Source organism: Arachis stenosperma, chromosome 3 (assembly GCF_014773155.1).
Source record: "Arachis stenosperma cultivar V10309 chromosome 3, arast.V10309.gnm1.PFL2, whole genome shotgun sequence".
NCBI classification, from domain to species: Eukaryota; Viridiplantae; Streptophyta; class Magnoliopsida; order Fabales; family Fabaceae; genus Arachis; species Arachis stenosperma.
The window spans coordinates 61,706,321-61,761,840 of NC_080379.1; the positions used below are offsets into that span (position 1 = coordinate 61,706,321).

General features: G+C 33.2%; 1 protein-coding gene across 1 annotated transcript; it reads right to left on the reverse strand.

Annotated features, from left to right (window-relative positions):
- Window positions 1–23,215: 23,215 nt before the first annotated feature.
- On the reverse strand, window positions 23,216–46,060 carry LOC130967393 (GDSL esterase/lipase 1-like). The gene is made up of 5 exons (XM_057892223.1): window positions 45,665–46,060; window positions 38,967–39,085; window positions 38,541–38,771; window positions 37,626–37,884; window positions 23,216–23,678 (listed from the first exon to the last, which is right to left on the reverse strand). Exons 1-5 carry the CDS (start codon window positions 45,972–45,974, stop codon window positions 23,368–23,370), a joined length of 1,230 nt encoding a protein of 409 aa, XP_057748206.1. The 5' UTR covers window positions 45,975–46,060; the 3' UTR covers window positions 23,216–23,367.
- Window positions 46,061–55,520: the final 9,460 nt, after the last annotated feature.

The following is a 55,520-nucleotide window of genomic DNA, read 5'->3' on the forward strand; positions in this document are numbered from 1 at the left end:
GAGTGTGCTTAAGAACCCTGGACACCTCTAATTGGGGACTTTAGCAAAGCTGAGTCACAATCTGAAAAGGTTCACCCAATTATGTGTCTGTGGCATGTATGTATCCGGTGGTAATACTGGAAGACAGAGTGCTTTGGGCCACAGCCAAGACTCAATAAATAGCTATGTTCAAGAATCATCATACTTTACTAGGAGAATCATTAACACCATCTGGATTTTAAGTTCCTAAAGAAGCCAATCATTCTGAATTACAAGGGATAGAGTGAGATGCCAAAACTATTCAGAGACAAAAAGTTAAAAGCCCCGCTCATCTAATTAATACTGATCTTCATAGATGTTTTTTGGAGTTCATTCATATTCTCTTCTTTTTATCTTATTTGATTTTCAGTTGCTTGGGGACAAGCAACAATTTAAGTTTGGTGTTGTGATGAGCGGATAATTTGTATGCTTTTTGGCATTGTTTTTAGTGTATTTTTAGTATGATCTAGTTAGTTTTTAGTATATTTTTATTAGTTTTTAGTTAAAATTCATTTTTCTGGACTTTATTATGAGTTTGGTGTGTTTTTTCTGTGATTTCAGGTATTTTCTGGCTGAAATTGAGGGATCTGAGCTAAAATCTGATCCAGACTCAAAGGACTGCAGATGCTGTTGGATTCTGACCTCCCTGCACTCGAAGTGGATTTTTCTGGAGCTACAGAAGCCCAATTGGCGCTCTCTCAACGGCGTTTGGAAAGTAGACATCCTGGGCTTTCCAGCAATATATAATAGTCCATTTGCCCAAGATTTGATGGCCCAAACCGGCGTTCAAAGTCACCTCAAGAAATTCCAGCGTTAAACGCCGGAACTGGCACCTATTGGGGAGTTAAACGCCCAAAACTGGCACTAAAGCTGGCGTTTAACTCCAAGGAGTCTCTACACGAAATTTCTTCATGCTCAGGCCCAAGCACACACCAAGTGGGCCCGGAAGTGGATTTTTATGTCATTTACTCACATGTGTACTAGTTTTCTATAAGTAGGACCTTTTACTATTGTATTGAGAGGCTTTTTAGAGACCTGGGATAGCTATCTTTGTTTTATGCTATCTTAGACCATTGGGAGGCTGGCCATTCGGCCATGCCTAGACCTTGTTCTTATGTATTTTCAACGTGGTTTCTACACACCATAGATTAAGGTGTGGAGCTCTGCTGTACCTCGAGTATTAATGCAATTACTATTGTTCTTCCATTCAATTCCGCTTGTTCTTTGTCCAAGATATCACTTGTTCTTCAACATGATGAAGGTGATGATTGACGCCCATCACCATTCTCACCCATGAACAAGGTGATTGACAACCATTCTTGTTCTACAAGCATCTGAGGCTTAGTGAATATCTCTTGGATTCCTGATTGCACGATGCATGGTTGATCGCCTGACAACCGAGTGCTCGCCTGACAACGAGCCAACCATTCCGTGAGATCAGAGTCTTCGTGGTATAGGCAGGAAACTGATGGCAGCATTCAAGAGAATCCGGAAGGTCTAACCTTGTCTGTGGTATTCTGAGTAGGATTCAATGACTGAATGACTGTGACGTGCTTCAAACTCCTGAGGGCGGGGCGTTAGTGACAGACGCCAAAAGAATCAATGGATTCCATTCCGGTCTGATTGAGAACCGACAGATGAATTCCGCTATGCTGTGACGGAGCATATGCAATCGCTTTCACTGAGAGGATGGGAGGTAGCTGCTGACAACAGTGAAACCCTACACGAGCTTGCCATGGAAAGGAGTAAGAAGGATTGGATGAAGACAGTAGGAAAGCAGAGAGACGGAAGGGAAGGCATCTTCATACACTTGTCTGAAGTTCTTACACCAATGATATACATAAGTTTCACTATCTTTATCTTTTATATTATTTTCGTTCATCATCATATACATTTGAGTTTGCCTGACTAAGATTTACAAGATGACCATAGCTTACTTCAATGCTAACAATCTCCGTGGGATCGACCCTTACTCACGTAAGGTATTACTTGGACGACCCAGTGCACTTGCTGGTTAGTTGTGCGAAGTTGTGTAATGCCATGGAATTGAACCACCAAGTTTTTGGAGTTCATGACCAGGGATTATGAGAGTTGTGAAAAGTGTAGTGATCACAATTTCGTGCACCAAGGTATTACTGCTTTTTGGATGGCTATTCAGGGTACAACCAAATTGCAGTAGATCCCCAGGACCAAGAGAAAATAGCATTCACCTGCCCTTCTGGCGTGTTTGCCTACAGGAGGATGCCTTTTGGTCGTGCAATGCACCTGCAACCTTTCAGAGGTGCATGCTCTCTATCTTCTCAGATATGGTAGAGAAATTTCTGGAAGTCTTCATGGATGACTTCTCAGTATATGGAGACTCATTCAGCTCCTGTCTTAACCACCTATCACTTGTTCTGAAAAGATGCCAAGAGACTAACCTGGTTTTAAACTGGGAGAAATGTCACTTTATGGTGACTGAAAGAATTGTCCTTGGGCACAAAATTTCAAGCAGGGGAATAGAGGTGGATAAGGCAAAGGTAGAGGTAATTGAAAAATTACCACCACCTGCTAATGTTAAGGCAATCAGAAGCTTTCTGGGGCATGCAAGATTTTATAGAAGGTTCATCAAGGATTTTTCGAAAATTGCTAAACCTTTGAGTAACCTGCTAGCTGCTGACACGCCATTTGTGTTTGACACACAGTGTTTGCAGGCATTTGAGACCCTGAAAGCTAAGCTGGTCACAGCACCAGTCATCTCTGCACCAGATTGGGCATTACCATTTGAATTAATGTGTGATGCCAGTGATCATGCCATTGGTGCAGTGTTGGGACAGAGGCATAACAAACTTCTGCATGTCATTTATTATGCTAGCCGTGTTCTAAATGATGCACAAGAATTACACAACCACAGAAAAAGAATTACTTGCAGTGGTCTATGCCATTGACAAGTTTAGATCCTACTTAGTGGATCAAAGGTGATTGTGTACACTGACCATGCTGCTCTTAAATACTTACTCACAAAGCAGGATTCAAAACCCAGGCTTATAAGATGGGTGTTGCTCTGCAAGAGTTGATATAGAAATAAGAGACAGAAAAGGGACAGAGAACCAAGTGGCTGATCATCTGTCCCGGATAGAACCAGTAGCTGGGACGTCCCTCCCTTCTACTGAGATCTCTGAGACTTTCCCAGATGAGCAACTCTTTGCCATTCAGGAAGCTCCATGGTTTGCAGATATTGCAAACTATAAAGCTGTGAGGTTCATACCCAAAGAGTACAGTTATGTGCAGAGAAAGAAACTAATTTCAGATGCAAGTACTACCTTTGGGATGAACCATATCTCTTTAAGAGATGTGCTGACGGAGTGATCCGCAGGTGTGTACCCAGAGAGGAAGCACGAAGGATCCTATGGCACTGCCATGGATCACAGTATGGAGGGCATTTTGGAAGTGAGCGAACAGCCACTAAGTCCTCCAGTGCGGCTTCTACTGGCCTACTCTCTATAAAGATTCCCGAGAGTTTGTGCGTAACTGTGACAGTTGCCAAAGAGCTGGTAACCTGCCTCACGGATATGCCATGCCTCAACAAGGAATATTAGAGATAGAATTGTTTGATGTATGGGGAATTGATTTCATGGGACCATTTCCACCATCATACTCAAACACTTACATTCTGGTGGCAGTGGACTATGTATCTAAGTGGGTAGAAGCAATTGCTACACCCACTAATGATACCAAGACTGTACTGAAATTCCTCCAGAAGAATTTTCAGCAGATTTGGTGTTCCCAGAGTACTAATCAGTGATGGGGGCTCTCATTTCTGCAACAAACAGCTATACTCTGCTATGGTTAGATATGGAATTAGCCATAAAGTGGCAACTGCATATCACCCACAGACTAATGGGCAAGCTGAAGTCTCTAACAGAGAGCTAAAAAGAATCCTGGAACGGACTGTAATGGCCCGAAGAAAGGATTGGGCAAAGAGCTTGGATGATGCTCTGTGGGCATACAGAACAGCATTCAAGACTCCTATAGGAACCTCTCCATACCAATTGGTGTATGGGAAGGCCTGTCATTTGCCTGTGGAACTGGAACATAAAGCCTACTGGGCAACCAGATTCCTAAACATGGATGCACAGTTAGCTGGTGAGAAAAGACTGCTCCAGCTAAATGAGCTAGAGGAGTTCAGACTCAATGCCTTTGAAAATGCAAAAATTTATAAGGAAAAGGCAAAGAAGTGGCATGACAAGAGATTGTCAACCAGAGTCTTTGAGTCAGGACAAAAAGTCCTGCTCTTCAACTCCAGGCTCAAATTGTTTCCAGGAAAACTCAAGTCCCGGTGGAGGGGTCCGTATGTGATTACAGGAGTATCACCATATGGATATGTTGAGCTTCAGGATATTGATTCTGACAAGAAGTTCATTGTTAATGGACAGAGAATCAAGCACTATCTTGAAGGAAATTTTGAGCAGGAATGCTCAAAACTGAGACTTGAGTGATTCTCAGTGAACGTCCAGCTAAAGACAGTAAAGAAGAGCTTGCTGGGAGGCAACCCAGTCATTAGAAAGTTGTATGAATTGTTCTTACAAAGGCAAGTATCAAAAAAGAAGGAATTCACAGAGTTACAGAAGGATTCAGCTCAAAAAGCAGAGAAAAAGAGCTTACTGGCGAAAAAACGCCAGTAAGGGGCATTTTGGGCGTTAAACGCCAGAATGGGCACCATTCTGGGCGTTTAACGCCAGTAATGGTACCATTTTGGGCGTTAAACGCCAGAATGGGCACCATTCTGGGCGTTTAACGCCAGGTGTGCAGCATCCTGGGCGTTTTGGAAAAACGCCCAGTGACAAAGGATTTCTGGCGTTTAACGCCAGCCAGGGCACCTGGCTGGGCGTTAAACGCCCAAAAAGGGTAGCAAATGGGCGTTAAACGCCAGAATGGGTGCCATTCTGGGCGTTTAACGCCAGAAAGGTGGGGGGACCACATTTTGTTTTCAACTCAATTTTTTCAAACTTTCCTCTTTTTAACCATACTCTTCTACATAAATGCACTTCAACCCTTCATCATTCACTTTCAAATCTTCACAAATCAAAACCATTCTTCAAATCTATTTCAAATTAATCCCAAATCTTCTTCAAAAACTCACCCTTTTCTCAAATTCTTTCCATATCTTTTCAAATCCCTCTCTCTTTTTTCGAAAACTCCCCTCCCCACCTTATAAATACACGTTTGGCTCCCTCATTCCACCACACCATTCGAATTTCCTCTTCCTCCCCCTCTCTTCTCTCTTTTATTTTGCTTGAGGACAAGCAAACCTCTAAGTTTGGTGTGCTTTTCCGTGATCAATAAGCCAAGATTCATCAATATCATGGCCCCTAAGGGAAAACAAACCAATTTAAGAGGCAAGAAAGAGAATAATCCAAAGAATCTTTGGAATCAAGAGAAGTTCTTAACTAAAGAACATGAAGACCATTATCACAAAATAATGGGTCTGAGGTCAGTGATCCCGGAAGTTAAATTTGATCTAAAAGAAGATGAATATCCGGGGATCCAAGAGCAAATTCGAAACAGAGGATGGGAAATTCTAACCAATCCTGAGACAAAGGTTGGGAGGAACATGGTTCAGGAATTCTACTCAAATCTGTGGCTGACAGATAAGCAGAGAATGACTGGAACCGCTTACCATACCTATAGAACCATGGTCAGAGGGAAAGTTATGTACTTCCATCTGGACAAAATAAGAGAAATCTTCAAGTTACCCCAACTGCAAGATGATCCTGACTCCTTCAATAGGAGGATGGTGAGAGTAGATAAAGGGTTGGATCAAGTTCTAGAGGACATATGCCTCCCTGGAACTAAGTGGATAACCAATTCTAAGGGTGTCCCACACCAACTCAAGAGGGGAGACCTCAAGCCAATTGCAAGAGGTTGGCTAGACTTCATTGGGCGTTCCATATTGCCCACTAGCAACCGTTCTGAGGTCACCATCAAGAGGGCAGTGATGATGCATTGCATTATGCTTGGAAAAGAAGTGGAGGTTCATCATATGATTGCCTGTGAGATCTACACAATTGCAAATAGGAATTCCACTGTAACCAAATTGGCCTACCCAAGCTTGATCTCCTTGCTCTGTAAAGAGGCTGGGGTGAAGATAGAAGAAGATGAATTCATACCCATTGAACATCCAATCACCAAGAATACAATGGAAGGAGCAAGAGAAGCAGGGGCGTGAAATCCAAGAGATGAAGCGCCAAAAGCTCTCCTCTCAAGCTGAGGGAGCATCCACTTCTCAAAATCAAGGTTGTTGAGTCCTAACTCTGTGAAAACCTCTATCATTAGGAGCCTATGTTTGCGTTTTTTTTTTTGTTTTATTTTCTATTTATAATTTTTTTAGTTTCATCTTATATCTATATTTGAGTCTTGTTCTTAGTTCATAATTAATAAAATTTAAGTTTATGCCTTAAAGCTATGAATGTCCTATGAATCCATCACCTCTCTTAAAAGAAAAATGCTTTAATCACAAAAGAACAAGAAGTACAGGGTTTCGAAATTTATCTCTGAAACTAGTTGAATTAGTTTGATGTGGTGACAATACTTTTTGTTTTCTGAATGAATGCTTGAACAGTGCATATGTCTTTTGAATTTGTTGTTTTAAGAATGTTAAAATTGTTGGCTCTTGAAAGAATGAGGAGAAAGAGAACTGTTATTGAGGATCTGAAAAATCATCAGATTGATTCTTGAAGCAAGAAAAGCAGTGAAAAAAAAAAGGGAAGAAAAAAAAAAGAGAAGGAAATAAAGTTGTGATCCAAGGCAACAAGAGTGTGCTTAAGAACCCTGGACACCTATAATTGGGGACTTTAGCAAAGCTGAGTCACAATCTAAAAAGGTTCACCCAATTATGTGTCTGTGGCATATATGTATCCGGTGGTAATACTGGAAGACAGAGTGCTTTGGGCCACAGCCAAGACTCATACACTGGCTATGTTCAAGAATCAACATACTTAACTAGGAGAATCAATAACACTATCTGAGTTCTGAGTTCTTATAGATGCCAATCATTCTGAACTTCAAAGGATAGAGTGAGGTGCCAAAACTGTTCGGAGGCAAAAAGCTACTAGTCCCGCTCATCTAATTGGAGCTGTGTTTCTTTGATATTTTGGAGTCTATAGTATATTCTCTTCTTTTTATCCTATTTTGATTTTCGGTTGCTTGGGGACAAGCAACAATTTAAGTTTGGTGTTGTGATGAGCGGATAATTTGTATGCTTTTTGGCATTATTTTTAGTATGTTTTTAGTATCTTTTAGTTAGTTTTTAGTATATTTTTATTAGTTTTTAATTAAAATTCACTTTTCTGGACTTTACTATGAGTTTGTGTGTTTTTCTGTGATTTCAGATATTTTCTGACTGAAATTGAGGGTCCTGAGCAAAAATCTGATCCAGAGACTGAAAAGGACTGCAGATGCTGTTGGATTCTGACCTCCCTGCACTCGAAGTGGATTTTTTGGAGCTACAGAAGCCCAATTGGCACGCTCTCAATGGCGTTGGAAAGTAGACATCCTGGGCTTTCCAGCAATATATGATAGTCCATACTTTGCCCAAGATTTGATGGCCCAAACCGGCGGTCAAAGTCACCTTCAGAAATTCCAGCGTTAAACGCCGGAACTGGCACCAAAACGGGAGTTAAACGCCCAAACTGGCACAAAAGCTGGCGTTTAACTCCAAGAAGAGTCTCTACACGAAAATGCTTCATTGCTCAGCCCAAGCACACACCAAGTGGGCCCGGAAGTGGATTTTTCTGTCATTTACTCATTTCTGTAAACCTTAGGACACTAGTTTACTACTTATAGGATCTTTTGACATTGTATCCGTACCTTATGACCTCATAACATTTCTTACACGTTTCTTTCCACAGCATGAGTCTCTAAACCCCATGGTTGGGGGTGAGGAGCTCTGCTGTGTCTTGATGGATTAATGCAATTACTACTGTTTCTTATTCAATCATGCTTGCTCCCATTCTAAGATAATACTTGTTCTTAATCCGGATGAATGTGATGATCCGTGACAATCATCATCATTCTCAACTATGAACATGTGCCTGACAACCACCTCTGTTCTATCTTAGATTAAGTAATTATCTCTTGGATTCTTTAATCGGAATCTTCGTGGTATAAGCTAAGACTGATGGCGGCATTCAAGAGAATCCGGAAGGTCTAAACCTTGTCTGTGGTATTCTGAGTAGGATTCAATGACTGAATGACTGTGACGTGCTTCAATCTCCTGAAGGCGGGGCGTTAGTGACAGACGCAAAAGAATCACTGGATTCTATTCCGGCCTGATTGAGAACCGACAGATGAATTCCGCTATGCTGTGACAGAGCATATGCAATCGCTTTCACTGAGAGGATGGGAGGTAGCCACTGACAATGGTGAAACCCTACACACAGCTTGCCATGGAAGGAGACTTGCGTGTTTGAAGAAGAAGACAGTAGAAAAGCAGAGATTCGGAAGATGGAGCATCTCCAAACCCCAACCTATTCTCCATTACTGCAAAACAAGTAACCATTTCATGTTCTTTTGCTTCTCACAATCAATCCTGATAATTTCTGATCTCCTGACTAAGATTTACAAGATAACCATAGCTTGCTTCAAGCCGACAATCTCCGTGGGATCGACCCTTGCTCACGCAAGGTATTACTTGGACGACCCAGTGCACTTGCTGGTTAGTTGTGCGGAGTTGCAAAAAGTGTGATTGCAATTTCGTGCACCAATAAGAACATCACCTTGAAACACTAGAATTCATTCTTAAGAACTCTGAAGAAAAATACCTAATCTAAGCAACAAGATGAACCGTCAGTTGTCCATACACGAAACAATCCCCGGCAACGGCGCCAAAAACTTGTTGCACAAAATTGTGATCATCAATGGCGCCATCAACATGGTACGCTCATTGCAATCTCAACTCTTCATCACAACTCCGCACAACTAACCAGCAAGTGCACTGGGTCGTCCAAGTAATAAACCTTACGCGAGTAAGGGTCGATCCCACGGAGATTGTCGGTATGAAGCAAGCTATGGTCACCTTGTAAATCTTAGTCAGGCAGACTCAAATGGGTATAGATGATATATGAATAAAACATAAAAATAAAGATAGAGATACTTATGTAATTCATTGGTGGGAATTTCAGATAAGCGCATGAAGATGCTGTGTCCCTTCCGTCTCTCTGCTTTCCTACTGTCTTCATCCAATCCTTCTTACTCCTTTCCATGGCAAGCTTATGCAAGGGTTTCACCGTTGTCAGTGGCTACCTCCCATCCTCTCAGTGGAAATGTTCAACGCACCCTGTCACGGCACGGCTATCCATCTGTCGGTTCTCGATCAGGCCGGAATAGAATCCATTGATTCTTTTGCGTCTGTCACCAACGCCCCGCCTTCAGGAGTTTGAAGCACGTCACAGTCATTCAATCATTGAATCCTACTCAGAATACCACAGACAAGGTTAGACCTTCTGGATTCTCTTGAATGCCGCCATCAGTTCTTGCCTATACCACGAAGACTCTGATCTCACGGAATGGCTGGCTCGGTTGTCAGGCGAGCACTCGGTTGTCAGGCGATCAACCATGCATCGTGTATCAGGAATCCAAGAGATATTCACCCAATCTAAGGTAGAACGGAGGTGGTTGTCAGTCACACGTTCATAGGTGAGAATGATGATGAGTGTCACGGATCATCACATTCATCAAGTTGAAGAACAAGTGATATCTTGGACAAAGAACAAGCGGAATTGAATAGAAGAACAATAGTAATTGCATTAATACTCGAGGTACAGCAGAGCTCCACACCTTAATCTATGGTGTGTAGAAACTCCACCGTTGAAAATACATAAGAACAAGGTCTAGGCATGGCCGTGAGGCCAGCCCCCAAATGATCTAAGAACTAGATGTCCAAAGATGATCTAGAGATCTAAAGTGATCAAAAGATGAAAATACAATAGAAAAAGGTCCTATTTATAGGGAACTAGTAGCCTAAGGTTTACAAAGATGAGTAAATGACATAAAAATCCACTTCCGGGCCCACTTGGTGTGTGCTTGGGCTGAGCAATGAAGCATTTTCGTGTAGAGACTCTTCTTGGAGTTAAACGCCAGCTTTTGTGCCAGTTTGGGCGTTTAACTCCCGTTTTGGTGCCAGTTCCGGCGTTTAACGCTGGAATTTCTGAAGGTGACTTTGACCGCCGGTTTGGGCCATCAAATCTTGGGCAAAGTATGGACTATCATATATTGCTGGAAAGCCCAGGATGTCTACTTTCCAACGCCATTGAGAGCGTGCCAATTGGGCTTCTGTAGCTCCAAAAAATCCACTTCGAGTGCAGGGAGGTCAGAATCCAACAGCATCTGCAGTCCTTTTCAGTCTCTGAATCAGATTTTTGCTCAGGTCCCTCAATTTCAGCCAGAAAATACCTGAAATCACAGAAAAACACACAAACTCATAGTAAAGTCCAGAAAAGTGAATTTTAACTAAAAACTAATAAAAATATACTAAAAACTAAACCAAATATACTAAAAACATATTAAAAACAATGCCAAAAAGCGTACAAATTATCCGCTCATCAGTGACAGACGCAAAAGAATCACTGGATTCTATTCCAACATGATCGAGAACCGACAGATGATTAGCTGTGTGGTGACAGCGCATTTGGACCATTTTCACTGAGAGGACGGGAGGTAGCCATTGACGCCGGTGAAACCCGAACATACAGCTTGCCATGGAAAGGGGTAAGAATGATTGGATGAAAGCAGTAGGAAAGCAGAGATTCAGAAGGAACACAGTATCTTCATGCGCTTATCTGAAATTTCCACCAATGATTTACATAAGTATTTCTATCTTTATTTTATGCTTTATTTATCTTTATATTCGAAAACCATTATAACCATTTGAATCCGCCTGACTGAGATTTACAAGATGACAATAGCTTGCTTCGTACCAACAATCACCGTGGGATCGACTCTTACTCACGTAAGGTTTATTACTTGGACGATCCAGTGCACTTGCTGGTTAATTGTACGAAGTTGTGAAGAAGAGTGATATTACAATTGTGCGTACCAAGTTATTGGCGCCATTGAGATAACAATTTCGTGTACCATTGCTCAACCGATTCATCTTATTTATTGTGATTGAGATTGATATATAATCATAAAGATTTTTTTTCTCCATTAATTTTAGTAAAAAAATCCATGACGTAAAATAAAATAAAATAAAGTCAGTATCTACTTTTTTTCTCAATATTTTTTATATTTACTGTAAATATTAAATATAAAAAAATAATATTAATTATTATCACTTTTATTTATTTACATTCATAATTAAATTTAATATAATTATAGTAAATCTCTATAATTATAACAATTTATATCTATTACATGTATAGCTATTATATTATATATAATTATATATCTCCTCTTTTAATATACTTAGCAAGTATTTCTATTTATATAATCTACTTATCTACTTAATATATTAAAATTGGATTTTTTCTCAACTAATGAGAGTGATGTGTGAATTCCTCATGAATTCATTTTCCCTCCAAAATGAATGCATTTAATGAATAATGCGTAATTATACTAATTTAGGGAAATATCTTTATTATAATTATATAAAATTCATATTTAAATACATTATTAAACTACTTATCAATTATCAATCAAAAATATTTTTAATAATAATAATAATAATAATAATATACTTCTACTTAATATACTAAAATTGTATTTTTTCCTAACTAATTGAAGTGAGGTGTCAATTTTTCATAAATTTATTTTTCTTCTAAAATGAAAGCACTATTCTCTCTTCTAAATTTATTTTAGAAAAATATCTTTATTATATTTATATTACAATTAACATTTAATGAAAAATGTATGATTATACTAATTTAGGAAAATATATTTATTATAATTATATAAAATTAATATTTAATGCATTATCAACTAATGAAAGCGAGGTGTCAATTCTTCATGAATTTATTTTTTCTCCAAAATAAAAGTATTATTTTCTCTTCTAAATTTATTTTAGAAAAATAAAAATTCCATACTGAATATAGGTGGCAAGTTAAAAAAAATAAGCAAGTTCATAGAAACAAATCATATTTCTATAACATATATAAGAATGTATATTTTTATTATATAAAAATTAAATTTCTGCACTTCATGATAGACGTGACATACTTCTTAGCGTGTTTCTTAATTTATTTTTTATAACTCATCGAATACAATTTATTACAGCAAATTAATTATATCAACTAATTGATTTGATTAAGTATTTAAATATCACACGTTTTATTATAATTTATATCAATCAAATAATTGTAATTTATTATATCAATTATTTTAATTCATTAATTTATAAGGTACATAATAACATAGATGATTTGTTACTTATACTGATTAAATACAATAAATACATATTAATTTAGTTAAAAAAAATTATTGTCTCCTATGTTTTTCTATTTATTTTTTTTAATTCATTAAATCTAATCAATTATAATAAATTAATTATATCAACTAATTAATTTAATCAATTATTTTCTAATTTATTTTTTGAATTTAATAAATCAAATAAAATTAATTATACTAATTATTTGTATTGACTAATTGATTTGATTAATTCTTAAAAATATTTTTATTTAATTTATTTTATTTATTTGAATATAACTAATTGGTTATTTAATTTTATTAGGATAAATATCAAATTTTATTTCTAATATAAAAATACAAAATTTTATTCATTCCATTTTTATTTTACCACTATAAAAGACCATATATACTAGAAGAAAATATCATTCATTTACCAATTACTCTTTCATTAGGTAGCTTTTACAACAATTCTTTTTCTTCCTATGAGGCGTCGTCATAAGAAGGCAACTATCATGGACACAAATTAGCACACACTCTTCAACTCTCGTGCTTATTATTCAGAGCAATATATGATATATTATCCATTAAGCATTTATAGACCATGGGATTATCATGTTTGCATAAATAAAAAAATCTGTAATTAAGCTTAAGTCATTTACCTATTTGTGTGGTATATTGTAATGTGAAATTACTTTTAATTTATGTTGTGCAATGATATTATGGTTTAATTTAAGCTTTTATTTTAGAATTGTGTTATGATTTTATCTCATTATTTTCTCTTAGATATTAAGTTGATATATTTTTATTTATTATTATTGAAGCGGATGTGATATAAAATTTGTAAAAAACAAAAAACTTACATTCAATTTATTTTATTGTAGTCTTCTATTCTTCTATTTCTTTTTATTTTTTTATTCATTTTATTTTCTTTTTAAATATCATATAATGTATTATAATTTATACCAATTAATTCATTATAATTCATTATATCAGTTAGTTTAATTTATTAATTTATAATATACATGATAAAATAGATCATTTGTTACTTATACGTTTATTTTTCTAAAATCTAAATATGAATAATTATATTTTCAGTTTTTGTTATGAACAAAAGATTATTAATAATGAATAATAATTAACCACACATACTTTTAATCAAAGTGTTTGGATGATTTTTATATTTATTAACATTAATTATTGATTATTTTTCAAAAAAAATTATATTATAATTTTATGTTAGTTCATAATTGATTAATGATTAATGTTTATGAAGCTATGTTACTCTAAATTTTATATTTTATAAATATTTTATTTAAATATAATTTTTTTAACATAAAAATGTATTATTTTTAATAATATCATAATTTTATATTTTTTAATTATTCTAAATGAATATTTTATCAAATACTAATTAAAGTCATTCTTCCATTTGCTTTTACTAATTTATTTTCTAACTATTATATAAAATTAAAATCGTATTAATGAATTTAATATTAAAATTAATTTGACTTTTCATTATTTAGAGTGTTTTTCAATCAATAATTTTATACTCGTTACTTTTTTTCAGTTTTATTTTGAATTTTAATTTAGTACTCAAAGGTAGTGAAATTCCATTGATACGAAAATAAAGTTACAAAAAGGTCCATAGGGTAGAATAAGTAAAATAATGTGTGATACCCACATTACAACATCCAAATGAAACAACTTAGAATCTAAAATGTTTATCTTTCTCTTTCTCGCCGTCTATTATATTATCTATTCTATCTATTCTATTATATAAAAATTAAATTTTTACCTTTAATGATAGAATCAACGTAGCATGTTTCTGCTTTATTTTGTTTAACTCATTAAAGTCAATTCATTACGATGAATTAATTATATCAACTAATTGATTTGAATAGATATTTAAGTATCACACAATTTAAAATTATGTATATTAATTATTTGATTTAATTTTTATGATATATAAATTTAAGGAATAAATTAAAATAAGATAATTTAGGTATATATTTTGCACGCATCAAAGAAATTGTATACGGTCGATGATTGTAAAATTGTATACTAACATTGATATAATATTATTTTAGGTATATATTTTGCACGCATCAAAGAAAAGTATTGAGTTATTTTTTAGTAGATTTAAATTATTTATTGTTTATTAGAGAATTTTGTGCATTAGAATTCTCTAATAATTTATTATTTATTTTGAACTAATTTTGATATGTTCTTACTTGACAGTAAAATAACATATAAAAATTTTAAAAATTTGTTGGTGGGTCTAAGTATTATTAAGTTATTTATGGTCACATTGAATATATATGTTTGATTATTGAAGAAAGTAGATTACTAAAAATAATTAATAACTATTTTAGAGTTAATATATTTAACACTAGCTTAAGAAAAAACAAATAATACATAATATGTTATATTTTTATTAATTAAATTATTATAATTTAAATTAATCTTAACAAAATAATTTAAAATTATAATTTCAATCTTATCACGTGCATGATACGGGTTAATACACTTGTTAATTAATTATAATTGATTTATTTTAACGAATTAAATAAAATAGATTAGGAAACACTTCAAGAACTTGCCACATCAGTTCCATCATTATGTGCAAAAATCCGATTTTTATGTAATAGAATAGATAGAATAGATAGATAATAAAGATATTTTCTTAAATTAGTATAATTATACATTATTCATTAAATATTAATTATAATATTGTAATATAATTATAATAAAAATATTTTTCTAAAATAAATTTATTTAGAGAAATATAAATCTACTTAATATACTAAAATTGGGTTTTCTCCCAACTAATGAAAGTGAGGTGTCGATTCCTCATGAATTCATTTTCCGCCAAAATGAATGCATTATTTTCTCTTCTAAATTTATTTTATAAAAATATCTTTATTATAATTATACTATAATTAGCATTTAAGTAATAATGCATAATTATACTAGTTTAGGAAAATATCTTTGTTATAGTTATATAACATTAATATTTAATATATTATTAAACTACTCATCAATTATCAATAGAAAATATTTTTAATAATAATAATAATAATAATAATAATAATAATAATAATAATAATAATAATAATAATATGATAATTATATGATAATGGCACATGTTATTAATAACCAGTTTATATTTCTATAAATAAATTTATTTTAGCAAAATATCTTTATTATAATTATATTACAATATTATAATTAATATTTAATAAATAATGCATAATTATAGTAATTTAAGAAAATATCTTTATTATCTATTTATTCTATTTATTGTATTAAAAAAATCGGCTTTTTGCACTTAATGATAGAACTGATGTGGCAAGCTCTTGAAGTGTTTCCTAATTTATTTCATTTAATTTGTTAAAAAAAATTAATTATAATTAATTAATTATATCAATTAATTAATTTGATTAGACATTCAAATTCCACCATTTATTATAATTTATATGAATTGATTAATTATAATTAATTATATCAATTAATTAATTTGGTTAATTATATTAATTATTTAATTTGATTGGAATAAATATCAAATTATTTAATAATTAATTTAATAGTTTATTTTTCTCAATACCATTTATTTATACAAGATCAAATATTTTTTACTCATTCGCTCTCTTTTTTCTCTCTCTCGTGTTTGAGGTACAATTTTTATAATTTATTTTATTTTTATTTTTTTATCTTTATTTACACATTTTATTTTTTTAATTTTTGTTTATTTCAATTGCTTATTATTAGGCGCGTACCTTTTTTTTAGCTTCTAATTAATAAAAAAGATGTGTCATCTTTACGTTATTTTTAAATAATTTTACTATAATTTTGTTTTGTAATATTATATTTTGTCATGTATATTTCAATTTATATATATATATATATATATATATATATATATATATATATATATATATATTATCTTTTTTTGTGATTCACAATTAATATATATATTGTTTGTGTATGTAATTTATATGTTAATGCTTTTATTGATTCTCTTTATTATTTTTTTATGTGTCTCTTTGTTGTTCTTTATTTTAGTTATATTCATTAATTTCTCTGTATTGATACTCTTTTTATTTGAAATATCGTGACAATTTAGAGTGTATATTATGACCCATATGATATTCGTTAATTAGGTGTATTTTTTTAGATGATTTATGTTGTAATGTGTGTAAGGAGTTAACTTAAAATTATAATATGATATTTAAATTTATAATATGATTTATAGTATACTAAAATATTAGGATATTATCATATAAATATTTTTTATTTGTCTATTAGATTCAACTATATAGGATCTTAAAAATTATACAATTATGTAATTAGATATTTTTTCATATAATTATTGTATTGTTCAATTACATTAGTGAGACTATTTTCATTATTAATATTTATAAATATGCTATTATTTATATAATTGATTGAATCATCTTATTTGTAATTTTTTACTTTTGTTTTTTATCTTAATTTTGTTAATATTTTTCTATAATTTTATTTTATATTAATTTTTTTATTTTGATTAATAATTCTTAAGGGTATTATTATTTTATTTAAAGATAATTTAAATTTTTAGTAATATTTTTATAAAAGTTAATTAATAGGTTCTTCTTTAAAATAATTTTTCTGAAATTTTTTAATAAGATTTTAATTTTTCTTTTTCATCCTTTGAATTAATTAATTATATTAATCTTCTACTACAATACATTTTTTTATCTATTCCACACATTATCTTTTCTATCTTCTTTTACTTTTTTTAATTGCTATTTTTACCTTATTTTTAATTATTTATTTTACTTTTACTTCTCGTATATAGATTTATTATAATTCATTACATGTTCATTTTGAATTTAAGTGATTTTTAGGTTATATTTTACCATTGATGCTTTTATTTTGTTTAGTGTATTTTTTAGTCTGTGTTTAATATAATAATATGTAAATATCTATTCTATTATAAAAAAATTAAATTTTTGCACTTAATGATAAAAGTGTCGTGGCATGTTTCTAATGGTATTTTTCGATTTATTTCTTTTAACTCATTAAATTTAATTTATTATAATAAATTAATTATATCAACTAATTGATTTGGTTAATTATTTAAATATCATATAATTTATTATAATTTCTATCAATCAATTAATTATAATTCAAATTGAATGATTATTTTATTACGAAATTATTTCCTAATCTATTTATGGGCAACACATATATTAATTATAATCGCAAATTAAGTTATTTTACATTAAACGACTTATATAATGATAATCTCATTTATTATCATAAATGCTGAATTTAATAAGTCATTATTAATTTTAATTTAGAATTAAATAAGAATAAAACTAGAGATACTATTTTATTTGACCTTTAGGGTTTAATGGATGTCAACTCAGATATAAATAGTGACTTCCGAAAGGAATTGCAATTCAACTCTAACAAGAATACGGAAGGTTTTCAAAGAATAAGGGAATGGACTGAATTTGCATGAATTCTAAATGATCGAATTTACGATGTTGTTTCAGTTAGTTATTGTTACGAGAATTACTCTAATTTATACATATCTAAGGACTAGAATATATTAAATATTATTTAAGTAATTTATTTCTAATATTGATATTTGATTAAATTAGTTTTAGAAAAATTTAAATTATTGACTTAATTTATATATTACGACTATTCTTTTCAAATATATTATTTTTATATTTTTTAATATAAATTTTTTTCTCATTTTTAAGTTTATTTTCTTTCTTGGATATATGTATCATCTTTTTTTCTCATTTTATATTTCAGATTAGTAATGTAATTATTAAAAAATATATTTTAAAAAAAATATTAAAATATCACTATTTAAAAAAAGGAAAGATACGTGAAAAAAAAGAAAAACAAAAAATTAAAACATCACTATTAGAAAAAAAATATGTTAATATGCGTATGAATGGAGTCGGGATTGAGGAATATATATGGATATAAAAAATAAAAAATTATTGTACGATTGTAGAATAAAAAATAATCATATATATAAAATAAAATAATTATAACAAAAAAATAATTAATATATGTGATTTATATATTTTTAATAGCTGGTAACATGGAGTTTAACAAAATATAATTCATATATTTTTTTTATTCATGTATATGTATATGATCATTTATATATATATATATATATATATATATATATATATATATAATTATTTAACAAAATTAATATATATGTTATATAAATAAAAAAATTATTATAATTTTTGAAAATTACAGATGAACTTTTTTTCTATCAAATAAATTTATTCTAATTATATTACAATTAGCTTATGAATAATGTATGATTATATTAATTTAAGAAAATATTTTTATTATAATTATATCAAATCAATATTTAACGCGTTATTAAACTACTTATAAATCATCGCTATTTTTAATTATTCTAATTATATCAATTGATATAGTTCTAATTCTCATTCAAGTGCAATAATTTTATTAGGAGATAGTTGATGCACACATTAATAGTAACCCATTTAATTTGATATCAATTAGTGGATAATAATAATAATAATAATAATAATAATAATAATAATAATAATAATAATAATAATAATAAAGTCTACACGGTATATGCATTATATTTTAAAAAGATAAAATATATTTTAAAAAATTAGAGTATCAATAATCAATTGTGATTAATATCAATATCAATAATTAATTCTTATAATTATTTTTTGTACTACTAAAGGCTACATATAGTATTTTTTTTGTAGAATAAAAAAGATTGTGATTCATAACTTTTTGTAAAGTTATATCGTACGGACACAAGATTGATTAGATAACAAATTGAATTTTAATTAATATGTTTTATTTTCTGCTCATATTTTTTCATTAATTATTTTACTTTTTATATTTACAGTAAATATTGAATGTAAAAAAATATTGAATGTTATCTATTTTATTTATTTAGATTCATAATTAAATTTGATATAATTATAGCAAGTATATAGAATTAATAATAACATGATAGTATAATTTTAAGTTGTATAATATAATAAAAAAATATAATAATTTATGTATGCTTCCTATATATCAATAATATTATATATATTTATATATCTCCTCTTTTAGCTCTTTCCTAAAAATATTGACATATAATTAATGTCGATAACATATACATTGAGTAAGTATCTCCATTGAAAATATTTGCTAACTATTACCGTGTATAATTAGTGTGTGTGTGTATATATATATATATAAGGATTAATAGTGAATTGTTACAATTATTTATCATCTAGAAAATTCATACCTCGGACATAGAATTTTTTCTGTTTATTATTTTTCATACCTAAGGGATACTAACTACGATTCTATCAACAGTATTACCTATGGTAGATTATGTAATGAAAAAGTTTGAAAAATAAAAGCAAGATTTATAAGGTTGTGGAAAGTCCCATCCAAATTTGACAAGAACAACAAGACTTACATAGAAATGGTTCTTATGGATGATAAGGTAAGTTGATTATTTTCCATGATTCTTTCAAGTGATACTAGGTCTATTTTATAAATATTTTTTGTTTATATTTTAAGTTTATTTGATAAGTAAATCCTTGCACGAATCAAAGACAGTGCGATTTTATAGATTTATAAGGGCATACTAATAGCCTTTATATTTAATTTGTTTTAGAGTGTGATAATAGCCAATATATTTGTTGGTGGATTTAACTATTACTATATTATTTATAATCACATTCAGTATATATGTCTGATTTATTGAATAAAGTAGATTACTAAAACTGATTAATAACTATTTTAGAGTTAATCCAATTAACACTAAATTAAAAAAAACAATGCATAACATATTACTTTTTATTAATAAAATTATTATAATTCAAATTAATTTTAAAAAATAATTTAAAATTATAATTTCAATCTTATCACGTGCATTGGCACGGGTAATTATACTTGTTACAAACTAATAATGGAGCAAATCGATTTGGGTTGGTTGAGCAGTTAGTTCACTCATCTATTTTGTTGAGAGTTCAAATTTTACTTTGTGCATGTAGTAATTTATTGGCTAGCGATAAATTCTTAAATCGAGCTCTAATCCACAACGTATTAGTCTTTGGTTTGTCGGATTAAAAAATACCGTGAAAAAAAAAATGTAGCAATTGGAGTTTTTTTCATGGATTGTTCGTGCAATTCGTTATCATAGCTTGGAGTTAAAGTTGGTCTTCTCCAATTATATTTAACTCTTTATAAAATTGTATGTTATATATAATTTTTTTTAGAATAAATTTGTAGGATAGAAGTGGAAGAAAATTGTCTAATGACAGTACCTTTTCAATCCTTTATTTTCAGGAAATTGCAAAATAATAAAAGAATGTATTATAGAATAATTAGATTTAATTGATTGATTGTTTGAATAGTTTGTTTTGTGAAAAATGCAAATGATATCTAATGATGGCCTCTAATAATGTTGCTTTTGTGTGTGTTTGTGTATATATGACCGTGCATAAAATTCTAGTTACTCTCAAAATTTTGGGAGAAGTCTATCACTTTAATTTTGATATTTGTTTATTAATTAGTTTGTTAGTTTTCAAATTATTAAACGACTAATGTCTAAATCTATAAAATGATATTTTAGTTTTTAATTTAAACTACTAAAACTAAAAAAAAAAATGATTTGTTTTATAAATTGTAAGTTCAAAGACTAAAAAACTAATAAATAAAATTAAAGAATTAAAATATCATAAGATTTTACCAATTTAAATCAAGATACATAAATATAACAATTTATACCTTTAATATCATTTTTACAATCAACAAATGTGCATGCATGTGAGCGCGTATATATATATAATCATGATATATAAAAATTTTAGATTATATTAAATATATTGTGAAAATTACTCTTAATATTTTATTATTAATCAAGAAATATTTTTAAAGTCTTAAATTAAATAATTTCGTAACAAGTGAAAATATTAGAAATAAATTAAATTTATTATATTAATAATAAATATATTTTTTACATGATTATTACTAATATATATAATTATAACAATAATTATTGAAGAGTATTTTAATTAAATAGACTAAAGTGTATATTATTTGTAAGATTGCGAGAATTAATCTGGTCAATAAGGGAGAGATTTATATCAACACACTTTTGAATGGCAAGAGCCTCCACTTAGTCGAGAAGGGGGAGATTGTTAAGTTTTTTCTTTTCTTTGTGAGGCCTAAGGCAACATTTTGAGGGTGTCTCTTTGTACCCATTGTGCCACAACCCTAATCAGATTTTTGGGGTTATTGAGAGCGAGAAAGTATAGCCACCAAAAGAGAGAGAAGAGGAAAAACATAATTTTCATTTTTATCCAAAGCAGTAAACTTCAAATGGCAGTTTCTCATTAGTCACCGTTGGATCGGCTTAAAATTTTAACTGCATGTTTCTCTCATCTTTTTCTTCATTCTTAACGGTGGAGATGTTGATTAGAAGTCTGCAGTGAGAGAAATTAGTTTCACAAGAGAGAAATTAGGTTTTTCATTTTTACACAGAGCAGTAATCTTTGAACGACAGTTTCTCATTCTTTCACCATTGGATCAACGTGAAATTTGAACTATAGATTTTTCACATTTTGTTCTTCATTCTGAACGGTGAAGATTTTGATTGGAGGTTTACAGAAAGAGAAATTGGCTTCGACAGTAGCTTTGTTTTTTGGGTACTTTTCATCTTCTTGCTTTTCATTTATAAGCTTTGGTGCTTTGATGTTTTGGCTAACTATATGCACGTTCTTGTGCTTTGTTTGAGATTCTCTTATACCTCATTTGATTATACTGGAACTATTTCATTAGTCTGGATGACTCGAGGTTTTTACCTCTCATATTGAGGGGATTTTCCACGTTAAAATTTTGGTATGTTCTTGTTATTGTTTCACTTACTATATTTGCTTGTTATAGTTGCTGTCATATTGTGTTGTGAATGCTTCTATATTATTCTTGTGTTGGACATTTATGTCATTTCCGCTGCTGGGTTCTTTCAAATTATACATTATATATTATTATTTTAAATGAATAAAATAATAATCACTAATTTATATATAAAAAGGTTATTAGAGAGTATTTTAATCAATTGGATTAAAATATATATTATTTAATTTTTATAAGAGAAAAAATATACGTTAAAAATAAAAGAGTGAGGAATGTCAGAAAAAACAAAAGTGTCAATTTCTCATATTAATTTGATCAAGCATATACTATATAGACTTTGTTTTTTCCCAGTAAAACCTTATTTTACCTGGCATTCCATGAACAGACATTATTTCTGAAATTGTCGTTCAAGCCATATTTTGCAAACGACAGAGAGTCTGGGACGGGTCTCAGATTTTATTCACAAGAATGTGAAAAGTTCAATATATACTAATTACATATCATAAACTCAAAAGTTCAAAGTGAAAGTGTTACTGTGAGATCTTTTTGTTGCTATTATTTATTTATTAGGAGCTACTCATATAAAGAGGTCTAAAATATCTTTTTTTAAATGTTTTTTAATAATTAAAATTTAACATATAAAATTGATTAAACCATATTATTTTTGTTAAAATTAAGTCAGACAAATTTAATTGACCGAAAAAATAGTAAATTAAATTTTAAATTGGTCTAAATTAATATTATTTTTTATAAAAAATTACTAGAATACTCTTATTATAGAAAATAACTAAAATATTTATATATATATATATATATATATATATATATATAATAGAAGTATTTTAGTTATTTTTTATAAAAAATAATATTAATTTAAACCATTTAAGATTTGATTCACTATTTTTTCGGTGAAATTAATTTGTTTAGTCTAATTTTAATAAAAAAATATAATTTAATTAATTATATATATTAAATTTTAATTATTAAAAAATATTTAAAAAAAATATTTTAGATATCTTTATGTAAGTGCATAATTTACTAGTGAAATATTCCTTCTCCACCGGTCTCTCGTCTGTCAACTACATCAGCTATAGTGTGGGCCTTGATGACCTTAATGTTAGAGAAGAGTCTCTTTAAATTATAGGGTCTAACAGAAGAATATGGTCCATTCCATAAAGTTTTGGCAAATTGCTCATGGATCTTCTCTGTTGGGTGGAATGAATCCCACCATACGTAGTCACCAACATTTTCACACAATTCGTAATCTTCAACTTCTTTGGTGCCTCCACAACTGAAAACACCCCCATATGGCCCACTTCCGCAGCAAGCATTGATTCCATCCTTAAAACCTTCAAAAATTGAAACAAAATTTGGATTAGCAAATATATTTCAACTGGAGGATTTTTTATTGAAGAATAAAATTGAATGAAAAATAAAGAGCTTAATTAAATTTATAAAAAATATGTACATTATATATAATAATATTTTTATGGAATTTTTTGTACTAAAAAAAGTAGTCTCTGGTCTTCACTAAAATTTTATTTTCCACTATAGCATTATTCAGTATAACATATAAATGACTCGTGTTACACTGTATATTAATTTATACATTAATTTGTATATGTATAGAAACTGATAAAATGTCAAAATTAAAACTTGAAGTTAAGTATGATTTTGGTCCCAATATAAAAGCCAAAAATTAATTTTGTTTTCGATTTTTTTTTGTTACAAAATAATCTCTAAGGTTTTAGTTTATTTTAAAATCTTCTTTTTTATTAATTTTATTTTTTATTACTAAATTATCCTTCATTAAAAAAATTATAAAATAAAATAAAAAAGAAAAAAAAGAAAGAAAGGTAATAGAGGGAGAAAGAGAATCGGGAGAGAGGGAAAGAGGGGAGGGAAGGCCGCACCGCCACCTGTGATCGGAAGGAGAAATAGAGAGCAAGAGAGGAGAAAGCTAAGGGAGAAGAGAGAGATCGGAAGGGAGAAAGTTAAGGGCCGCCGCCGCTGCTCCTCCCCGTCGCCGCTGCCACTCCTGCTCCTCGTCATTCAGTCCTCGCCGCTGGATCTCACCGTGCGCTGCGAGCCGTTTCTGCTCCTTCTCCTCGCCCTCACTGATGTCATTGCCTCGCCTTTACTGTCGCCCTCGTCTCGCCGCACCTCCTCCTCGCCGTTGCACCTCGTCTCGCCGCACCTCTTCATTGCCGTCGCATCTCGTCTCCTCGTTTGTTTTGGTAATTATATTTATGGATTTTTGGTTCTTGTAATTGAAGATGAATTTGTATATTTTTTATTATTGTAATTGCATCTGAGTTTTGTTAATAAAAGTGGAAAAATTTTAGTTTTGAATTTTGTTGATGGTTCTTAGTTTTGATTGTTCTGATTTTCTGAGGTGGGAGTGGTGGTGGTGGGTTTTGAGTTTTTGATTGTTCTGTTCTGATTTTCTTAGTTTTCAGAATATTTGAAAAGTCTTATTATGACCAAGTCTCAAATCCTACAGTTATTTATAGCCTTAATTTCAGAGATTATTTTATTATAGATAATTAAGGCAAGTTTTGATTTATTGGATTTGATATAAGTTATGATTATTATCCAATTTTATAATTATTGGATTATTTTCTATATTTAAAGTATAAAGTTGATAGTTATGAAATAATAAGGATTTTATATGATTAGATAAATAATATTTTAAATATTATTACTGCTATTTTGGAAAATGAAGAAATTAAGTATATTATTTCTAATTTTTGGATTTGGGCATTTTATTGAAAATAATTTGTGAAATTGATGAACAAATAGTATTTTCTATGTACAAATTGTGTTGGATTTAATTTGGGTTTCAATTATTATATTATTCCCAATTTTATGTGAAATTACCATAATGCCCTTAACCCTAATTTTCAAAATAATGAAACCCTAACCCAGCGACCCGTTACCCGACCTGGTTCCTTTTCTCTCCACAATTAGCAGCAGCCGAAGTCCCCTTCCCCCAAAACAGTAGCAATACACAGTTTTCTCCATTTCCTTTTCCATGAAAGAAAGTCACAGGAGCAGAAAGGGAGGAAGAGAAAGGAATCTGCGCCGGTGGCACTAGGAAGGTTGTTGCCTGTCATCATTTCGAGTCACCGTCCCTGAGCCGCAACACCATGGAACCAGCTTCGTCGCGCCGCCTCAGCCATCCGTGCTATCGCCGTCGCCGCAGAAGCCTCCCCCGCCGATACCATGAACTGCGAACAGAGGAGAGAGAGAGGTCGAAACGGAGAGCTACATGAGGAAGAGGGTGGTCGTGGGTCGCAGTCGTCGGGGCTTCCGCCATGTCCTGCCGCTCGCCTACACCGATCGATGGAGGAGTGCAGCGCCGCCGTTGTTCCATTATCGTCGAACTCGAAGGAGGAGGAAGGCCGCCGGTCACACCAAACAGGAGAGGCGTAGAGAGAGAGCTGAGGCGAGCTGGGAGTCCGACCACCGCGCCCAGCCGCTGTTCACGTCGCCGGCGTCGCCTCCATTGGAACCGCCGTGCCCAGACACGCCGCCGCTGTGCTCCTTGCCGCAGTATCGCTGCTGTTGCTCATCTTCCGGAGCTGCAGCTGCTGGGGTTCTGCCACCGGTCTGATCTGAGGGAGAGGAGAAGCGATCGGAAGAGCAGTCAGGGAGCTATTGCCGCTGCTGCCAGCTCCTGGATGCCGTTCAAGCCGCCGGGAACCGCTACTGGAGCCTGTGTCATTTGGATTTCATCACGTGTTACCTCCACCAGAAACCACCGCTGTGATTCTGATCACCGGGGACGACTCTGTGACTTTCGGGATCACCGCTGAAGCTCCAGGCAGAGTTTCTGCCGCTTGAGACCTTGCTGCTGTCGCCAGAAAATTTTGCCGTTGATCCACCGGAGCTTCTAGCCGCCGCCGGAGCTGTGCCGGGGCCGGTTCGAATCTGCAGCTGCTTCGTGTTGTTATTCTGGTAAGAAATTATGTTTCGAAAGCCCTACGTTAGTGTCCCGTACGTGTATTAAAGCCTTTATGGTATTAATGTTCCTAGAGTTAGTAACTAAGGTTGCTTGTTGTAATTTAGAGTTGTTTATGCTGCTGCGAAAATGTGTGGGGCTGTGCTTTGAAGCTGCCTTTGATTTTGAGTTGAGGCGAAAAGAACTTATGAGGCGCTTTGATTATGGAATTGCGTTTTGAGGTAGGGGCGCTTTCCAAACACTATGTTTTATGTATTGGAATTATTACATATGGATACTGATGTGAGATATTATGTATTTGGTGATTGTATCTGCCTTATGTATTATTTGATTGACTCGAATGATTATGGATGTTGGTTTGGCTGAATTGTTGTGCGGCTTTGTGAATTGTAATGTTTGAAGTTGATTCTTTAAAGATTTGAAATCTGAGTTTAATCCGTTGAGGATTGATTTGATTTGAGTTAATTATTTTGATGATTTGAAAAGTCGAATGTACCTTTGAATTTAGCCTGGTTCATTTTAATTGATTTGGTTTTGGACAAGTGATTTGTTATTGAACCGTTTCTTTAAAGCTTTGGAAATGAGTTATATCGATTGATATTGAGTTGATTTTGAAATGGTATCCTTGAGATACGCCACTGAGGCGATTGTTGGATTTAGCTTGCTTTAAATTGATTTCTGGTTTTGAGCTGTTGAAAAGGAATGAGAAATGGTTTAGTTGGGACCCGAACCGGGTGGCAAAAGTCCAAGTTTTAGGGGAGGTGCTGCCGAAATTTCTACAAAATTCTACTCTTGTTTGTAAGGTTATTTGAAAAGGGTTGGATTTGAGAAATTGTATTATTTGATTTATTAAAAGGATATTTATGTTTTCAAGCTTAATTTATTTGATGAACCTTATACGTTGAGTTCGGCTTATTTAGAACTGAACTATTTTTACCGTTTGAATCACTGAAGGAAAGAATGATGCTTTAATATTGATTTCAATATAAAAAGGAGTTTTTAGTGATTTTTAAAGGAACCTAGACTTTTGATTGAGTAATCAAGTTTGAGGCATTTTGGAAGAGTTGGAAAAATGGGTTCCAAAAAGAAACCTGAAAGTGGTTTGATTCAAATGAATCAGTTCCGTTTCAAATGAGTTGATTTTTGGACCGGGTTGGAAACTTATGATTTTGTATGATCGGTTTCATAATAAATTCAGTTTTATTTACTTGAACCGAGAATCTATGACTTAAAGGGTTACGATGAATTTTAAGGAATTGATATAGGTTGACCTTCCCTAAAGACTTGGGACTCTGCCGAGAAACTTTTGTTTTAAAATCCCATTGTTGGATGGGTGATTTTGAATGTTCCTAAAATGAATCTTTAACTTTCCATGGTTTTGGAAGTTTTGGAAAGAGAATGCCGAGAGTGGCTTTGTTTTAAAAAGGGAACTCACTTTGAGTAAATTTGGCTTATGAGCCTGAGATGATTTGAGAAATGAGATCTTTAAAGCCAAGGCTGAAAAGAGTTGAAATTTGATTTCAAAGTGAAATGGCTTGAGAAAAGTGATTTATGGCTTAAATGCCGGTTTTATGAATTTGATGATGTTGAGTGTGGAAGTGTTGTTTTGTTATGGGCCGGAATGGCTGTGTATGATTATGAATATTGGCTGGTTCTGGATTGAACCGTGAGCCGGAATGGCTGTGTATGATATTGACTTATGACTGATTGCCGAATGAGTTGTGGGCCGTATGGCTAACTATGAATTATGAAATTAAGCCGGATGGCTGAGATGGATGTTGATCCATGGTTGGAACTGAATGAATATATGCTTGAGATACCTGGGTAGTAGCAAGGGTTGTGGTTTGTTCCACTTGCTCCAGGTCAGAGACTGAGATACCTGGGTAGTAGCAAGGGTCGTGGTTCGTCCCACTTGCTCCAGGTTAGAGACTGTGACGCCTGGGTAGTAGCGGTAGTAGTGGTGATTCCACTCGCTCCAGGTTGAGCTGTTAAACACCCGCATGGGTAGTAGCCGCAGTAGTGGTTATTCCACTGGCTCTGGGTTGAGCGGGTAGTAGTAAGGGGGTTGTAGCTCAAACTTTCTTGCTCCGCGATGGGTGTTTCTGTCCATGGTTAGCTACCAGGACGTGTCGGGTTGGCTATATAACCGACAGATGATATCATCAGCCACTAGGGACAGGCATGCATCATATGCATCTATGTGACATTGTTTGGGTGTGCATATTGTACTTGGTTTGCCTATGTGATTACTTGTGATTTCCTGCTACTTGTTCTATTTGCTGTAACTGTATGTTTGTGCTTGAACTTCCTATCTGTGTTTGCATCTGGGACTCTGTTGGATTGTGGTGGATTGGTTGTGGTTGGATTGTTTGGGCCTAGGGCCGTGGTTGAATGAGATGGACCGATGGTTGATTTCGGTTTTGGTGGTTCTGGTTTGGAATAAGATATGAAAGGTTCTTTTGGTTCAGTATAGATAAACCTTTTTGAAATGCTCTGATGTTTTGAAAGTTGAACAGTTCCTCTTTCAGAAAAGATTTCTGACTTTACTTTCTTTGTAAACTATTGTTTTTGAAAAGAGGCATAAGATGGTTATTAATCACTGGTACGATTTATCTTCATGTATCCTATTACAGTAATTCCCAAAAACCCTCTACTGAGAACCCTTTCGAGGATGATGTTCTCACCCCTTACATTTTTCCCCTTTCAGGATTTGGGCGCAGAAGTTATGAAGAGTTTATTTAGTTATTATTGTGATGCTCTGTATGGCCTTAGTTATTATTTATTGTACCCTCGCCTTTATCTTGATATATTCTGTGAGAGGGATAGGAACTGTACTGGATAATGTTTGTAATATTATTTATATATATGTATGCATATATATATGGATGTACTCTTTATGAGTTTCTGTAAGTTGTATGGTATGTATGGATGTACGTTGTATGGCGAAAGTATTTTTGGGAATGGTATTGCGGTTTAAAGTTTTTAAACAGGCTCATATTTTAGTAGTAAATAGTATAAGTGTTGTCGTAATGTCCTAGCTATCAGAGTTGCGCAGCCGGAAGCGTGAGCTTTGGTAGTTAGGGTGTTACATTATGGTATCAGAGCAGTCCTTCCTGTAGAGCCTGAGGAATGGACCAACTATGCTTCAGTTGCATACTCTGAACGTTTGTCATGTATTAGGTCTTGTCGAATGACGAGAATTAGAGCCTTATGCACATGACGATCTACTGATTAACGCTGTTAGTCTTGCATTGCATAATTCTTGGTATTAAGTTTGGCCGGCTTAATATTAGTGAATTATGTATATGAGAGCACTAATGGGTTATCATAGATAGTATACGAGTTTTGAGTAAAGCGAATTGCGGGTTTTGGGAACGTTAGAAACTATTTCTCGAGGCTATTCAGTTGTGTGTCTTGAATTTTGCTCGAGTTGACCGTTTTTTTCATGTCCTAACTTGAAGTTCTCATTTGCTACTCTTCTTGAAAAGTAGTTTGAGGTTCCACTCTATTCCTCTATTCATATGCATTTTTGTTTGATCTTAAGTGCATATGCTTGTTTGAGATCCTTGTTGCACCTACCTTCCTCTGTTTGAGTTCTTCTTGATTCATGTAGCCTTTGAGATAGCTTTGAACTTGTTCTATTGCGTTGTGCATTTTAACTCCGGATTCTGAGTCCATTCTTAGGAAACTTGTTGATTCAGTTTTTCTCTTATTTGACAGTGATCACAGCCAATTTTGAGATTTTATGAAAATTTGTTGTTGATTGGATATATACTTATCTACATATGTGGAGCTTGAAGATTTCTTATACAGTTTAACAACTATTTATTTCTAATATCTCGCCTGTACTTTTACTGGTTTACGGAACCGCATTTACTTTAAATTATAATTTGACTTTCTAGTAATTTTACTACGGTTCCAATGCACATCTTCATTTGATTAGGTATTTGGATATTTTTCAAAATTTTGGAAAGGAAAGCTTTTTCACTTTTATCCCAGTTGAGTCTCATTTGATAAGCTTTACTTAACTTATTTTGAATTGAGTTTGATTTAGCATGCTATATAGTTTATGCCATTGTTGTTCTTTTAAAAGTGCTGGACTCATAGCTTTCTTCCTATGAACGGGATAAATTCTCTATTAAAACTTCCATCTCTATGAATGTCATACTTGACTTTATTTTTAACTAATCTTTTTACAATGTGAACATTACCATTGATCTTGGTTTTCCTTCTCTTGTGGATTTCATTCTTATATGAGTCAGTTTGATTCGTTTCAAAATAGTGCATCGGTTATTCTCTCATCATCTCTACAAGAGTTTTTAGTCAAAGATTTATCCTTGAAAAATTACTAATGATTGTGTTGTCTTTTCCTACGACTTTTTCTTTGGATCAATTGGAAGCTTGTTGGATGTCTCACGACTAGTGAATCTTGTTTAAACTACTTTGATTTAAGATCCTTTCTTGTATGGCTTGACTCCTTTTCAAGTACATCCTAATATCCTTGAATATCCTTTTGAAATGGTGATTTCAACTATACTTTTGGAGTCTTGTTTTGAATTTTTAAAGAAGTTTTGAATTCTCTTTGAAGGAATTCTAAACTGAATCTATTCCCTGTTACTTGATTGAGAGTGAAACCATTAATCGATTTTGATGAAATTGTTCTTAAAGTTGGCATGCGCTATTTTAAATGAGGTTTTGAAAAGTTTCCTTGTTTAGTGGAAACCGGTTCGTTTGTAACGCACCACTTATTTCCTTTACCAAATTGTAAGCAAATTTTTACTTCGGAGTTTCTTTTCTAAAAAGAGTGTAACTTCCTCTTTTGTACTTGCTATAAATGTTATACACGCTTGTTTGAATATGAAATTTTGGGAATTATGAACAAGCATTTGATTACTTCCGAGTTGTTATGAACTGCTTTTGGTTAAGTTGTGCATCTAATTATCTTTCTAAAATATCTGGAAAAATATTTTTGCTCTTAGCCAAAGTTGTGTGCATTTTGTTTTTGGAACTCTACATAATCTACTTCAACATGAAATTGTATTGAAGTAAAGCCACGTTTATACTTTTGTTACTCTCTTGAAGGATGTTGGTTGTTTAACTTCCCTTTCAGACTGCGAAGTGATATTTTTATAAGTTTCCGATTCTTTTAAGAACAATGTATTCGAAAGTATAGTAATTATGCTCTTGAGTTCTGTGAGCTTGGCTCGGGTCTGAGATATTCTTTTCTGTAACCTCTTATTTCTTTGACTCATCTTGAAATTGTTTCAAACCATGCCCTTATTTTCTTCCTATGGATCCTATTGAATCTCTTTGATCCAAGGGTTATCTTGAAGTTGTCAATTGAATTGAGTCTAGCAAACTTCATTGCTTGAGTGTCCTTGTTTATTTGGAATTGGATACATTCTCTCAAATCTTTGAGTACTATCCTTGACATTTGACTCTCCTTTTTAAATCTTGTATCCTTCTGAGTAGACTCGAGAATTGTTTTGATATCACATGTGACTTGTAGACGTAGTAACGCGATGCGTTAGTTCGTTAAGACGTGATATGTGTATTTGGAAAGTGAAGCGGTAAGTGCGTAACGTTATGATGAGTTGTAGGCGTTTTGTTCCTTGCGGACGGGTTTGTGGTTGTCAGGCTAATGATCAAATTTGGGGTTTGTAAAGTGCTTGATGGAGTTGGAAAGTTGAAACTTTGAGGTTGATATGAGATTAGTGTGCGGAGGTTAAGCACGTCGTTTTAACTCCATCCTGTTTTATAGCCTTTAATGCTTTGCCCTTCTATCACATGATTGACCCATGTTAACTTTTGCTTTGAGCCTACCTTGTAACGTTTGCTTTGCAATCACACTCCTACCTTTACATCCTTATGCTTATGACAATCAAAGTATTTGAAAATCGTATATATATGATTATATTTTGAGATATTTTTGCTTCTTCCTTAAATGTGTTCAAAGGTGAACTGTTATGGAATTTCTTTCATTTTGTATCAATTTTCGAGGGCGAAAATTTTATAAGGTGGGTAGAATGTAAGACCCAGAATATTTGAAAAGTCTTATTATGACCAAGTCTCAAATCCTACAGTTATTTATAGCCTTAATTTCAGAGATTATTTTATTATAGATAATTAAGGCAAGTTTTGATTTATTGGATTTGATATAAGTTATGATTATTATCCAATTTTATAATTATTGGATTATTTTCTATATTTAAAGTATAAAGTTGATAGTTATGAAAAAATAAGGATTTTATATGATTAGATAAATAATATTTTAAATATTATTACTGCTATTTTGGAAAATGAAGAAATTAAGTATATTATTTCTAATTTTTGGATTTGGGCATTTTATTGAAAATAATTTGTGAAATTGATGAACAAATAGTATTTTCTATGTACAAATTGTGTTGGATTTAATTTGGGTTTCAATTATTATATTATTCCTAATTTTATGTGAAATTACCATAATGCCCTTAACCCTAATTTTCAAAATAATGAAACCCTAACCCAGCGACCCGTTACCCGACCCGGTTCCTTTTCTCTCCACAATTAGCAGCAGCCGAAGTCCCCTTCCCCCAAAACAGTAGCAATACACGGTTTTCTCCATTTCCTTTTCCATGAAAGAAAGTCACAAGAGCAGAAAGGGAGGAAGAGAAAGGAATCTGCGCCGGTGGCACTAGGAAGGTTGTTGCCTGTCATCATTTCGAGTCACCGTCCCTGAGCCGCAACACCATGGAACCAGCTTCGTCGCGCCGCCTCAGCCATCCGTGCTATCGCCGTCGCCGCAGAAGCCTCCCCCGCCGATACCATGAACTGCGAACAGAGGAGAGAGAGAGGTCGAAACGGAGAGCTACATGAGGAAGAGGGTGGTCGTGGGTCGCAGTCGTCGGGGCTTCCGCCATGTCCTGCCGCTCGCCTACACCGATCGATGGAGGAGTGCAGCGCCGCCGTTGTTCCATTATCGTCGAACTCGAAGGAGGAGGAAGGCCGCCGGTCACACCAAACAGGAGAGGCGTAGAGAGAGAGCTGAGGCGAGCTGGGAGTCCGACCACCGCGCCCAGCCGCTGTTCACGTCGCCGGCGTCGCCTCCATTGGAACCGCCGTGCCCAGACACGCCGCCGCTGTGCTCCTTGCCGCAGTATCGCTGCTGTTGCTCATCTTCCGGAGCTGCAGCTGCTGGGGTTCTGCCACCGGTCTGATCTGAGGGAGAGGAGAAGCGATCGGAAGAGCAGTCAGGGAGCTATTGCCGCTGCTGCCAGCTCCTGGATGCCGTTCAAGCCGCCGGGAACCGCTACTGGAGCCTGTGTCATTTGGATTTCATCACGTGTTACCTCCACCAGAAACCACCGCTGTGATTCTGATCACCGGGGACGACTCTGTGACTTTCGGGATCACCGCTGAAGCTCCAGGCAGAGTTTCTGCCGCTTGAGACCTTGCTGCTGTCGCCAGAAAATTTTGCCGTTGATCCACCGGAGCTTCTGGCCGCCGCCGGAGCTGTGCCGGGGCCGGTTCGAATCTGTAGCTGCTTCGTGTTGTTATTCTGGTAAGAAATTATGTTTCGAAAGCCCTACGTTAGTGTCCCGTACGTGTATTAAAGCCTTTATGGTATTAATGTTCCTAGAGTTAGTAACTGAGGTTGCTTGTTGTAATTTAGAGTTGTTTATGCTGCTGCGAAAATGTGTGGGGCTGTGCTTTGAAGCTGCCTTTGATTTTGAGTTGAGGCGAAAAGAACTTATGAGGCGCTTTGATTATGGAATTGCGTTTTGAGGTAGGGGCGCTTTCCAAACACTATGTTTTATGTATTGGAATTATTACATATGGATACTGATGTGAGATATTATGTATTTGGTGATTGTATCTGCCTTATGTATTATTTGATTGACTCGAATGATTATGGATGTTGGTTTGGCTGAATTGTTGTGCGGCTTTGTGAATTGTAATGTTTGAAGTTGATTCTTTAAAGATTTGAAATCTGAGTTTAATCCGTTGAGGATTGATTTGATTTGAGTTAATTATTTTGATGATTTGAAAAGTCGAATGTACCTTTGAATTTAGCCTGGTTCATTTTAATTGATTTGGTTTTGGACAAGTGATTTGTTATTGAACCGTTTCTTTAAAGCTTTGGAAATGAGTTATATCGATTGATATTGAGTTGATTTTGAAATGGTATCCTTGAGATACGCCACTGAGGCGATTGTTGGATTTAGCTTGCTTTAAATTGATTTCTGGTTTTGAGCTGTTGAAAAGGAATGAGAAATGGTTTAGTTGGGACCCGAACCGGGTGGCAAAAGTCCAAGTTTTAGGGGAGGTGCTGCCGAAATTTCTACAAAATTCTACTCTTGTTTGTAAGGTTATTTGAAAAGGGTTGGATTTGAGAAATTGTATTATTTGATTTATTAAAAGGATATTTATGTTTTCAAGCTTAATTTATTTGATGAACCTTATACGTTGAGTTCGGCTTATTTAGAACTGAACTATTTTTACCGTTTGAATCACTGAAGGAAAGAATGATGCTTTAATATTGATTTCAATATAAAAAGGAGTTTTTAGTGATTTTTAAAGGAACCTAGACTTTTGATTGAGTAATCAAGTTTGAGGCATTTTGAAAGAGTTGGAAAAATGGGTTCCAAAAAGAAACCTGAAAGTGGTTTGATTCAAATGAATCGGTTCCGTTTCAAATGAGTTGATTTTTGGACCGGGTTGGGAACTTGTGATTTTGTATGATCGGTTTCATAATAAATTCAGTTTTATTTACTTGAACCGAGAATCTATGACTTAAAGGGTTACGATGAATTTTAAGGAATTGATATAGGTTGACCTTCCCTAAAGACTTGGGACTCTGCCGAGAAACTTTTGTTTTAAAATCCCATTGTTGGATGGGTGATTTTGAATGTTCCCAAAATGAATCTTTAACTTTCCATGGTTTTGGAAGTTTTGGAAAGAGAATGCCAAAAGTGGCTTTGTTTTAAAAAGGGAACTCACTTTGAGTAAATTTGGCTTATGAGCCTGAGATGATTTGAGAAATGAGATCTTTAAAGCCAAGGCTAAAAAGAGTTGAAATTTGATTTCAAAGTGAAATGGCTTGAGAAAAGTGATTTATGGCTTAAATGCCGGTTTTATGAATTTGATGATGTTGAGTGTGGAAGTGTTGTTTTGTTATGGGCCGGAATGGCTGTGTATGATTATGAATATTGGCTGGTTCTGGATTGAACCGTGAGCCGGAATGGCTGTGTATGATATTGACTTATGACTGATTGCCGAATGAGTTGTGGGCCGTATGGCTAACTATGAATTATGAAATTAAGCCGGATGGCTGAGATGGATGTTGATCCATGGTTGGAACTGAATGAATATATGCTTGAGATACCTGGGTAGTAGCAAGGGTTGTGGTTTGTCCCACTTGTTCCGGGTCAGAGACTGAGATACCTGGGTAGTAGCAAGGGTCGTGGTTCGTCCCACTTGCTCCAGGTTAGAGACTGTGACGCCTGGGTAGTAGTGGTAGTAGTGGTGATTCCACTCGCTCCAGGTTGAGCTGTTAAACACCCGCCTGGGTAGTAGCCGCAGTAGTGGTTATTCCACTGGCTCTGGGTTGAGCGGGTAGTAGCAAGGGGGTTGTAGCTCAAACTTACTTGCTCCGTGATGGGTGTTTCTGTCCATGGTTAGCTACCAGGACGTGTCGGGTTGGCTATATAACCGACAGATGATATCATCAGCCACTAGGGACAGGCATGCATCATATGCATCTATGTGACATTGTTTGGGTGTGCATATTGTACTTGGTTTGCCTATGTGATTACTTGTGATTACCTGCTACTTGTTCTATTTGCTGTAACTGTATGTTTGTGCTTGAACTTCCTATCTGTGTTTGCATCTGGGACTCTGTTGGATTGTGGTGGATTGGTTGTGGTTGGATTGTTTGGGCCTAGGGCCGTGGTTGAATGAGATGGACCGATGGTTGATTTCGGTTTTGGTGGTTCTGGTTTGGAATAAGATATGAAAGGTTCTTTTGGTTCAGTATAGATAAACCTTTTTGAAATGCTCTGATGTTTTGAGAGTTGAACAGTTCCTCTTTCAGAAAAGATTTCTGACTTTACTTTCTTTGTAAACTATTGTTTTTGAAAAGAGGCATAAGATGGTTATTAATCACTGGTACGATTTATCTTCATGTATCCTATTACAGTAATTCCCAAAAACCCTCTACTGAGAACCCTTTCGAGGATGATGTTCTCACCCCTTACATTTTTCCCCTTTCAGGATTTGGGCGCAGAAGTTATGAAGAGTTTATTTAGTTATTGTTGTGATGCTCTGTATGGCCTTAGTTATTATTTATTGTACCCTCGCCTTTATCTTGATATATTCTGTGAGAGGGATAGGAACTGTACTGGATAATGTTTGTAATATTATTTATATATATGTATGCATATATATATGGATGTACTCTTTATGAGTTTCTGTAAGTTGTATGGTATGTATGGATGTACGTTGTATGGCGAAAGTATTTTTGGGAATGGTATTGCGGTTTAAAGTTTTTAAACAGGCTCATATTTTAGTAGTAAATAGTATAAGTGTTGTCGTAATGTCCTAGCTATCAGAGTTGCGCAGCCGGAAGCGTGAGCTTTGGTAGTTAGGGTGTTACATTCTTCTGATAATGATGATGATGACCATGACCATGATGATAACAGTGGTGGTGATGGTGGGTTCTGGTTTAACTTGTTTCTGGTTTATTTTGGTTGATTTTGTTGTTCTGATGAAGATGATGATGATGACCGTGATGATAATGGTGGTGGGTTCTCGTTCAACTTGGGCTTTTGGTTGATTTTGGGGTGATGATGATGATGACCATGATGATAATGGTGGTGGTGGTGGTGGTTGGTTCTGGTTCGGCTTGGGTTTCTGTTCTGCTTCTGTTGAGTTTGGTTGATTTTGGAGATAAAGGGGAAAGGGGATTTTAAAACAAGCTGAAACCTTGGGGGATCATTTTGTAGCGAAAAAAGATCAGAGACAAAATCGATTTTCGACCTCTACCTTAGAGACCAAAATCATACTTAACCTTTAAAACTTGATATATGTTATGTTGGTTATCCATGAGACCGAAGTTGTTGAGTCTCTAAAATTTTTGTTTTATAAAATAATTAAAATGAAAGAAAAAATAGTTTTCACATTTTTGGAAAATACTAAATAGAATAGCTAGGTCTTTTAGAAAAGAAATCAGTTTTTATTTTTTAACTATATAAAAGAAACTAAATTATAAAATTACCTTTTCCAAGATCATAAAAAGAAAAGCATAAACAGGAGATAGTAATGAAAATGAATAGTGGATAGTATACATACATACCATGATTGGTGGGGTTACTTATTCTCTCTTGAAGCCAATCGTAGAAATTGGAGTTAGAATACTTAAACCCTTCAAGGATTTGCTCAAGGCTTTTGAGAACACTACTCAAAGCATGATTATGAGCTTGAGCAAGAGCAGAAGCTGCTTCAAAGCAGCCACCTTTGTCGGATTTTGAGTTTAGAGCTCTGAGGGCTGGTAAGCATCCCAATGGAGACAAACTTAAAAATCCAAATTTTCTAGCCCCTTTCTCATATAGTACCTGAATACAAGAAATGATAAATATATAACTTTTTGTGTTTTTAATAAGTTTAAGTGTTTAACTACATTGGTAGTTCTTACATTTTAACATCAATTAGATTTTTCAATTTAAAAGTTTGTAATTAAATTTTTGTACTAGATAAAAGTTTTTAATTAGGATTTTGCTACTAATAATGCTAAATGTTTTGGTAAAAGAATATGAAATATCATTGAAATATTTATTTATGTGTTTGATGTATAAATTGTAGAATATTTTAGAAACAAGCATCCAAGGATTATTGCTTTTTTAGGACCTGGATAAATTTTTTATCTAACGTAGAGATCCAATTATAAATGCTTTTAATGAAGTGAGAACTTAATTAAAATTTTATGAATTTATAAACTATAAAGATCAATAAAAATTAATGTTTTTTCAATAGCAAAACGTTATTACTTAAGAGTAATATATCATTATTTTTCAGTTTTTTAAACCGTTATCTAATGCTATTACCAAGATTTCGATTAATTTAGTGTTTAAGAATTATATGACAGTCTCTTTTAACAACTTTTTTTTTTTTTCAAAGTTTAGATAAAAAAGAAAGGGTAACAAATTTAGACAAATTTGTTAGTCAATTGGGATAATTTAATTAACTAGATCTTGCAACAGATTATTCTTACTTGGATTGCTTGTGTCAAGTTTCCAATGACCATCCCCACATATTGTTCAGGGTTGTAGCTTTCTTGCATTTTTGGGTTACCCAAATAACCACCCATGTAATCGTTGCTACCTATGCTAATGAAATAAATTGCTTCTGAGATTAACTCCTTTGCCTTCTTCTCCCCAAGCTTTTCTGATAGTGACACTCTCACCTCTTCAAAGTTCCTTAGTTGTGTTGGAAGATCAATCACCTACATTAAACAATTTTCTTATGGAGATTTAAAAGATCAGTCACCTACATGAAATAGAACTCTGCATAAAGGATATTTCTTGATTAATATTAAGTTGGAAAATTTACATATTAGCAAACAAGTTCACATATATCCTAAGATACCAATTAAATCAAATATCACATGCATGGTTATCCTTTATAATTACGAATTTACCACTCCCTGATTGGTTTCAGCAAGAACACCAGCCCCACCAGAAGCAAAGTTGACACCATTGGTATAATCAGCATTTGGCTGTAAAAATGCAGGGACTAGTGGCAGCTTTTCATACTCACCTGTACCACCAAAGCAATAAAACCTCAGCACATACTATAATTAGGACAGAAGCAAATTGGCTTCTACAACATTAAAAACAACCAAAAAAAAAAAAATGAAAATGTTAACATTTTAGTTGAAATTTTGAAGACAATTCAAATAGGAATTTTCTAATTTAAAAATTTGTAATTGAGTTTTTTATTCATAAGTGGTCATCTTCTAAGGCTAGTCTTAGCCTAGTCCAACACATGAGTCTCTCGATTGTGTATGGTGTCTGGTTACTATTGCCTGCCTTTGACTATCCCGTGTCATATCTTAGTTTAGTCCAAACATGCTCGTGACTGGCTCAGCCATGTTTGGTGTCTAGTAATCGTTTTCCGAATCATGGCCTATCTTGACTTCTTGAGTCACTTCGAGTTAGGCTTAAAAAATATATAATCTATTATTTACGATTTTTTAAAAAATACACTTATCATTTAATTTCATTTAAGTTTGCCCCTAATAGGTTCGATTTATTCAATTTTTTCTTCAACATTTTTTATTAATGTCATTATTTCTATGTGTCTTCAATTTTGACCTTTAACATTTTAGATAGAATTAACATTTAGGAATAATTTTACACACAAATTAAAAACATTAAGAACAAAAATGAATAAAAGTATATATATATATATATATATATATATATATATAAAAGACTCCGAATTTTCAGAAGTTCTATTATAAATTATTTTTGATTTAATATAATTAAATCAAGTTTTGATAAATTGAGTTTTAAATTAATTAGGACTCATAATTTTCATAATAATTGGATATTTTCTTATTTAAAATTTAAAGTTTTAGTAATTAAAAAATAATGAAGATTTGTTAATTTAATTTGAATAATTAGAATTTTTAGTTTAGTTTAATAAACTAAGAAAATTGATTAGAATATCTCTAATTTTAAATTAGAGTACTTATTTTTTAGATAATTTTATTGGGTTAAATTTGGTTTTTAAATTACTACTTTATCCTCTAATTTTATCAAAATACTAATGTTATCCTTACTCCATTTTTCTAACTATAAGGCCCACATCGGTTGGAGAGGGGAACGAAGCATGTCTTATAAGCGTGTGAATACCTCTCTCTAGCATGACGCGTTTTGACGAGTGAGTGTGGGGGGCTTCGGCTATCATCCCTATCGTCAAAGGCAAAACCGTGAGGCCTTGTGTGCCAAATCGGACAATATCGTGTTAGCGGGTGGTCTGGGCTGTTACAGATGGTATCAGAGCCAGAACCCAGATCGATGTGCCAGCGAGGGCGCTGGGATCCTTTAGGGGGTGGATTGTAAGGCCTACATCGGTTGGAGAGGGAAACGAAGCATGCCTTATAAGGGTGTGGATACCTCTCCCTAGCATGACGCGTTTTGACGAGTGAGTGTGGGGGGCTTCGGCCATCATCCCTATCGTCAAAGGAAAAACCGTGAGGCCTTGTGTGCCAAAGCGGACAATATCGTGCTAAGGGGTGATTTGGGCTGTTACAGATGGTATCAGAGCCAGAATCCGGATCGATGTGCCAGCGAGGGCGCTGGGCTCTCTTAGGGGGTGGATTGTAAGGCCCACATTGGTTGGAGAGGGGAACGAAGCATGCCTTATAAGGGTGTGGATACCTCTCCCTAGCATGACGCGTTTTGACGAGTGAGTGTGGGGCTTCGACTATCATCCCTATCGTCAAAGGAGAAACCGTGAGGCCTTGTGTGCCAAAACGGACAATATCGTGCTAGTAGGTGGTTTGGGCTGTTACACTAACCCTAACCCTAAAACTACCCGCATACTCCTTCACTACTCTCACCCTAACCCTAACACACTCAATCGCCACCTACACACCCAGAAACGAAGAAGAAAACAGAGGGGGAGAGGTGAGAAATTAGACGGGAAGGAAGGAAGGAGAAGAAGAAAAAAAAAGAAGAGAGGGGGAGGGACAGTGCCGGTGGGGCTGGAAGCTGCCGTCGTCATCGAGCACGAAGAAGAGAGAGAGAGAGAGAGAGACGCAAGCCAGTGAATGAGGGAAGAAGTCGTCGCCGCCGAGATCGTCGTCGTTGTCGCAGTTGCCGGCTTGGGACTTCGAATAGAGAGAAAGAGCTCGCAAAGAGAGAGAAAAGCAACGACCAGAGAGAAGGGGAGAGGAACGAGATGGTGGTAGGTGTTTCCCTTACCGCCGCTGCCATCGTTGCTGTGGGTGGAGCCGCTGTGGAGCTATGCGCCACTGTTGGAACTGGCGCTGTCGTTGGAGATCCGGAATAAAGGCTAACCTAGTTTCACCTCTGCCTCTGATTCTTGCAAGGTTGCCGAAGCTCTCTGTCGCCGGAAAATAGCATGGACGTCGTCAAAAGTCACCACCAGAGCTGCTGCTGCTCCATTCTCTTGTTCCTTCTTAGTTACACTAAGTATTCTTGTTCTGGAATCTTCACCGCTAGTGTCTTGTTATTAGTTTGTTAATGATTTTGAGGTGTTAATGTCGTAGGGTTGAGTTACCATAATTGCATACTGTGATTGTAGCTGTCATTGCTGGGGGAGTCATCGGAGCTACTAGTACTGCCGCTGGTGTTTCTGTGTTGTTGAGTTAATTTGATGTAGTGACTTTTTTTTTAAATTTATTTTACTTCAAGGAATTGTTATAAATCGATATCGATGTAAAAAATATAATTTTTTTGTGATTATATGAGTCTTATGAATTAAATTAGACTGTTTTGGAGAAATAAAATTGGTTAAATGAGGATGGATATTAAAGTAATAAAATGAATTAGAAACAATGGTTGAAGTCTCTTGGTGAGTAGATTAGAATTTAGATCAGTTGTTTGTTGTCCTAATGCGGTGAAAATTTAATAACTTAAAGATAAGTTAAGATAAAAAAATATATTGGCATTAAAAATTTGATTTGTATATGTTGAAAAATTGTTTGGTATTGAAAAGGTTGAGAAAGGTTTGAGAGATGTTTGGTTTGGATAGAATCTTTGAAGGGTGAAAAAGTCCAACTTTTAGCAGATGTTCTACCAAAATTTTTATAAGAATTGAATGAAACTAAACAATAAAAATGATAAGAATTATTGTTGTTTTTATAAATATTAGAGATTTTGTCTTAGAGTTTAAGTTTATTAATCCATATTATAGGATTATGTTTTGGGGCTTTAGTGAATTTAGGCTTAGTTTGATAAAGTTTTTACTTTTCAAAAGAAGCTTATAAAAGCTAATTTTTAAAAGATAGCTTTTTAAAAGTTGTAGCATTTATGTTTGGTAAATCAAATTAAAAATTGCTTTCAATAAATACAAGCAACAACAATTGCATTTGGTAAAATAATTTTTAAAATTTAAAAATACTATAATATTCATAAATGCAAGCATTAAATTTGAAAATTAGTTAACATATAAAGTTATATTAGACATTTAAATTTTTGAAAAGCACAAGTCAACTTTGAAACGCTCTATCTTAAATGCTTTCAAAAGTATCCCGATCTTTTAAAAGCTACAAGTACAAGCACATAATCTTTTTTATTTACTAAATACAAAATGAGGAGGTTGAGCTTTTAAAAAGTATAAGCACCTCTTCAAAAAGCTTTACCAAACCAAGCCTTAAAGTAATGAACGTAATTGTTTAAGGATAAATGATTATGTTTTAATTAAGATTATGATTGGGAAATAAAATGATTCATTAATCTTTTAGAAAAATTTTGGATTTAAAATTAAGTTGGAGTTAGTTTGGGAACTTAGTTAAACAAAATGCACTTATGGTTGTGTTAATTGTAAAATTTATTGGTGAATTAACTTGTTTGATTTGATTAATAATGAAAAGAATAAATAAATAATTAAAATTAACTTAAAAAAAGATTTAACTAATTATATATTTAAAAGTTCATTATTTTATCAACCAAAGGGCTTGGGAATAAGAAATATAAATATGAGATTTTATGGAGCTAAATATAAGAGTTGAAAGAAAAAGAGATAATTGAGAAATATGATAATAAAATCGTAATTTCAAAGAATTGCGAGATAAGAGTTGAGAAACTTTAGCTATAATCTAACTTGAACTTGAGTATCATGAAAATTTAGTTTATTAGCCTTTAAAGTGATTCATTGAGATTGAATGAAATAAAGATGATGTGTTTGAGTTAGTTTATAATCTTAACCATGAGTTTAGAGTATTGTATTTGACATTACATATCCGCAAGTCGTATGTAATAGCCTAAATCTAACTCGACAAAATTTAAAGTGTGCAGAATAAAAAGTGGAATTGTGTTGCTGATTCTGAAACTAATATGAAAAATAAGATTTGAATAGAGGCTCACAGTGAAAAGTGAAATTGATATGAGACTCACGATGAGAATTATGATTAAATTGAGATATATGCAAGATATTATAATTAATGATGATGATATATTATTGATGAAATTTGTTTTGAGTTGTTAAACTTTTTCTAGCAAGTTTGTACTCCCAGTGACTTCCGTATGGAATCTAAGAACCATCCTAAAGACCTCGAATGCATCGGGATGGAATTAATAAATTTAAATTGAAATATTCTCCTATAAAAATTGTTAAGAAAATATTAATGTTGTGGAATGGTGGTTCGTCTTATCCATGGTGAGGACGGTGGCTTTGTTCCGTTCATGGATTGACAATGAAGTTAAATGTTTTAGTAACAGTTAGAGATATGTGGAATTAAGACTTATGAAATTTATTACAACTATGACTGTAGTTGATTGTGATTATAATTGTGATATGAGATACCTGTATCTACTAAGGATGGTGATTTTATCCCACTTGTGCAATGTTGCGGCGTATATGTGGGGATGGTGGTTTCGTCCCTCCTATAATGAGGATGGTGATTTTGTCTTGCTCACAGCTTGAGGATGATTATTTTTATGATAAATGTGATTATAAAGAATTATGATTTTGATTATGATCCTTGTTATGACTATGGCTATGTTTGATTTTGATTGTGATTGTTATATAATAATTGAATTGACAAGGACGGAGATTTTGTCCCGCTTGCGTGACTGATGAGATACCTGCACCTGGTAAAGATGATAGTTTTGTCCCGCTTGCTCAGTGTTGCGGTGGACAAGTGAGGTTGATGATTTTTTCTCTTGTGTTGCGGTGGACAAGCGGAGTTGATAATTTTCTCTCTTGTTGCGTTGGATAATTAGATAGAAGGTTGATGATTCCCTTCGATTCAATTTTCAACTATGGTATGGACGAGTTAGATTGATGATTTCTTTTCTTGTTGCATAACATTTTCTCTGATGTAAGGGTGGACGGGCACTCTCCTGGATAGCATTGTCTCTCCAAGAGAAGGTGATAGGATACTCTCCCTACGAGACCAATTTATACATGCATGAGATATTTTTCTCTTAGGATGCACAATAAAGAGATGATGTCCAGGTTAGCTACCAGATGTGTCAGGTCTGGTAGTTTAACCGACATATAAGCTCACAGCCAGTAGAACAGGTATGCATCATACTATATTTGTTTGTATATTATTTGAAATTGTTTGTCTGTATTTGTGAAATTGAAGAATGTGTTATTGTTTGCTTGTTTGTGATTGAGATTATTGGTATGGAATTGTAGTATAGTAGTTTTTCAGGAAAGAGATTGACTGGATGGTAAATCTTGAAAGGAATGGAAAGTGAGTAATAATATGTCCTATGATCGAAATTAAGAAAAGTAAACGGCGGTAGAATTAAATTGGTTAATTATAAAAAAAATAATTTAGAGAAGAAAATGATATTGAAGAATGAGTTAGAAAACAGTGATAATTAAATCCTAAAAATTGGAAAGACAAGAAAAATTTGCAAGAGAAAGATACATAAGATAAATACTGATTAACTTCTTAAGATGAATTATGTTTTATATTTTTTTATAATAATTTTAAAATCCTCTACTAAGACGGTGTGATTTGCTTCTCACCTCTTACATTTCAATATTTTTTAAAAAAACTGATGAAAAAGTTTCTAAAGAGTTTACTAAACATTGAACGTACAATATTTTTTTTAGAATAAATTTAAATTTAGTTATTTTTTTTCTCGTTGTTATTTTAGAATTTATTATTTTATGATAGATAGAAAATTGTATTTTATTGTATGTATATATATGTGTGTATAAAAATATATTTGGTGTATTTTTTAATCATGATAAGAATTGCTATTTTTTGAGTTATATGTTCTGTTAATTCCCTATTATTTTTAGACATATAGAATGTATGTATGTGTATGTATATATAAAAAAAATGTCTTTAATTTTAAGTTTTGTCTTAAAATTTTTTATATATATAAGTAAATAATACAGGATATATAAATAATATTTTTACTATTAGCGATATTATATATTTATGATTTAAACATGATATTTTAATATATATATATATATATATATATATATATATATATATATATATATATATATATTATATATTAACACTCTCTTCGTCACTAGACCAATCCTATTCTTGTAGCTTCATCCAAAATAAATAAATAAATACGTCGTAACTGAATTCTTAGATTTAACATGCGTGAGAAAAGAAAATAACAGAACAATGGTAATAGATGCATTCCATGACCGTAATCGTACCTATAAAATCCACAATAACACGGCCATCTGAGAAACGTCCTGTGGGTTCTTTAAAATACCCGTTTTGCCCATATGGTTTGTAATTAGCTCTGTTCTCCGGAACAGTATCTATGTAGTTGTTGTTCCCTGAATCCACTGTAGAGTCGCCAAAGATGAAAAAGGCTTTAGTAGTAGTGTCATCACTAGTACTACTCTCTTCTACGAGACTTTGGCATGTGCCTAAACTCATTATTGAAGCAATGAAATGAACCAGGGTTATGGAAATAACAAAGCAACCAAAGGGAGAACTAGGCTTTGATGGTGATGCCATCTTGAAAGAGTTCTAGTAGTTGTCATCCACTTTAATCAGGCTTTGGTTTTATGAAGCAATTTTGCTATGGAATTTTCTGTTGCGATGAAACCGAAGCGCTTAGTAACATTGTGGCCTCGTGGGGGTTGTGGTCCTGTTTTTTATAAATATTTTTAGGGCCATATTTATCCTTCTAAACTTCTGATAACGACAATTTGTTTAAACATTTGAGATTTATTTAATTTATGGATTTAATTTTATAAAATTACGGCATAAAATAATTTTATGCATACGTCTAATCATATATTGTTATATTAATAAAAGTGACTAATTTTAAATTTATTTTTTAAAAAGTCATATAAATATATAAATTATTTTAGAAGACCATGTAATTTTTTTTTACAATATCATCTAAAGATAAAAAATAAATTCTAATTTGTTCCATAAAAGAAATAACTCTTTTATTACTGGTTATTTAGTATTTAAGAGTTATATGTCCAAAATCAACATATATGAAAACGTATAATTTGTCACCATCGATTATGTGTTGATATATCTGTACAATATAGAGTCTATTATTACAAACAATACAATCCCACGTTATTCACATTATTTTTAAAAAAATTATAAATGTGAAAAATTTTTATTTTTTGAATTTTTTAATTGAATTAGACCTATTTAATTATAATATGATATTAGAATTTATCCAATCAAATATTACAGATAAACTACTTATAGATATTTATTTATTTTTTAATATAAAAAAGTATATTACAAAATTCATAAAAAACAATGTCTAATAAGATTTATATATATATATATATATAGAGAGAGAGAGAGCGTGTTATAATGTGTATATAAATATTCAATTACTAATTTAGTTATTTATATTAAATATATATTAAAATATAAAATATATATTAAAATATATTAAATATTATATATATTTATATATAAATATATAATAACTAATTTGGTGATTGATTGTTTTATATGCACGAATATTTTTAATAATATACACATATAAAATGCAGTTCTTATTCCCGAGAAAAGAAATGTTTAGTATAATAATTAATTGCTTTGTGATATTCGTCAATGTTGTTGTTTCGTTATAGCATATGGACTTTTAAAGTAAAACTAAAGTTTAATTATTCTATATATTTTTATAGTTTTATCAAAATTTTAATTAGGTCTTTAAATTTTTTTAATTCAGTTTTTGGATATTATTTTTTTTAATTTAGTCTCTATTAATGTTAAATTTTAAAAAATATGAGTGAATTATAAAATTATTTGTATATTCTTAGGAATTTAATTGAAAAGAAAAAAAGTATACAAATTTAATTAAAAATTCGATAAAGCTATAAATATTCAATGAAAGATATTTCTATAATTCCTATCTAATGATTCTACGACATGAAAGATATTTCTATAATTTCTTTTATTTTGTCACTATTATTCTTTTGTTTATTTATATATAAATTATACCAAAAATATTTTTTTTTACTTTTGAAATATCTTATTTTAAAAACATAAAAGAAAGAAATAAATAAAATAAAACAGAAATAATAATAATAAGTATATATAAAATTCAATTTACATCATTCAAATATTTATTATGATCATATAATATTTTATATTTATGTAAATTTATAGAATATAATTTGTGTCTTTTATTATATCATAATACACCATCAAAAATCACAAGACTATATACTTTGTGTTATTGAAATTTAAAATCTAAAAACAATATATATATATATATATATATATATATATATATATATATATATATTATAGAGAGATTAGGTATTATTACTAGAGGAACTTTATTAATTCATGACATATGACGGGGGGAAAATCCATTAAAGGGAAACATTCATCTAAATGGAAGCAATTTTGTTCAGGGATTCCTGACATATATTACATATATAGTTAAAGGATGGTTTAAAATCAAGAGACTATCCATAAGTACTATTACTTTCATCCAAGAATATGGTTTTTTCTTTTTTTTTTTTACTGAAATTTAAAAAGAAAATATAAATTGTATTTAACATAATTTTTCTCTCTTATCTCAACACATTTCTGTTTTATCTCTCTAATCTATTTCTATATATTTATCAAACACAATCTAAAAGATATTTAGTTGAAAGATACCTTGGCAACAATAATAATAAGTAAATTGTCATTTGGGTCGATATTGGTTATTGGTTCTTTCTCCTCAAAAAAAAAAAAAAAATACTTCCTTAACACCTTTTCATATTTTTTTGGCCCAATAAAAAAGAAAGAGAATGCAACTCCAAGATCATCTCTAACTAAGTTTAGTATATGCTTGACAATTATATGATCTGGTTCTAAATTAATATATAATTGAAAATATGCAATATAAATGATCCATTCAGCATTTACAACACAGAGATAATATAGTTCAAATGTAATCTTTTAATAGTGCATTTACTGTTCATATAAAACTCTAATTTGAGTTTCTTGATCTTCACTAAAAGCATGGACTCTTTTTTTTTTATTGGCTGTAAAATATAGAGGTAAACACAAATTCAGCAGAAAAAAGTTGAAAAATAAAAATATTTCTTGAACTAGGAATACAAGAAAAAATTATTTTTTCATATCCAGCTAATATGAATTTTAAGAGAAAAATCCAAAGCAGAAGTTGAAAAATATGCTCATTTCGTAGGCGCTAGAAACAACATTCATGCAGACCTGTACGTTCTCTATTTTGCGGGAGATGCAGTTGAATTGGGCTTCCATTTTGCATATGATGCAGCTGAGTTAGTCCTGACACTTTCGCCTCTATTTCGTGGGCGCCTAGGCTGAATTGAAGGTGAATTTCATTTTGCAGCCAGTACTATTAAGATGATCATGTGTATTTCTGTCTTCCTTTTCAATCGTTCGTATTTTGAGAATTAATAATTTTTAAATATTTATTTAAAAAAAAGCCATCAAAGTATAGCAATTAAAAATTTGAAGTTGAAAATAATTCTATACTCTTCTTTGATATCTGCTTGCTGTAGCCATTGCACAAATGCCCCTAGCCTATTAAGGACAATGTAACCCTGCCATAGAAAAGAGTCAAGTAAGATTACATAAAAAATAACTTTAGTCACTAAAAATTAACATTGCTTATAATTTAGTCCTCGAATTATCGCACATTGTTAAGCAGGTACTAGAAGTTCATAATCATATTCAGGAACTAAATTGGCTATATTTCTAAAAACAAACCTCCATTTACTATGAGCATAGTAGAGGAAGCGCGACGGAAGCCACGGGAGCGTGAGGCACGGTGAGAGAGCGTGACAAAATTTTTGAGTATTTTATTGATGATTGTTAAATATCGATTTAGAAATTCACAAATTTAAAAGTTTAAGATTTGTTGTAGTGATAAATCGACAATTAATATTCTCAAAGTTTAGTTAAAAATGTCACAAATTCAAAAATCAATAATCGAGAGTTTAGGCCTAGATCGTGCTCCCTAGAAATCACAATATTGTGTATGATCATTGGTTATGAGAGATCGGAGATTTATTTACAATTGACGAGAATTTAAATAGTAAGAAATTAAAAGAGAAGACAAATAATAAATATCAAGAAAATTTAAACTAAGAGCAATTAAGGCAATTAACTAGTAAAAAGAAAGTAAATTCAAATACTAAAAAAATCTTGGTAAGGGTTGAGGGTTAAAGATCACTATTTTTGTCACTAATGGTGGACGAAATTGTGATTCAATATTCTTAATATATTATTCTATCTTTTGAGCTTTGGCATGTACCCTTGGGGCACTGGTTGAATTCACAACTCCGTTCAACTAACCAGCAAGTGTACTGGGTCGTCCAAGTAATACCTTACGTGAGTAAGGGTCGAATCCACAGAGATTATTGGTTTGAAGCAATCAATGTTATTTTATTTGGCTTAGTCAGGATACCAATAGGATTCTTTAGCCTCGTATTTTCGTTGCCAATTAGAGCGTAGAATAAGTAGTTATTACTTTAATAATAGAGAATAAAAGCGTTACTTGTTGTGCAGTAATGACGAATATGTTGGAGTTTTGGAGATGCTTTGTCCTTTGAATTTCTACTTTCCCTAGGCGTCCTTTTCTCACACGCATTGTTCCTTCCATGGCAAGCTCTATGTAGGGTGTCACCGTTGTCAATGGCTACTTCCCATCCTCGCAATGAAAGCTATGCACGCACTCTGTCACAGTACGGCCAATCACCGGTTGGTTCCCGCTCCTACTGGAATAGAATCCCTCTTTTGCGTCTGTCACTAACGCCCAGCAGGTTAAAGTCTGAAGCACGTCACAGTCATTCAATCCCGGAATCCTACTCGGAATACCACAGACAAGGTTTAGACTTTCCGGATTCTCATGAATGCCGCCATCAATCCAGCTTATACCACGAAGATTCTGATTAGGGAAGCTAAGAGACATTCATTCAATCTGATGTAGAACGGAGGTGGTTGTCAGGCACACGTTCATGGATTGAAGAAGGTGATGAGTGTCACGGATCATCACCTTCTCCACAGTTAAGCGCGAATAAACATCTTAGATAAGAACAAGCGTGTTTGAATGGAAAACAAAGGAATTGTATTAAATCATCGAGACGCTGCAGAGCTCCTCACCCCCAACAATGGAGTTTAGAGACTCATGCCGTCACAAAGTATGTAATTCAGATCTGAAAATAGCATGAGGTACAAGATAAGTCTGTAAAAGTTGTTTAAATAGTAAACTAGTAACCTAGGTTTACAGAATATGAGTAAACTAAGATAATTGGTGCAGAAATCCACTTCTGGGGCCCACTTGGTGTGTGCTGGGGCTGAGACTAAAGCTTTCCACGTGTAAAGGCCTTTCTTGGCGTCAAACTCCAGGTTTTGACGTGTTTTGGGCGTTCAACTCCGGATCATGACGTTTTTCTGGCGTTTAACTCCAGACAGCAGCATGTACTTGGCGTTCAACGCCAAGTTACGTCGTCTATCTTCGCGCAAAGTATGGACTATTATATATTGCTGGAAAGCCCTGGATGTCTACTTTCCAACGCCGTTGAGAGCGCGCCAATTGGACTCCTGTAGCTCCAGAAAATCCATTTCGAGTGCAGGGAGGTCAGGATCCAACAGCATCAGCAGTCCTTTTTCAGCCTAAGTCAGATTTTTGCTCAGCTCCCTCAATTTCAGCCAGAAAATACCTGAAATCACAGAAAAATACACACACTCATAGTAAAGTCCAGAAATATGATTTTTGCCTAAAAACTAATATTATTTTACTAAAAACTAACTGAAACATGCTAAAATCTACATGAAATTACCCCCAAAAAGCGTACAAAATATCCGCTCATCACAACACCAAACTTAAACTGTTGCTTGTCCTCAAGCAACTAGATGAATAAAATAGGCTCTAACAGAAATTAAGAAGTAATATATATTTTAGAGTTTTAAATGAAGCTCAGATTCTTATTAGATGAGCGGGGCTTGTAGCTTTTTGTCTCTGAACAGTTTTGGCATCTCCCTGTATCTTTAGAATTTCAGAATAATTGGCATCCTTAGGAACTCAGAATTCAGATAGTATTATTGACTCTCCTAGTGTAGTATGTTGATTCTTGAACACAGCTATTTATGAGTCTTGGCCGTGGCCCTAAGCATTTTGTCTTCCAGTATTACCACCGGATACATAAATGCCACAGACACATAACTGGGTGAACCTTTTCAGATTGTGACTCAGCTTTGCTAGAGTCCCCAGTTAGTGGTGTCCAGAGCTCTTAAGCACACTCTTTTGCTTTGGATCACGACTTTAACCACTCAGTCTCAAGCTTGTAACTTGGACCTGCATGCCACAAGCACATGGTTAGGGACAGCTTGGTTTAGCCGCTTAGGCCTGGATTTTATTTCCTTGGGCCCTCCTCTCCATTGATGCTCAAAGCCTTGGATCCTTTTTACCCTTGCCTTTTGGTTTTAAGGGCTGCTTGGCTTTTATTCCTTTTGATTGTAAATTTTTTTTTTTTTTTTTTGAACTGCTTTTTCTTGCTTCAAGAATCAATTTCATGATTTTTCAGATCATCAATAATATTTTTCGTGTTCCTCATCCTTTCAGGAGCCAATATTCATCCAATTCAAGGTACAATTTATGCACTGTTCAAGCATTCATTCAGAGAACAGAAAGTATTGCCACCACATATAATTAATTATAGTCTTTATTACTAAGAACTCATAAATATAGATTACTTCTTTATTCTAAAAAATCTACTACTTTATTCATGCCTAATGATGATGAGAAAAATAAATTATAGCTTAATTGAAAATAAAATCAAAATAGATAAACTAATTACTACTAAATATCTCCTAAGGTGAATTTAAAAAAATTGCTATCACTAAGTTAAAGCAGGAAAATTAAAGGGAAAGAAAATTGGAACTTAGCAACCTGTTGTTTTGAAGAGTAGGTGCTCCTTTAAAATATGTGGTGCTTTTTCATGGATTAATCCTTTGGCGCTTTAGCTCCCTTAGATTCACATCCTTGCTCTTCCTGTTCTCTCAGGTGCCATGATCTTAATGAGTTTTAGCTCAGTGATCATGGCAAATCACACCAAACTTAGAGGTTTGCTTGTCCTCAAGCAAAAGAAAGGAAAGGAGAGGAGTAGAAGGAGAGGTATTTTCGAAAAAAAATAAGATGAGTTGAAAAAGATATGAGAAGAAATTAAAAATATTTGAAAAAAATTGGATTAGAAAAAGATATAATTTTAAAAAAAAAAGAAAAGATATGAATCAAAATTTAAAAGATAGAATTGAATTTTAATTTTGAAAAGGATTTTTAAAAGGAGTTAAAGATGTGTTGGAAACAAATTTGAGAAGATGATGGATTGAATTGGAAAGCCATTTGTTCTTTTGGTTTAAGATAAATCTAAAAAAATTTGCAATCATTGGATTTTAGAAATTAGGATAAACTTTTTGGAATTGAAAGTGATAATTTAAAATATGTTTATGCAAGAAATCATGAATTGAAACATAAAAATTTTGAAAAATTGCAAAGAAAAACGAAATTGTACCTCCTCCCACCATCCTGGCGTTAAACGCCCACATGGTGCATGGTTTGGGCGTTTAACGCCCACATGTTGCTTCTCCTGGGCGTTCAACGCCCATGTGATGCTTCTTCCTGGCGTTGAACGCCAGGAGGTCCTTCTTTACTGGGCGTTTTTCTAAACGCCCAGAATGCTAGCAGATTGGCGTTAAACGCCCAGAAGGTGCATCTTTCTGGCGTTTAACGCCCAGAAGATGCTTCTTCTTGGCGTTTAACGCCCAGAAGGCTACCCTTACTGGCGTTGAACGCCCAGTGGGTGCTTCTTTTGGGTGTTTAACGCCCAAAGTATTTCTTACTGGCTTTTTCATGCCAGTAAGCTTCCAAATTTCCCTGTAACTCTGTGACTTCAACCAATTGCTATTTCACCTTTTGAAGATACTTGGACTCAAACCTGTAAAGAAAAATCAATACTAATAAAATTAAATTTTGTGATTGGCTGGGTTGCCTCCCAGCAAGCGCTTCTTTAATGTCTTTTAGCTGGACTGAGTTTTAATCAAGTCTCAGTTTTGAGCATTCTTGCTCAAAATTGCCTTCAAGATAATGTTTGACTCTTTGTCCATTAACAATGAACTTTTTGTTAGAGTCATTATCCTGAAGCTCTATGTATCCATATGGTGACACGTTTGTAATGACATATGGACCTCTCCACCGGGATTTTAATTCCCCAGGGAATAATTTGAGCCTAGAATTGAATAGCGGAACTTTTTGCCCCGGATCAAAGACTCTGGATGACAATTTCTTATCATGCCATCTTTTCGCTTTCTCTTTGTAAATCTTTGCATTTTCGAAAGCATTGAGTCTAATTTCCTCTAGCTCTGATTCGAGACTCTCAGCCATATTGACATCTCTTACCAGAGAGTCAATTATATCAACACTCATGCAGTCATTTGGGGTGTCTGGATGTTGCATGGCTTTAACAACATTCAGCTTGAACTCTTCCTCATTGACTCTCAAGGTTACTTCCCCTTTTTGGACATCAATGAGGGTTCGGCCAGTTGCTAGGAAAGGTCTTCCTAGAATGAGAGTTGCACTCTTGTGCTCCTCCATTTCCAGCACCACAAAGTCAGTAGGAAAGGCAAACGGCCCAACCATGACAATCATGTCTTCAATTACGCCTGATGGGTATTTAATGGAGCCATCAGCAAGTTGAAGACATATCCTGGTTGGTTTGATTTCTTCAGTTAAACCAAGCTTTTTGATAGTAGATGCAGGTATTAGGTTGATACTTGCCCCAAGGTCACATAAAGCTTGCTTGGTGCAAGTGCCCTCTAATGTGCATGGTATCATAAAGCTCCCAGGATCTTTAAGCTTCTCAGGTAAGCTTTTCAGAATGACTGCACTGCATTCTTCAGTGAGGTAGACCTTTTCAGTTTCCCTCCAATCCTTCTTATGACTTAAGATTTCTTTCATGAACTTAGCATAAGAGGGTATTTGCTCAAGTGCTTCTGCAAACGGAATCTTTATTTCAAGAGTCCTGAGATAGTCTGCAAAGCGGGCAAATTGCTTATCCTGTTCCGCTTGACGGAGTTTTTGAGGATAAGGCATTTTGGCTTTGTATTCCTCAACCTTAGTTGCTGCAGGTTTATTACCTACAGAAGTGGGTTGGGAAGCCTTTTTAGAAGGATTGTTATCAGCACTTGTATGTGACTGATCACCCACTGGCGTTTGAATACCAGAGGTGGAAGCTGGGGTGGCGTTAAATGCCACCTCCTTGCTTGTTATTGGCGTTTGAACGCCAGCTTTGTCCCTTTCTGGGCTCGGACTGTCTTCAGGAGGATTTTGGGTATCCACTTGTTCATTTCTTGGTTTCCTGCTTCTTTGAAGTGAGGTATTTAATATTTTCCCACTTCTTAATTGAACTGCTTGACATTCTTCTGTTATTTGTCTTGACAGTTGTTTTTCTGTCTGCTTTAATTGTACTTCCATGTTCCTGTTAGCCATTCTTGTTTCCTGTAATATTTTCTTGAATTCGGCTAGCTGTTGAGTTAGAAAGTCCAATTGCTGATTGAATTCATTAGCCTGATCCACTGGACTGAGTTCTGCAGTTACTGTTTTAGCTTCTTCTTTCATGACAGATTCATTGCTTAAGTACAGATGTTGATTTCTGGCAACTGTATCAATAAGCTCTTGAGCCTCTTCAATTGTTTTTCTCATATGTATAGATCCACCAGCTGAGTGGTCTAGAGAAATCTGAGCTTTTTCTGTAAGCCCATAGTAGAAGATGTCTAATTGCACCCATTCTGAAAACATTTCAGAGGGGCATTTTCTTAGCAACTCTCTGTATCTCTCCCATGCATCATAAAGAGATTCATTATCTCCTTGTTTGAAGCCTTGGATGCTTAGCCTTAGCTGTGTCATCCTTTTTGGAGGGAAATAGTGATTCAGGAATTTTTCTGACAGCTGTTTCCATGTTTTTATGCTGTTCTTAGGCTGGTTATTTAACCACCTCTTAGCTTGATCTTTTACAGCAAATGGAAACAGTAATAGTCTGTAGA

Excerpts from the sequence above, each read along its gene's own strand:
- LOC130967393 (XM_057892223.1), bottom strand. The coding sequence starts at position 45,974 with ATGGCATCACCATCAAAGCCTAGTTCTCCCTTTGGTTGCTTTGTTATT. Across the intron at positions 39,086-45,664 it reads TGTTATTGTGGATTTTATAG|GTGAGTATGAAAAGCTGCCA; the intron begins GTACGATTACGG and ends TTGGTGGTACAG. Across the intron at positions 38,772-38,966 it reads CTGAAACCAATCAGGGAGTG|GTGATTGATCTTCCAACACA; the intron begins GTAAATTCGTAA and ends TGTTTAATGTAG.